The sequence below is a fragment of the Eutrigla gurnardus genome (genome assembly GCF_963514095.1).
Source record: "Eutrigla gurnardus genome assembly, chromosome: 9".
In the NCBI taxonomy this organism is placed as follows: Eukaryota; Metazoa; Chordata; class Actinopteri; order Perciformes; family Triglidae; genus Eutrigla; species Eutrigla gurnardus.
The window spans coordinates 9044550-9105691 of NC_139923.1; the positions used below are offsets into that span (position 1 = coordinate 9044550).

General features: G+C 44.0%; 2 protein-coding genes across 3 annotated transcripts; one reads left to right on the top strand and one right to left on the bottom strand.

Annotated features, from left to right (window-relative positions):
* The first annotated feature begins 6930 nt into the window (after positions 1–6930).
* On the top strand, positions 6931–42003 carry LOC311018052 (suppressor of tumorigenicity 7 protein homolog). Of its 2 annotated transcripts, none has more exons than XM_084016799.1 (15): positions 6931–7189; positions 26046–26128; positions 30386–30545; positions 32009–32063; positions 32945–33060; positions 33142–33217; positions 33903–34057; positions 34181–34278; positions 35071–35185; positions 35584–35656; positions 36490–36592; positions 38048–38198; positions 38314–38406; positions 39687–39826; positions 41584–42003. In XM_084016799.1, the coding sequence occupies exons 1-15, from the start codon at positions 7168–7170 to the stop codon at positions 41677–41679; spliced, it is 1536 nt and encodes a 511-aa protein (XP_083872925.1). In that variant the 5' UTR covers positions 6931–7167; the 3' UTR covers positions 41680–42003. The 2 variants fall into 2 exon arrangements, with proteins under 2 accessions (XP_083872925.1, XP_083872924.1); XM_084016798.1 differs by having other exon boundaries at positions 6937–7189; positions 39684–39826.
* A 152-nt stretch (positions 42004–42155) lies between these two features.
* On the bottom strand, positions 42156–59089 carry wnt2 (wingless-type MMTV integration site family member 2). Its single transcript, XM_084016800.1, has 5 exons — positions 58604–59089; positions 57534–57754; positions 52652–52929; positions 51840–52104; positions 42156–45630 (listed from the first exon to the last, which is right to left on the bottom strand). The coding sequence occupies exons 1-5, from the start codon at positions 58684–58686 to the stop codon at positions 45425–45427; spliced, it is 1053 nt and encodes a 350-aa protein (XP_083872926.1). The 5' UTR covers positions 58687–59089; the 3' UTR covers positions 42156–45424.
* Between the last annotated feature and the right edge of the window lie 2053 nt (positions 59090–61142).

Sequence of the window (61142 nt, forward strand, 5' to 3'; positions counted from 1 at the left end):
AAGCGAGCACTCCGCTCCTCTACTTCAGCTGGCCGGCTGGTACCACCATCGCTGAAATCAAACAAATGTCGCTCAGCAAAGTCCAGACTCTTCTCTGTTCTGGCGCCTCAGTGGTGGAACGAACTCCCGACTAATGTCAGGACAGCAGAGTCATTTGCCATCTTCCAAAAAAGGCTCAAGACTCACCTGTTCAGACTTCACCTCGACTCTACATAGCATGACCCACTAACACCCTCCCTCGACACCCCCCCCCCCCCCGCAAAAAAAAAAAAAAAAAAAAAAAAAAACTCGGATCGTAGCACTGTTACTCTTGAAGTACTACTTTACTCAGATGAGGACCTAACACTTGTTCTATTTTTAGCTCTTACTGCATCGGCAATGATACGTCGTGGTTTCTTTGTTTCCTTCTTTTGACAAATGTACTTATTGTAAGTCGCTTTGGACAAAAGCGTCTGCTAAATGACCTAAATGTAAATGTAAATGTTACAGAGTTAGAGAGTAACATCATTACAGGATTACAGTGTTACAGCGTTAGAGTTGCATCATTACAGGCTTACAGAGATACATTGTTACAGAGTTACATTGTTACAGTGTTACAGAATTACATTGTTACAGGCTTACAGAGATACATCGTTACAGGCTTACAGAGATACAGGGTTACAGAGTTACATTGTTACAGTGTTACAGAGTTACAGCGTTACAATGTTACAGTGTTACAGAATTACATTGTTACAGGCTTACAGAGATACAGTGTTACAGAATTACATTGTTACAGGCTTACAGAGATACAGTGTTACAGAATTACATTGTTACAGGCTTACAGAGTTACATGGTTACAACATTACAGTGTTACAGAATTACAGCGTTACAGGGTTACATCGTTACAGGGTAGTTATACTAGCAGTAGTAGTAGTATTAGTAGAAGTAATAATATTAGCAGTAGTAATAACATTAACAGTAGTATACACATGTGTGCAGAAGCATTATACTTCTAATTTGATGTGTCTCTATGTTTTTGTGGAGAATGCTGGCAGACTTGATTTCCCAGAGCTTCATATTCATGCATCAGAAATATGGTCGGAAACAAGTCTTTGAAAATTCAAGCATAAGCTGTAGTTGTTTTTTGTTCCTGCTCTGAATGAGCTGAATGCTGTCCTGACACACATTGACCATGAAGCCGGATCAGACCGGTCAGGAACCTTTATTTAGAGGCTGAGCACTGCTTCGGTAACATGATCTCAGCCAGAAATGTTTGCCCTACCTTGGGCAGACCCGGCTGCCCTGCCCCGCCTGGGAAAAACCTCCACGCAAACTCAAGTCTGGCTCTCATCTCCTCATTGCCCCCCCCACCCCCCCAACCCCCTGCTGAGGGCCCGGGCCTTTTAGACTTTTGCACTCTGAAGCACCCAAAGTGGTGATTCAAGGCAAACTCCAAAGCCCTCACAGCTGGCAGTCTAATATCTGAACAGCCGTGCTGGCCAGTGCCGTGGCCAAGTGAGGAAAAGGTCACGGCTCCTCCGAGGAAAATGTCCAAAGTGTCAAAGGGCCTCTGCTCGGTGAAGTACGGTGATGAAAGGAATCCCGGCAAACAGGGGCTGTAGTGAAGTTAGAGGAAGACTTTTTAATGTTTCAAAGCATTTACGCACTTACGTTTCAGTATATGGTGCTTCTTCCTCACACCGCCCCCTGGTGGAAAGAATGGCTATGTTACCGAACTATTTTAATATCTGTTTTTTCTGGACGATATCTCTTACATTTCACCTCGAAAACTTCAATAATGTGGCAGCCATCTGAAGGGAGATCACCTGAATGTGAGCTACTTGCTTTTAGCTATATTTATGTAATTTCCAGTAAATATCGCAATATTAAACTTGTTTTTTTTTAAAGTTATCACATTTTATGATATAACGTAATTGTTGTGATATAATAAATGAACAGATAATCAAACGGATAAAAAATGCTGCTGAAGTTATGACGTAATGACGACGTTAAGTAAAAAGTCAGAAGTCATGGTCTGTTAAGTTTTATCCGCTTGTTTTCTGAATGAAGTTCAGATCGATCAGAGCTAAGCTACGCTAACATAGCTGCTCCATTAACCACATTGTTGCAGCATAAATGCAACAGCGACCTTGTTTGTACCACAGACGGTCTCTGGTTTGTACTCAAAGTTTCATTCGGTCTCTGTACGAAACGTAAGGTACTATCATAGAGCTCCGGGAGACATCAGACTGCTGAGGTTAGTAAACTACCGCCACTACTGTGTGAAGTAGGGAAATGGCTGGAAACAGAGAATATGTGGTCAGTCAATATAGCTAAAAATATAAAAAGAATCCATTGTTCCTGTGTCGTCAAGCTAATCTTAGCTTGTCTGGACCTTTTCAGATTAGTGTCCATTCAAAGTGACGGCCTGCTGCTCCTCCTCATCAACTCTTCCTTTCTTCAGTGGCTTTCTGTGCTTCATTGATGGTGTGAGGAAGGTTTTATTGCTCTTCCAGCACGTTTCTGTCTCAGTTGTAATAGCTCAATGTGATCCGGTTTGTTTATTGCTTTTAACAGTGACGTCAACATGTCTGTGTGTGAGACCAGTGCACTGTGATTAATGTGATTTCAGTAATGGCAGACGCACTTCCCCAGTATGACCAGTTGGTGTCAGCAGCGACAGCCACAGCAGTTCCTGACCCAGTTATGTGAATGATGCTGCTGCGTTTGAATTGTGACACAATGGAGGTAATCAAAGGCTCGCCGACCCTCCTCCTCCTTTTGTGGAGGGGCGGTGTGGGGCTGATTGTCAGTGTTGTCAAATGGGCTGCTGATCCCCGCTGTTGTCTGTTTTTGGTAAATGTGGTGGACACAATCCATAATTTCCAACTAGCTGGCTTTGAGTGCTGTAAAATTCAACTCCAATAAGGAAGTGACTGCCAGTTAAATCCGACCGCCAGCAAAACATGCTTCAAACTACCAGCCACGTTTCTGAGATCCTGGCTCTTTCCTCTGGTTTCTGTGGAGCCGGGTGAGATGATGAAAGAGGCTGGTGAGTTTGGGGTGGTGCGTGACAAGATGACCTCAGGGCCTGAAGGCTCGTCTTCCCCAATTCTCCCTTTGAATATGTTGGCATGTTATTATCTTATTGCCAAACAATACTCTTTGTCAGATAAGTCAAGGTCAAAGCAGCTTCTCTCCTCATCATCGACATGTTTCCTCTCCATCACGGACCTTCCTCTCATCCGTCTCCTAGGTCCTCGCCGACGGATAGCCACACTCCTCTCACGCTTATTTTCAGTTGCCTAGCAACCAGGAAGCAATGCTTTTTTGGGGGGGGGGGTTGTGGATACTTAGCGATAGAAGCGGGGGCGGAGTGAGGTGTGCATTGTTCAGGAATAAACGGCTCCACTGAAGAGAGGAGGTGGAAGAGCGCCGTTTTTTTTCAGTCAAACATCTGCCATAAAGACCGCGTTGTATCAGGTACTCAGTATCTCAATTAGTCGCCCCCGTTCACCCGAGCTTCCGCCGCTGTTAAGGCGTTCTAATGATCAGCGAGGCCGTGAGAGCAGGACGCGGAACTGGCGTTCAAGCGTGACTCAAACACGCTTCAGCTGAAGGGAAAGAGGCTGAGTGACCGTGAGGAGGTCTTTGTTGTGTTACTGATCCCGCTGTTGTTTTGTGCAATAAACACTTTTGGATGATCTCGGTGCAGGAAGACGTGATTCCTCTGGGAAAGCGTGCGGTGATCATCGCATGTTATGACCACCAAGAAGCATCAGATGCTCAATTTGTTTATTCAGTTACGAGATTAGTTCAGATCAGAGTTCAAATGTACGAATTTAATAAAGTAATTTGTGTCCTCGGCAAAGCATGTGATGTTTTGGCAGAAGATGTAAAAAGAAGCCATGTCAGTTCTCAGCCAAACCAGGTGGGAGCCTATCTGGAGACATCCCGATCCTGAGGATCAGGATCTGGGTCCATCCAGACATTTAAATAGATCATATAGACTAGATCCTTTATTTTCATCCTGCTCTCCTTGAAGAGTGTCCTGAACCCCCAAACATACAGCTGAAAACCAACATATATGGGGTGTAACAGTTAACGTATACGTACCACAAATGTTCGTGTTCGGTATGCGTCATGCGTTCGGTACTCCCTGTGACCAAAACAGCTGTTTACTACTCAAAAACGGCATTTTCTACCCGCAAAGTTTTTGGCAGCACGCCAGTCGTTGTTGGTTTCACCTGATTTGTTTCCAAACTGTATGCAGACATCGCTTTAACTGAAGGCAGGTTCATGAGTTTGAATTCTACACATCGTTTTAGAAACAAGCATAATTGTATTGTGGCCTGGCTTGGAATGGTCCACTGCCTTCTCTATAACATCGTAGGGGAAAACACTGCAGATTAATATACTTAAATAAAGATTTAACATCCCAATTAACTTCAGACCTTTGTGGTTATGTTGATGTCCGAACGGAATAAAAAAAAAAAATCTTGCATTCATAATCTATCAATAATTTTAATCTTTTAATTCAATACCTTTGAACCAGGACCTTCTGTATTTGGACAGCTTCTATTCCAATGTGTGGGATCCATGTAAAATCAACATTTCAGTTTCAGGAAGTATAACAATATAGTATCAAAGGACTGGGACATCCCCTAATTTATATATTTGTGATATTCTGCATTGTGGCAGATGAGAGACGGGGTCTCCTGCCTGTGCTCCAGGGACAAAGACGTGGGGTGAGGAGGAGGGGGAGGAGGAGGGTGACCGGGTCTGAGACACAAAAGAACAGAGGCCTCCGTACACGCTCCTCCATTCAGCAGCTGAGTGAATCCACATGCTAGCTAGCTAGCTTCACCCCGTTCACAGCGGGGGGGGCATGAGGACGTCCAGCTGACCCCCCATCTATTAAGGTTAGCAGGCTGCACACCACTGTACCCGTCTACATGCTCAGAGCTGCACACACACTGGCTCATGTGCACTTAACTACGCTGAAAGGCTCCGGTCATCAAAGTTTTACAGGATGCATCCATGACGAGACTTCCAGCGTTGTAAATGCACCGAGCATCCTGGAAGAGTCCGAGAAAGTAGCATCATTTACATTTGGATGTCTTCAACACAGACGAGCTACACGTCGTGACCATAGGTTAGAATAACTATCTGTTTGATCGATTTAATGGGAAGATTTGCTGTTTGTCTTTTATTTTATGATTTTAGACTGATGTGGCAATGTTTCCACTTTTATTTCCTTTCATTTGTCGGGAAAATAATCAGCAGATTAATAGATAAGAAACAATTATCCCTGTACAGTTAAATGATGGCACCACGGTGTTTTACTTCCAAACAACAAGAAATGTATTGAAACATTTTGCGTCTATACAACATTCAAGTTCATTCTTTCTTTGTTTCCACTTCAACTCGAACCATCTGGACTTGGTCAGAAACAACTTTCCGCATTATTTACATTTGGATATTTAGATTTGCTCTTGGTAAGGAGGAATAAAGAGTCCTGAACTTTGCTCTCTGAATGTTCCAGGAAGTAGTCACGTACCCTTTAATTCTGCATCGCGTGGACCGAAACGTATTTAAATCCACCACAGTGCACGTCATGTTTATTTTGTGTGCGGTGGTAGAATATTTGAATGATGTCATTTTTAAAGCGAGGAGGCGGCGTGTTTGCGATCGTTCTCTCACAGGAACCTGCAGGTTTGCTCGTCCAACGAGAACGTACGGCGGAGCGAGCAGCTACGATGTAATACGGCGTTTGTGATTTGAAGCATGTGATGTGACGCGTGTAGCCGGTTACGGGTTATTTTTTTATGCAGGTTTTGATTGATGGTGTGATTACAGCAGAACATTTGTTTCTTGGCTCCCTGATGGCCGTGTGTGTGTGTGTGTGTGTGTGTGTGTGTGTGTGTGTGTGTGTGTGTGTGTGTGTGTGTGTGTGTGTGTGTGTGTGTGTGTGTGTGTGTGTGTGTGTGTGTGTGTGTGTGTGTGTGTGTGTGTGTGTGTGTGTGTGTGTGTGTGTGTGTTCTTAACAGCAGGTAAACACACAGCAGTCTCCAGGGCTCTACTTCATACTCTTTTTCAATTTGTCGACCGGACGCCCCCCCTCCCCCCTCCCCCCACCTTCTATCATGGTTGGCTTTTCTTCTCTTTTATTAACCATTTTGATTGGCCTGCTTCCCACTCTTCTTCTCCAGCTGCCTTCCTCCTCGTCCTCCTCCTCCTCCTCCTCCTCTGTATCTCTTTACCTCCCCCCTCCGTCTCGCTCTTTCTCCTCTCATTCACTCCCTCTCTTTTTCACCACCTTTGCTCCGTCTCTCCACCATCACTCCTCCATTCTTCTTTCTCTCTCCCCCTCCCTTTCTGTTGCTGCCCTTCCATCTCTCCTCTACTCCTGCGCTCCCATTTCTCTATCTTCCCCTCCTTGTTTCTCTCCCCTCCTCCCTCCTCCTCTCTCTCCATCTGCCAGCAGTCAGTCTCTTTGCAGCCCCCCCCCCCCCCCCCCCCCCCCCCCGTTCTGACGTCACTCTGTTTGCATAGCTATTGTCTTACAGCGGCTGCAGCAGCAGCGACAGAGGCTCTTCACCAGATTTTTTTTCATTTTCCACCCCCCTCCTCCCTTCTCTCTCTCTCTCTCCTCCCTGGGAAAGCCTCCCCCCTCTCTCTCCATTAGTAAATACTACAGTGGACTGAGAAGTGAGAGAGTGCCGGAGAGGAGAGGATGAGAAGGTGGATGTAAGGCTGCAGAATGAGAGGAGGAGAGATGCGATCGCTAGCCACGGCCACATCTCCACGTCTGGATTTCACCACCATTTGCTTTGGCCGTGACAGATTTCCGCTTGTTTTTATTTCATATTTATCGGTTTAATCCTCCGCGAGGCATCTCTGGGTTTTTTTCTTCTTCCTGCGGACGGACTAACTGAGCGTGTTCGTGGTTGCCGACTGGAGGAAGGGCTTTTAAAAGTGGAGTCGGGGCTTCTGGCCGTCTGGGAGGCAGCGACGGCCGGCTGGCTGCATTGTGTTGCTTTCATGACTCCCGCTGTGTAGCTGCCTGCTCATCAACCTCCCCCCTCTCTCTCTCTCTCTTGCTCTCTCCTTCTCTCCTACCCTCCCCTTGCTCTCTCCTCCTCCTCCCCCTCCTCCTCTCTCTCCATCACAGCTCCCGGCCCAGCCATGTTCGGCACAGAGTCCTCATGTAAGTACCACCAGCATCCTCCCGCCTCTCTCTCCGTGTTTGTCCACGTTTATGTTTTTTATGTTTTGTGTGATTTATCAAGAGGAAGAGGAGGCTAGGTTGCATCCCTCTCCTCCTCACTTCCTTCCTGTTTTGCCTCCATGGTCGCTGGTGGCAGATTGCATGGGGGAGAAATCTGGGATCTACCATTTTAGCAGCGAGGGTCGGCGCCAGAAGATAGCTGGTCACGCCATCGTCTCCTGTTCGTATGTATCTTGGTCCTCTCGGGGGTAATGGCGTTGCCGGTTGAAGTGTGTGTGTGTGTGTGTGTGTGTGTGTGTGTGTGTGTGTGTGTGTGTGTGTGTGTGTGTGTGTGTGTGTGTGTGTGTGTGTGTGTGTGTGTGTGTGTGTGTGTGTGTGTGTGTGTGTGTGTGTGTGTGTCAGAAGATGGATGATTTTTGGCCGTAGTCGCATCATCTCCAGAAGCATCAGCCTCCTCCGTCTCCTTTCTCTCTCTCTCTCTCCGGTTCAGTCAGATTGCCACCGTAGCATTTCCAGCCACGGATGCTACATCGTGTAGAACACTGCGGTTTTGTGTGCACTATGTGTGTGTTGTGTGTGCACGTGGGGGTCTTTTGGGCAAATGTGCAGCGCCTGAACCTCCCTCAGAAGTAGTTGTAGTATCGATCCGTAGGTGGGCCGAAGTCTCCAGATTAATCAGTTTCCAGAAAACCTTTCACTTTGATCGATACCATGATGCCTCACTCGATGCTTCATGCCGGAGCTAAGCTAATTGATTCTGTCGCCGTCAGAGAGAAAAGTAACTTATTTGATTTAAGTCGAGTGGACGACACCCGGAAGCATTCTGGATCCAGATCACACCTTTTCATTTCTTACCAGAGCCTGAACGTGGTCTCGTCCTGCTGGTCTGAGGTCATTTGAGGGTCAAATGTTCGCTCAGTCAGTTTGTCCTGGGGGGTTTTCAACTTGCCGCATCCGTGTTCAGAGTTAGAAAGATCCTCACTTTTCATGTGATTTTATAACAGTAGGGATTGTATTATGAAGAAGTGGTTTAGTAAAACGGGGAGAGAGCTGACCCAAATGTCTGTTGAATGTCATATTTTAAAGGTTGCTTAGCTGTTTAAAACATTTCAGCTGCATTTCTGTTTCAGAAGAAAATGGAATATCATAATACATGATTGAATATAAGATAAGAAGAAATTATGAATTAGTTTGTCTCCTTTTACCGGTCAACATGTCACAGGACTCGGCTACAGGTATTCTCCGAATGCACTTTGGCTAAATTTAAAGTTATTTTTAACTTTTAGCTGCACTCTTTCCTGTATGTGTATACGCCGCCGCATTCAAAGACATCTCAAATACTTTTAAGCACCCAATCTCTTTAAATGTCATCTACAAATGATTCCATATTTTTTCAGAGATGTGCAGTTTATATATTGATGATAGAATTGAACGTGGACCAATGAGGAAACGGTTCACAGGATTCCGACGTTAAAGAGTCGTTGTGTCGTCTTTTTTATAATGCTACGTTGAAGAAATAGAGACATTTAATTGGCTGTCAATGTGAGATGAGATCACGCAATTAAAATGAGCTTGTTGCCTTTTAAAATCAGCTTCATAGTGAACTTAATTCCACATCACAAACTTGGGCTTTGTTCAAAATGTATTTTAATAAGTAAAATTGAGTATGTTGCTCGGATTTTGTCTAGTATGCAAAAATATGAGATGTGAGCTTACTGCACACACTCAACTGCCCCACAATGCATTGCTTCCGGGCTCCTTGAGACCAGCCCTTTGTCTTGTGAGATGGTGAGACAAACCAAAAGCTGGTTTTGTGTCACTTAATTAAGTTTAAATGTGTTTTCATGCAGCAAAAGTAGCAGTTTAGATTCCCAACATGTGGTCAGCATAAAGCGTGTGATGTTTTTTAATTTTGCCTGATGTTAGACGTTGAATTTTAATGGGAAATTAGCAGATTCTTCTTTCCACACAAATTAGCTTTATAGCTGTTTGTCATTTCTATGGCAACAGAGCAGCAGACAGACATGACGGCCGTTCGGCTCTGTAGGTTTAGGTGATAAACTCAGCAGCGTTTGTTGAAACACTCGGCGGTAAGTGGAGCCTCCTTTTTATTGCCTATTTCGCTGAAATTGCTTTGCTAAGAAACAGCTTGAATTCAGGTTTATTTCCACGCTGTAAACACTGCAACAGGAAATGAACATTTAGGTTGTTGTTTTTTGTCCGAGACAGAAGTGTCTCTCCAAATGTCTCATTTTTTTTTAGAAATGACCAAACCTCCATCACAGGGCGTCAAATTGGTGTTTTTAATCAACTCAAATCTGGTCTGTAGAATATTACCAACTGTTCCTGACCGCTCAGCCTCACTCTGCATAAAGCTTTTATGTATTCGCTTGTGTTGTAGCGTCTTAAAATAAACCATAACCACATCGATTTTTAGACATTAATGTAATTACTGTGACCAGCCAAGCTGTGGCTGGAGGAGGAAAAAAGAAAACAGGCTGCCTCCATCAACGTCTGTGCTGCGTTTGACACATCATGGGTCGGCATTCAGGGCTCTGGTGAGAGAAATGTTCCTTTCTGGGATCCAAACAGTGAGGACCCTGTTCCCTCTCTCTATAACGGCAGATGGAAGAGGGAGTGGAGAGCCAGAAAACTCACTTCCAACATGTTCATCCTCTTAAAGGGATGCTTTGATGGTTTGGAGTGGGGCTGCATGAGCTACTTATCCATAGTTACTGTATTATCCAGGGTGGATGGCGATGCCTGCATGTCCTGCTGCGGTTCGAGGCAGCAAAACATATTTTCGACACCTTAAAGGAAGGCCTTAAAAAAAACCAGTTTCAGTTTAATGGCTTTATCGTTTCCTACGGGGACCTGAAGCCGTTATCTACGCTCCCCTCCAAGCCACAAGACTCCTTTTGACAAAATATTAATTGCCGCTGCCTCGACAGGTTAGTTTGCTCGTGTAATTATGTGCCTTTTTAAAAACTAACCGGTAGAGGCAGAGATTTGGGATTCACTTCCTCGTCAGCGAGTGGTTAAGTGAGTCTAAATATAGTGTGGACTAAAAGTGATAGATTAATTTTTTTTAGGATCCATTTTGCTGCTGCCTCCGTCCACAACAGTAAACCAATCGGTTTCTCCAAAGTGGATAAGTAGTTCATACAAACAAACTGTGTGAAAGACGAAAGAAAAAATGCATATCCTATTTGCTTACTTATTATATCAGAATGTATGCAAAGACTAGGGCTGGGACGATATGCTTTGGTGCCGATTGAATTTATATTGCGATTCAGATTTATTGTGATTCGAAAGCATCGATAATTGAATAATAATTATTATTATTTATTTCCTTCTTAAACAAAAACAAAAGTTGAATTATACTCTTCAAGAGACAATGTATCAGGAGTCACATTTCCAAAAACAATGCAAATGAAATGTCAGTCAGTCTAAAAGTGGTAATAACATGTAGAACAGAGTGATCATTTTGTAGTAAACTACATTTAGTTTCCCATCAGGGTCCGCCTGCCTGCTGTCGGTCGTTTGCTCTGTTTTTATCACCATGGTGACGACAAGATGAGCCTCATGTTGGTCGTGTTACAATACGATACGTGTCCATGACAGAGTTATACAGCTTTGGTTATACCTGACTCTGCTTCTCCTGGAAGCCTGTAAAAATGTGTGCCCAAACTTTTGGTTTCAAATGTAAAGGTGCAAGGTGGCTTTCGACGCTCGGCAGCCCCTCGCTGTTTTTCAGATATGACATCGTGCCCTCATCGTCTGCTCTACTCTACCCTAAAAAATAAATAGAAATATATTGTTCCCTTTGAGAAAATAAATTTTCTTTGTTTTCAAATCATCCCATAAGAACAGTTCCTGTTCCTCAATCCACAGACTCCTCCTTGTGTTTTTGTTGTGAAACCATACTTCAAACAGTAGACCAAATATAAAGGTTAACACCGTGTCACACGCATGTCATTTCTAGACATCTGATGTCGCATCCATCTGTCTCTAACAAGCCGACCCAGATGCCGTTGTGGAAGAAACGGCGACTGTATGAAAGCTTTCCTCTCCTTTGGCTCGTGTTTTAGAGGATGTTATGGGGAAAAAATTGATTCGGTGGCTGTAAGTCTACACTTTATCAACATGGAGGTCAGTACTTACAGTTTCCTGGGCGGTATGAGGTTTTACTCCCGCCTGAAGCCGTATTGATTTTTCCCCCTTTTCTTTTAAAGTCATTTAAACTTCATCTTTAGAACAGTGGCAGAAAAGTGGGAGCGGGAAGTTGAATATCTTAATACAAACCTCCAGGTTGGATTCCAGCTGGTGTCTTGTTAACTGATGAACCGGTGCTTGTGGTGATAATCTCGTCAGGGTGGTTGTGAGGGAGTCGAGCGGTTATCTGCACCTTGAAATTTCCCCATAATCTGCTGTTGAGCATCACAATCACATATCTCCTGCTTGTGGACTGGAAATGAAGCCGTCGGCACATTACCCGATCAGGTGAGTCGGTGATACTGACTGATTAGTTGGCGATTAGCAATGTAGCTTTCCTGCGCCGTGACAAGATGTGGTGCAGATGAAGCATTACGTTGTTAAAGCTGACTGATTCAGTGGCGGGATAGTGATAGTGCTCGCTAATGTTAACTTGCTCATTCCACCATGCTTTCATGCTACTGTTATATTGGGGGTCCTTCCCCAGAATGTTTTGGCAGTCCGACACTTTATTTCCTGCATTCTGGTGGCATTGTATGCTTGGACAGTGTTAATGTCTTTATGTAAAGTGAAAGTCTTGTGTGGTGTTGCTGCTTTCAAGCTTCCACGTCAGAAAACAGTCACACAATGAAGAGAAAGGAGTTGTTTTACCTCGTTTCTACGTTTATCAGGGATGTGATGGAGCGCAGAGTGTAACACACACACACACACACCTAACAAACAAACACACACACACACACAGTGTGACATCATTCTGATATTTTTAATGGATGTGGTCGTTTATGCAAAAATAATGTCAAGGACCCTGCAATGTGCAGAATTCAGGAAATAGGCCTGTTTATTCAAATTTAAAAATCTTTAAAATCTTCTTCTTGGAAAAACCTCTCAAGTGTGAAACACTAAATTCAAATGAAAATACCGTCTCCATGGTCGTGTTATTGAGGTTTAGTTATTGATTATGATCTGAGCTGAATGAATGCAGCTACCGGTTCACACCACCAACTGTGTGTTCTCGTAGATGTCGTTATCTAAAAAGATGAAGAAATAAAAATAAAGCCAATGTGAAGGGAAACTCTGGTCTGTCTCCGGAGCTGGCGTCTGGCAGGAAGTGAGGCGGAGGCTCCGCAGGGTGCGCTCGCTCTCTCGCTAGCTAACCTCCTCGGCCTCATCTGTGGCCTGATAAACATCATTCATCAGTCAGTGGCCCATGTTGGTATTGGTGGGTGTGGCTTCATCTGTCAGTGAAATTGGTATCGGAATCTCTATTCTAGCGATTTTTTGGGGGGAAAAAATCAGTTAATGTGATGAATTTTTACGTGCAGAATACAATTTCTACCTTTTTTTAGGGAGATGACAGGAAAGAATAGCTGGATTAAAGTGGAGGATAACCGTTTGACCTCCCTGTCCGACTATAAATGTCAGTTTTCGGATTCGGCTGGAGTTCACCTCCACCTGCTTTTAAAGTGACTAGAGGTGGGGGAAATAATCCATTTATGATGCTTGTGATGCTTTGTTGAACGATTCGATGCAGTAAAATCTCAAATCTATTTTTTTTTGGGGCAATCTTTCCACATTTTGTATAAGTAACGTAGCACATCATCTGTATCATAGAAATAGGAATTGTTTTCAAACTTTGGAAGGAAAAATTCTCATTATATTTAAATCCAAAATGGAGATGCATCAAGAATGTTTTCATAATCGAATCACGAGGTGACGATTCCCACCACTAATCACAACTGGATTTCTTCTTTTTCTCCAAGTGCATATCGATCCGTATTCACGTTGCATTGATGTGCATATTAGTGATACTGATCTACGCTGGTTTACGGGACTCCCAGTGTGAGTTCAGTTGCATTCAGTTGAACTCTCAGTAACTGTAATACGTTGACCCCCCCGGGCCGACAATAGAGACGCACTTGGAAACCTGCAGTTACTGGACCAGGTTGTTGCTATGGGAGATTAATAATGCTGATAAGCTCGGGGAAATGCAATTGTCAGATGGAGGTATGTTTGATTGTGGGAGGAGTGCTGCAGGCCATACCTTTTATCTCTCTCACATGTTGCATAAGTGCTCTTTCATCAGGCTGTTTTAAAGCGGGGTATTATTTTGCCTGTTGCCTGATAAGATCACTAATCTTCCAACGCAGTGATGAGCTGATGAAAGCCAAAATGGACATTCTTGACGGACGACCAGTTGTCTCTGTTGCCATGGTTACTGCCCCTCGCAACGAACGGCAAAGCGGCAGAGTGATCGGGTTTCTGTGGTAACTGCTGATTCTGCTATTTCCGTCTCCTGAGCTCATGTAGCGCCGAGCCAAGAAAACGAAGGATTATTTTTAGATAAAAGGTCTTCAGTAAAGGAATTAATCTCATATCCCAACGAAAGAGATGCTAATGTATTCTCATGGATTATGACCTCTGACCCTAAATCCTCACCCAGCAGATGCTCAGTGACCAGCGGTTTCATTCTGATGGGAGACAGTAAAGATGTAAAGACTCTTCATGGTGAATGGTGGGTTTCTGGAATCCGTCCCTCAAAAGAAAGGCATTTATTGTGCCTTTTTTGTATTTGTCGGTTAATTGAGTGAATGTTTGTCTTGTTCTCGTGTGACTGACGTGTCCAGGGTGTTTCCTTCTCCTTTGCCTTCAAATGTCAGGCGTCAGCATTCGGGATATTGAAATATTTCCGTCACAGTATAAAACTCGAACCAGACAAAACGCTGCACGTGTGTCGCTGCGTTTCCTTGCATCTGTTCCACAGACGTCTCTAGTGAAGAACATTTAACTGCTTCGGGGAGGTGAAGTTCTCTTACTTACCTTACCTCTTATGTTACAACGTGCAAATTGCTTCAACTGACCCAAAGACCCAAATAAACTTTTTTTTTAAATAAAATATTTAAAAAGGGTAATTTGTAAATTCCTGGGAGGCAAAGTATCCCTGCATCTTTGAGCTGGAAGAAAATAATACTGTAGTTTGTGTTTTGATTAAATGCATACAAACAAAAGTTTACTGAAATAAAGCTTTTATTCTTTTATGTTAAGATATTAACATATTTGGGAACCAAAGTTGATGCCAGGATTAATTAGACGGGAAGCTAGGTAAGCTATAATTTACATTCATGATGTCTTACTTCTATGATTTGTGAAGAAAAAAAAAAAAAATGAATTTGAAAATGTCTACACTGATAACAAAAATGTATTTATGCAAAATAATCGCAGGGTTTCTGCTATGTGTACATTTTGCGGTATTCACTTCTAACGATATTCAACTCAAACTTTATTTATACAGCACATTTAAAGCAACAAAGTTCTGCAGAGGACAATAAACAGCAGGTAGTAAAAACAGTAATAATAATAACAATACAATACCATGAGAAAAGAAAAATCCAATTAATGGGTTGCTCAGCCTGAATTGAAATATGAATATTCTCTATAAATAATAATCCACATAACTAATTTGTTCGTGGATTGACTCGTTTTAAACGATCCTTAAGGCCGTTCGGTGCTGCAGGATCACGTTAACAACAGGACACACGATCTCAGCTTTTCATAGAAAAACCTGGAAACCTTTTACATCATCTCAAGTCATTTTTACTGGCATTAAGAAAATATCCATATATGGATCTAAGGCCGGCGGTGAAAGTATTCAGCCAACAGGAACCGGCTCCCGGGCCGCTGCCCTCCATAACTCCAGCGGTTCCTCGGCCGTGCCAACAGCAACACGGCTCAGACTCTGGAGCTTGAATGCCACGACAGGGGGAGTGATGTCATCCTGTCGCTCAGCACGCTCGCCTCCACTCGCTTTGGATATTGTTACTTTTCAATAATTTATTTTCTCTTCCTTTTTGGAGCTCAACAACACTGGACAACCAGCTCTGGGATTTCAGTGGGGGGTTTGGTTCCCACCAGGACCACAAATCAAACCGTGGACCCGCTCATGATCAGTGTGGCTCAAACTTAATATCTTTTATGTGCTTCATCTTAAAGTTCTGGGTCCATTAGAGTTAGTAGAGGTGGGAGAAATAATCATCAATCAACAATCATCTTTTCACATTTCATATAAGTAATGAAGCACATCAACTGTATCATTGAAATAGGAATTGGTTTGAAAGATTTGATTCATAGAGTTTATATTCTTATATTTAAAGCCAAAATGAAATGCATCAAGAATTGTTTAAGAATTGAATCATGAGGTGACGATTCCCACCACTATGAGTTGGATGTGCTCATTTTTCTGTGCAAGTCTTTGTTGTTGAAATGTAAAGAATTAGAAAATGTTAAAATTGACCCAGAATGTTTTGTGGTAGCAGCAGATTATGTGTTATCCTACACATTACCGATCACGACTTACCTGAATGGGTTTACAGCGGCCTCAATCTTCTCTATCATTGCCCACTTTTCAGATAATCCTGACCTTTCTTTTGCCGTCAAAAAAATCAAACTCCAACAGTCTTATGCTCTAAAAGCTGCACGTTTTCAACAGCAGTATGTGTGTGATTCACCTCGATGCACAGAGGAATGGAACAAAAAAAAACCATTATGAGCATGCTGCAGTCAAACTCTCATTTAAGTTGAATTTCAGCCGGCATGCATGTTTTTGTTTGAGCCCCACGTTGATGAAACGGAGCACCGAGCTGAAATGAAACCAAACTCCTGATTGTGCTTTCATACAGAATCATTGCGATGCTTATTAAGTAGAGATGCTGGGTGGCTGTGACAAAGGGGCACGATGGTTGCATTGAAGACAGATTAGAGAAGAGTGGACTGGTGTTAATTAGTCCAATCAGCTGGCGAAAACATCACAAACCCTCGGTGAGCTTGGCTGCTGATGTAAGGGAGGTTTTTTTTTGGCAGAACAAGTTTGAATATGATCAACACCCGGGGCTGCACGGTACATAATACAGTTCTGTCTGTATGTGTGTTTAACTGTGGATTTAAAGGGCCGGCGACTCTGGAGGAGCTGCAACACGACGCTGACAAAGTGATTCTGAAACAGAACGTCTCATTCGTCCGTAGCTGTGAATTACAGAGTCTGGAAACGGAGCAATAATTTAGGGAGAGCATCATTGTGACGATGTTCATTTCAGTCTGTCATCGTTTTGGCGTTTGCACTCACGCTCAGCTGTTGCCGTGGCAGCTGCACAACCGCCTGTTTGATTTCTAGTGGACTGAGTGTAAACACCTGGATTTAGATTCAGACACTCGTCACAGCCACACACTGAGATAATCTCACATTTGGCAACGCCGCCATGACCAGCCTGACTAATGTTTAAAAAGATGTGTGCGCACATATTCAGCCAATAATGCTGATTTTTAATTCTCACTCCTTCTAGATTGTGCTGTTTTTAGCTTGTTTGAGGTTGCCTCCTCTCTGTTACCAAGGTTACCCTCTTGTTGCATGGTGATTCTTCTTGGTGCATCTTCAAGGCGGCGTGGCGATAATCGAATCCGTTAAGTGGCGTCTCGTAGAGCAAATCATCGCATTTGTCATCATCGCGTTCAAACGCCAACGTAGCGCTGCAGCTAACCTCGTCAGCCATTTAATTTCACCGGGCCGTCGTCCATCCTTCTTCTTCAACAAAAAGGGAAGAAAGTGCCCTCGAGGTCACTGGATCCAATCAATAGATGGAGTCCTGATAATGTTTCAACCTCCTTAACAACTGCTGCTGAGGGGCTCTAGAGCAAGGCACTTAACTCCCACTCACTCGGTTAAAGCTGGTCGTGACCATCTGGAGGACTGGAGGGATCCTAGTAAATGTGTAGTCGAACAAGTTGTTACTTAAAGGCCCAAATTAACCTATAATGTATGCAGATAAGTTGTTGATTAATTGACATTTTCTTGCAAAGTGTTTGAATCACCACATAAGCAGCCAAATCTCTGGGGTTATAGTTCCAAAACGACAGTGGAAACCAAAACCATCAACCCACCTAGGGCCGGATTCTGAATCACACCAAAAACCAGAGTGAAAGATTTAAATCTCAGGCTGATGCAACTAGTTTCACCTCAGCAGCTGATCATGTGGTTCAGTAGTGAGATTGGGTACTGAGGACATGGTTAGGACATGGAGGTCTGTGACCACCACAGACCCTCCACCAAACTGGTCCTGCTGGGTTATGTGACCGGGTCTCCAGACTCTTCCACGCCGGTGACGTGTGCTCAGTGTGAACCAGCTCTCATCTGTGAAGAGAACGGGGGGCACCGATGGTGGACCTGGTTCTCTGGTGTTGCACGGTGCTGGACTCTGGGACGAGGTCCCACTAGATGGGGTTTGTGGGGGGGGTTGTCTGCCTTTTGCCTCTCCATCGCACCTGTTGTCGCTTCTATTTGCTCCAAAGCAGCTGAAATCACAATCACATGTGCCTTAAGGGACACATTGATCTCCCTGAAGTTGAACTGACTCAATGTTAAACAGTGTTTGTTTATTTAATCCACATCCACGATGATAATCACGGTCATGGAGGACTGAGTCTTTCTTTGCCTTATCTGCTAATTGAAACGGAGGAGGATCCTTCATCCAGGCTGCTGGAGGGTCATTTAGGGGTTGTCATGGTTACGTCTGCAGGAGGAGGGTAAGGAGCACCTGCCCCACCCCCTTCATTAAAATCCATGTTATTGATTGGCTGGGCTGCTCTATCTACAGCCCCCCCTTATGTACTCTGCTGGGTTACCAGAGGGAGAGCAGGACAGAGCTGTCGTAAAGTTGCGTCGGCCTGCTGTCACTCACAGCCAGCAGCCAATCACGGAGCCCCAAACCAAACCAGGGGCACGACTAGTAAATGTGCTGTATGAAAAGGCAACTAGCTGCTGCTGGGATTGCTGTATGGATGTGAAGGAGGGACGTTTCTCTCTCTCTCTCTCTCTCTCTCTCTCTCTCTCTCTCTCTCTCTCTCTCTCTCTCTCTCTCTCTCTCTCTCTGTCTCTCTCTCTCTCTCTCTCTCTCTCTCTCCCTCTTTGTCTAACTCTCTCTGTGCCAAACGTTTTCACTTACATTTTAATTTAAAGTGAAGGCCTCGTTAGCGTGCCGGTGGCTCGGCGGACGCCTCGGTGGGATGGAGGGTGAGTAACGTGGTCTTGCTTCTCCGTGGTCTGCTGCTGATGATGAGCTGTGTGTAGTCAGGAAAGTGTGTTTCTGAGCCTTTCCCTTGCAAATGGCCTTTGTGTTGTGTTCAGCAGGTGGCCCTGTACGTCCGTATTCATATTCATGAAGCGGACGGTTTGCTCAGTGCGTGGGCGTGTGTGCGTGTGCGTGTGTGCGTGTGCGTGTGCATGTGTGTGTGTGTGTGTGTGTGTGTACATAGTGGCTTGTTGAGCAGAGTGAGATTAGAAGCCCGGGGAAAGGAGAGGGAATGTCATTCAGCCTTTGTGTTTGTTCTCCGTTGATGTCCCATATGTTTGGTTTTCTTGTATTTACTCTTATTCTCCATCTGTGGGGAAATAATTTAAAAGACATATTACTGGACAGATTGTTTCGGCCTCCCGTAACGATATCTGAGTTGTCGTTTGACAAAAATGCAGAGGGGGGGGGGGGGCTGCCTTATCTCTCAGCCGGCAAGCAAAGAAATAATAATAATAATCTCTTTTCCGGTTGCTTTATTGACGAGTGATTTAACGACGAAGAATTTCGGTGCTCACAAAGCAGTTTGTCCGTTGCGTTTAGGGATGTGATGGTACACAAAAGGTTCGTTGTGAGTTTGTTACAGTGAAAGGAGAAAAGGATGTTTGTTTTAATGACTTTTGAACAGTCAAAGACTGAGGTAGCATTCTGCACACTGGTGAACTATTTCCATTATAAGCATGAATATAAATACTTCTTTATGACACCGTAGGAACATTTCACAAACACTTTCCCAGAAGGCAACAGAAAAGGCCTTTGAAAAAAAAAAAACTGTGAAAACACAGAAAACAACAACAGTTACATTATATTTCTATTTTCTAGACACAAAATAAAACCAACGGAAGCAACATCAAAGGTCTGGTGAAGACAAGATATTTGATATTTTAGATCATTCAAATTAAAGTTTTGACGTGAGATCACCATCGTTCTCTTCGGCGCGTATAGCCCCGTTCACATATGTCGCTACTCGCCCGTCGCTCGCTTTCTCGCTGAATTATAATCGCTGGCAAAAAAAAATTCACTGCCGCCGAAGGCTAGTTTCAAGCCGCAACTCTGTGGAACTCTCTGTTGACGTCAACTGTCAATCATCTCTAATCTACATTGTGATTGGTACTCGCTTCACTCGCATCGCAGGAAGTTAAAGTTATTTTCTCTCCGTCCCCGCCCACATCGCATCGCCTGTCCTGGCCACATTCCTAGAACACATTCACATTCATTGACAGCTGTCTCTCAGAGATGGGCGAGTGGAGACGTATGTGAACAAGGCTTCAGTCAAAACCAAAACACCAAGGAAGGCTGAGGAATAGTCACCCACTTATATTATTAATAATAACAGTCATAATAAACTAATAGTATAAAGGCTCAGAGTCAGCACTGTACCAGCAGTTTGTAAGAAATTTGGTCAGTAATTTATACATCATATTTTGGTTCTCAAAATTCACCAAATGTATGCATTAAAATGAAATTATTCAAAATATGATTTGCATTTTTCTTTATATCATAAGGAAGTTAGCATTTTATGTTACGTATACAGTAAATAGAACCTATTCAGAGGGAAATTCAGCTTCTCAGAAGAATTGCCGCTTATCAATTAATCGATCATCGATCGATAAGATGAAACAACTATCGATTAATGAATTACTCGATAATTTGCATCCCTAATTCAGATCTACAGCTGTTGGTTTTTCACACAAGATAGATTTCCAGAATTCAAAATTGTGTGTCTAGAAAGGCGCCCTTACAGTGCCATGCATAAGTTTAGGCACCCCATGCTAAAGTTGACTAAAAAGAGGAATAAAAATCATCTTTTGTGAATTGATCTTAATGCCTTAATTAAACAAATGAGGAAAAATCTTTTAGGACACCAGTTTTCTTTGTGATTGAATAATGTATCGTAGAGAAATAAATGTTCTTCATTAAAATACAGGGTGCATTAGTATGGGCACCCCTATGTTAAACTCCCATAGAGGCAGGCAGATTTTTATTTTTAAAGGGCAGTTATTACATGGATCCAGGATACTATGCATTCTGATTAAGTCACCTTTGGAGTTAAAATAAAATCCAAATCCTCACATACCCTTCACAAATCATGGTGCTTTTCAGATTAGCCTATTAGCTGGTTTGATTTGCATTGAGAAATCATTAGGCTAACTAGCATGCTATGGCCTTTAAAAATAAAAATCTGCCTGCCTCTATGGGAGTTTAACATAGGGGTGCCCATACTTATGCACCCTGTATTTTAATGAAGAACATTTATTTCTTTACGATCCATTATTCATTCACAAAGAAAATTGGTGTCTTAAAAGGTCGGATTTTTCCTCATTTGTTTAATTAAGGCATTAAGATCAATTCACAAAAGATGATTTTTTATTCCTCTTTAGCATAACTTAGGCATGGGGTGCCTAAACTTATGCATAGCACTGTAATAGAAATGTATTATTATTATTATTATTATTATTATTATTATTATTATTATTATTATTATTATTTTTAAGTAGGATTTAGCAGAGTGGGTAGTTGATCTAGAACATGTCATAATAACAAACATGAAATCAAACCAGCATAAGCGCGAACATCGGACCGGACCAGACTGGAAAAACTGTACACACTTGTGTGTCTCACACACACAGACTCAGTTCCAAGCTGGTTTCCCTCCATCTCTCTGAAAGGTCAGCGGAGGTAGTCTGACCCAGCAGAGGGCCACATGAGGGCCAGGCCCCATAATCAGTCCAGTCAGGGAGGAGCAGCAGAGCCGGAGGGACTTAGACCTCGGTTAGGATCCAGTAGACCCTGCAGGAGCTCCCAACTCCAACTTTGTCTCGTCGAGCTCTGACGTGCACCGCATTCATGTGCACTGGATTTAAAGGACACCATCGCTGTTAATGGTTAAAAGGTGTTTGAGGTGAAGGAGTGTCACATGCAAACACTGATAGAGTAAACTGCATCAGAGGCTTCACACTGAACAACACTCACTGTGACGGATTTGCAAATATTAAAAATGTGTTAACGTGTCCGATATATTTGCATGTATTATTATATTTCCATCCACATGTAAAAATGTTCCTTTCGAGGTTCTTCTGATGTAAAAACATCAGTCGGTCAATATTGTGTTAAATACTTTTGTTTAACAATATTTAGACTATTGAAGATGAATGATTCATTGAATTACTGTAACTGTAAAGTGCGTGCGTGTGTGCTTGTGTGTGTGAGCATGTGGGTGCGTGTGTTTGCGCGTATGTGTGAGTGCGTGCGTGTGTGTCTGTGCGTGTCTGTGCGTGTGTGTGTGCACGTGTGCTGTGTGTGTGTGTGTGTGTGTGTGTGTGTGTGTGCCTGTGTGTGTGTGTCTGTGTGTGTCTGTGTGTGTGTGTGTGTGTGTGTGTGTGTGTGTGTGCCTGTGTGTGTGTGTGTGTGTGTGTGTGTGTGTGTGTGTGTGTGTGTGTGTGTGTGTCTGTGTGTCTGTGTGTCTAAAGGTCACGTCTCCCGTGGTCTCCGCTGACATTTAGTCTTCAGTCTGATGCTGAGAATTTGTCCTTTCAATTCATCACGTCGTCCTCCCATGATGCTCTCTGGTCGCTCGCTTACCAACACAGACTCGGTCACGGAGCAGTAAACCTGTGTTAATCAATAATCAATTGATGCTTTGTTGAACGATTCTGCATCGATACAGGAAAGTCTATAATCAATTATTGGAATTAAAAAAAAAATAATTTCAATCTTTCCACATGTTATATCACTAATGTAGCACATAAACTGCATCATACAAATAGGAATTGTTGTGAAAGATTTGAAGGGAATCCAAAATAGAGATGCATCGTGAGGCACGGAGAGTTGTTTAATAATCGGAGCGTGAGGTGGCGGACGATTCCCACCACTAATGATTGTGAGGATATTCCTCTGCAGATCTTAGTAATGCAGAATGAAGCTTGAAGGAGTTGACTTGAGTCCGGCAGACTGCAGTCAGTGGAGCACACAGTGTCCAGAGGAACGATTTGCTCTCCTCCTCCTGCAGCTTAATCACCCTTCTCCACCAAAACTGTATGTGAACTGGATTTCCGGACTTATTGTTCTCTGGTATATCGTGCTCAACGTCATCACAAGAAGCAAGAAACAGAGAAAATGTTACGCTGGTCACCACTTTTCTTTATATCTGTTACTCCTCTCTGTCAAACCACAGATGCTGATTGTTGGGAAGACGTTTAGACCGGTTTTATTTTATTCTGGTCGGATTTGAAAATGACTGTCTGTTTATGGAGTCTGGTGGCTCTGAGGGGAGTCAGTGCATTAAAGGTTTATTTGAACCGGAGTCGCTGATCGTTGGAGACAATATTTAATTTGGTTTGACTACAGTGTGTTTTGATGATCAGGTTAAAATGTCTGCATTCTGAGTGGAGTCTGGAGAATGCAATCTATATATTTTTTGCATGTGTAAGGTTATAGTAATCATCCAAATCCCTGTTGATTAATTTGTCGTATTCAGTCTAACGTGTGTCAGATAGCATCGATGCGGACGAGAGTGTAGAATTAGCATTTCCACTTCCTCAATACAAAAGTCCGTTCCTCTGTTCAGAGGTGAACATTCCTGGTGGTATCAAGTCTTTCTTTCCTTTTCAAGGTCTCCGTTGATGATTGCGTTATTTGCCGCAGACAACGAGGGGACGCCGGACGGGGACGTGTTTCTGTGAACTTAAACACAACAAACATTGCTTGTTATTCCCAGCTTCCTCTCTGCTCCTTGTTGCTAGGAGACCCGAGCATCTTCACCCGCCGTCGGACGTCTCGTCCTGATTCTCAAGTTAATTGTGTGACATTGAGGCTTGATTACATTTTACTTTTAATTTAGTTTGAGACGCGTTGGTTGATCTCCAAATGGGTAATTGGTGTTATAACTGCACCGGAGGATTATGTAATTAAATTACAGGAGGAGGATGAATGATTCCTGTCTGCGGGGGCCTGATTCCAGGACATCCATTTAACAGAGGATCTATTTTGTAATCATGCAACCCTGCTAATGGTGTCTTCCTGCCCAGAGACAAAACAAATGGGACTGCAACTAATGATTGTTTTTTTTATGTCAATCCACCAGTGGATTTATATATTTTTTAATTGTTTAGTCTGCAAAATGTCTTCAGATGGGATGAAAAACGCCCATCTGTTGTTTGTTTTTGCCAATATGTTCAACTCCCCAAGGCCCTCAATCTAAAATGATATCAGGAACTCTTTGATTAATTGCCTGATTGTTTTCAACACTAAAAGTAACTTTTTGGTGCAGATTTTAAAGCTGTGATTGTTTTAGAAATCTGTGACTTTAATTTGGATTTCAGCCACTCTGCTATATGGTTTTCATGTGAATAAACCATATGTCAATTATGGCTTAATTTGTATTTTATTTTTCTGGCTTGGTGAAGATGAGAGTCCTTTGCCGGTCAGACAGCAGCATCCTCATCAGTGCAGGCTGACAGCAGCTGTCGGAGTGTTAGTCTGCAAGCCGGTCTGAAAGACTCTTTTCTGCTCCGACGAGAGGCTCCTCTTCATTGCAATGAATCGCTGTCCAGCTGCTGTCTGTGTGTGTGTGTGTGTGTGTGTGTGTGTGTGTGTGTGTGTGTGTGTGTGTGTGTGTGTGTGTGTGTGTGTGTGTGTGTGTGTGTGTGTGTGTGTGTGTGTGTGTGTGTGTGTGTGTGTGTGTGTGTGTGTGTGTGTGTGTCTGTGTGTGTTGAAATCAGCCAGAGGAGAGCTAGTAGCTTTAGCAGCACCCAAGCAAACAGCTAACGTTTGAATCCGTAAAAATGATACATATAATGTTATCATTAATCCATCGACCTCTGGGTCCCGGTCACGGGGGGCAGCAGGCTTAGGGGGGCACTATCCTCAGAAACGCTTTCCAGCTCCTCCTGGGGGACCCAAGTGATCCCAGACTAGATGGACTACGTAATCCCTCCAGCGTTATCTGGACTCACCTGCCTTGAAAACCTCCACCATCAAATGTTTAAATGTTCTCTTGAGAAACTTGAATGAATACGGTTGTTTGAAAAATAGATATTAGAAAGGGAATTATGACCGATTTAACTTCCCAACACTTATTTTGTTACAATTTTTTTACAATTTTCGCTGACTTTGAGATAGTAGAAATGATTTTTTTGGTAGAAATAAATAGTCTAAAGCCTTGTATATATCAGCTGCTATAACAAAAATGAAAGCTCTGCAATCAGTATCAGTGGCCAAAAAAACATCATCTGGGTGTTACGAAAGCAATATTTGCCTTATTTCTTTTCTGCCGATCCGATCTGTGACTCAAAATTGCGATAAGATCCGAACTCTGATGCACTTTTTTCGTTTTGGCTGCCATTCTTGTGACTATAACGGACAGAATATGAATGGAGGTCAATGATACAGGTCTTTAAACCTGAATGAATCCTTCTTACTGAAGGTTTGCTCCTCTGAGCTGCTAATCTCTCTAAACAGATCATTACTTGCATCCTCAGATTTCTGTTACTAATCAGTCAGTCCATCAAACGAGGATCTTCCTCACCTGCATCCAGCTCAACCCGACCGTTTTAAAGCACAGAAGCAGAAAGAAAATGAAAATCCATCAAAGACAGATTTGCAGTCCGAAAATCACTCCGCTGTCATTTATTGTAAAGTGAAAACAGTTCTCAGGCGATGAGGAAGAAGCTCACAGCTTCAAACATCATCTGCCACTTTTCTATTCGCTGATTTCTTTTTCTTCTCTCAGAGATGTTTGTGAAATTGAAAACACAAATAAATTGGAAGCAGATGGCAGAGGAGGACTTTTGTTTCTTCATCCTGCAAGAATAATAATATCACCAGTTTCACAGCTCAGTCACACTCGATCCTGCTGACGCTTCAGGGCCTAAAACTAACTTACAAGATTAACTCTAAATGCAGAAGAATCTCCCAATAATCTGCTACATAAACGATGAATGCATTACCTTTGAAACTCTGCCAGTGGGATAAAAAAATACATTCAGTTCATGCATCATCATTACAGCGGAGGCTGTTGTTTTTAAGACGGCCAAGGAACGGGCTCTGCGCTGTAAAACTGGAGCGATGTGGATCGTTGACTCCGAGTTGTAATTTTCCAGGTCAGAGGATCTGATGTAATAACCGGCACTCGGAGATAAATTGCATATAAGCCCTGACTGAGATGTGGAGGGTGATGAGAGCCCGTACGCCGTCCCAACATCAGTGAAGTTCAACCTTTTCTCTCTGCACTAAAACTTTCCTGGCAAAATGTGGTAAATTGCTTGTGAATCGTGCATTCTGTAGTCAGCTCTTGCCTGATTCCCCAGGTGTTGATGTGATTTCAAGTCTGAGCAGCAAGGCTCTCTGGGAAAAGCTTAAAATGTTTCACGTTTTCAAATCACAAATGTCCTTGAACCTTTTTGATGTTTTCTTGTCTTCTGCGTAACCTACTTTCATATGGACGTGCAGCATTACTGAAGATTTCCTCGATCTAACGCGTCCGTCTTGTCTTTGTGTCTCCACAGTAAGCATGTTTCTCAACACCCTCACACCCAAGTTTTACGTGGCTCTGACGGGAACCTCCTCCCTCATATCAGGACTCATATTGGTAAGAAACGCTTGTTTTCTCTGTCTTTGTCTGATGATATGAATAAGAGGTGATACACACTCATGTCATGATATAATCTTATCACAGTGAGTGAGTGCATGATTTGTGAAAATTCCTTCCTATCGAAGGAAAAAAATGATTTTAAACATTATACGATATGCTGAGTATTGCGATTTATTGCACACTTAGTTTGTTTTGTTTTGTTTTGTTTTTCCTTGCTTCGTCTGGCTTCAGTCAGTTTTATCGCAGCAAAATGTGTTTTGTCAGTCAAACTGACTACACCCTCCTTGCGCCATCTAGTGGATTGTAAAAGCAATTGTTACCAAAAGGCAGCGTTGCTGATTTACAAAAATAGTGATGTTTTGTCACAAAGCACAGACATCACTTATAACAATTAATTCATATTTTATATATAACACACAGTGGCTTTGACTCTATCAACAGCAGCGTTAAGCCTCCTGCTGATACAGTCGAGGCTCATTGTTTTGGTGCATCAGCTAAAACAGAAATCCCACTTTAAGGTTGATGACCTTTCGTGCGCTCTTACTCGACATCCTCATTCCTAATGTTAAAAAGAAAAATCTGACTGTTGTTTGTGCATATGCACCAAACCGCAGTTTAGAGTATTCGGCCTTCTTGGAGACCCTGAATGGATTCCTGCATGGGGCTCCAGTAGGGGACTCCATAGTTCTGCTGGGAGACTTCAACGCGCACGTGGGCAATGATAGAGATACCTGGAGAAGCGTGATATTGGGACAAACAGCCTCCCTGATCTAAATCCGAGTGGTTGTTTGTTATTGGACTTCTGTGCTAGTCATGGACTGTCTATAACGAACACCATGTTCGAACATAAGGATGCTCATAAGTGTACGTGGTACCAGAGCACCCTAGGCTGAAGGTCGGTGATCAATTTTGTGATCGTTTCATCTGATCTGAGGCCGCACCTCGGGTGAAGAGAGGGGCAGACCTGTCAACTGATCACCATCTGGTGATCGGTCAGAGGGTGGGGGAAACATTTGGACAAACCTGGTAAGCCCAAACAAGTAGTGCAGGTGAACCGGCTGGAGGAGCCCCTGTCCGAGAGATCTTCAACTCACACCTCCGGCGGAGCTTTTCTGGCATCCCTGTGGAGGTTGGGGGCGTTGAACCTGAGTGGGCGATGTTTAAAGCGTCCATTGCCAAAGCTACGGTGGTGAGCTGTGGTCTAATGGTCTTAGGTGCGTCAAGGGGCGGTAACCCTCAAACACCGTGGTGGACACCGGTGTCAGGGAAGCCGTCCGACTGAAGGAGTTATTCCAAGATATGTTATCTTGGAAGACTCTGGAGGCGGTTGCAAGGTACCGACAGGCTCGAAAGGCTGCAGCCTCTGCTGTGAGGGAGGCAAAGCAGCGGGTCTGGGAGGAGTTGGGAGTAGCCATGGAGAAGGACTTTTGGTCGGCACCAAGGTGCTTCTGGAAAACTGTCTGGCACCTCAGAAGGGGGAAACGGGGAACAATCCCAGCTGTACAGTAAGGATGGGACACTGTTGACCTCAACTGAGGAGGTAATCGGGCAGTGGAAGCAACACTTTGAGGAACTCCTGAATCCGACCGACACACCCTCTATTGTAGAGACAGAGTTGGAAGCTGATGGAGGATCATCGTCAATTTCCCTGGTGGCAGTCACTGAGGTAGTCAAACAACTCCTCAGTGGCAAAGCCCTGGGGATTGATGAGATCCGTCCAGAAATGCTGAAGGCTTTGGTCTGTCTTGGATGACATGTATCTTCAACATTACGTGGAAGTCCGGGACAGGACCTAAGGAGTGGCAGACCAGGGTGGTGGTCCCCCTGTTCAGAAAGGAGATGATGATGAGATGAGATGAGTCTCCCTGGGTGCCTTTATGAGGCTGGGATGTAATTTGTTAGGACTATAATCGCAGGTTCATAGGCCACAAGCAGCTGAAGAGAGAGGAAATCTATACTCATTTGGCCCTTCAGAAGATGAGCTCCAAATTAAAAATTAAAAAAATGGCTGCCTCCGGCGCCGTCTCCTGGCATGTCACACCATGCAACACACTTTCAATGCTTTTAGTGCTTTTTCAAGCTGCTGTGAACACAGTTTGGGCTGTGCATTAAACCTGCCTACGTCGGTACAATAAACAGAATAAATAAAGATGTGACGAATACCATCAACGCAGGAAGCAATATAATGAAACCGTTGGTAAAGGCTATTCCTACTTCTGCAGGTATGTCATCCCTTTTCAAGTCCTTCACAGAGATGGCCGACTGTGCAACAGTGGTCGGTCTGTATTTTAAAATAGCTCTCGTCTTAATTAACTCCCTCTCCTTTTCCCCACGGGCCATCGGCCAATGAGCACTGGCTGCCTGGAAACGGCGGCGTCGAGCTCTGCACATGCTCTGTGAGCTTATTAGGAAATCGTGGAATGGTGTCGTCGTAATTATGCCGGGCCGTTTTCTCTGTAATTGAAATAGATGTTTATGTCCCAATTAGTGGTGTTTCCACCGGAGAGTTGTAGATGAGCCCCGACAGACTTCTGCTGCAGACGCTGAAACGCTGTGGAAGCGTTGCCAGATGGCCATCGGTGCGCCGTAAACTCTCTCATTAAATCTCTTATTGCTTCTTATATTACATTGAGCACATTTTCAATATTATAGTTTGATTTATTCTTTGAGAAACATTCTCACTTGTTTGCCACCAAACGACTCTATCAGAGCAGATAGCAGTGCCTTGCTTAAAGGCCACCTGCTAGTATTTATTGATATTTGTGTTTGTGCGACGCCACAGCTGGAATGGTTGTGTTTTTAAATCAGTGTATGTGGGAAGGAGGAAGGAAGGTAACTGGAAGGCACTTTCACAACGCTTGTAAAGGGATGATTGGGTTTTTAAAGTGGAGGTGTTTGAGGTAGAAGTCCACGTTTGGAGAGGCCGACGGGAGGACCAGCACAGACGAGTGCTGCAGGAATTAGTCCTGGAATCCATTTGGTTTGTGGCTCGATGCCTGAGAGGCTAAAAAACATTTTTTTTTTTTAAAGAGATTTTTATATTTTGTTCTATGACATTAAAAAATGTATTCTCCTTTAGGTGTCTCTTATCAGCGTTGAGATTCTCCTCCTGTCCTAACTGTGTAGAGACGGTCTGCGGTCCCCCAGAGGTCTATGATAGTAGCTCACATTAGTCCAGAGACCAGACCAGACTAAGTGGAGAAACCAGAGACCGGCTGTGGTCCAAACAACAAGAACTCTGCCGTATTTATGTCTAGATGACCTTATTTGGAGTGTTGATGGAGCATCTATGGTTAGCATACCGGTAGCCTAGCACCCATCAACCAGACTGCATTCAGAAAACAAGGATTTTAAAAGTAGTTAGCTTGAAGTCTTGCAAACAGACATAACAAAGCATCACATTGGAGTTTTAAAAAACTGTCCTCATTATGTAGTTACTTCGGCATCCTTTTTTATTCATATATTGCAGTTAAATCACAACAAAACATTTCATTTGCTTTCATACCGCTGTGGTAAACCAGCCAGAGTTTGGCTTGCTATTCACTGTGAATACAGCTTAATTAAATACACTGAGCACCTCCTGGATGATGTCATGAACCCAGACAGGACGTATCTGGGATGTCACTTGGTTGGGGTCTATAAGCGTCCTCTCTGGCGCATCTAGCGTGAGTGATATAGTGAATAAAAAACACCACGGGACATCAGGCTTTTACTTCTCCCGATTCTGTGAGTTAAAGTTACTTCTTGAAGGCGTCTGGAGGCTTTGAGGAGAACAAAGATAACGGCTTCACTTCCTCGTCGTTCGATTACCTACAGCAGAGAAATACGCTAAATACACACTCTTAAACTGATAACAATGTTTTTTGTTATGTGGGTGAAATATGTTTTGCTGATCCTCTCTGGCTGACGGTGGTAAAACCGTATTATTCCCCTGATGCAGATCATGTTGATTATTATGTTTAGTCCGTATTCTGATTAAAATCATGAAGGTGGTTTTAAAAGCAGACATGGAATAAAGTTATTCAGCTGATGAAGGAAATGATCTGAAATATGTACTAGCCAGTAATTGTCTTTATATGTATCCTGTTTAATGTGGATAATCTAACTGTCTGAATTTGTTTTTTATTTGCTTCCAACTGTTCCTCGTGACTTAAATGACTTTAGTAGTAAAAGTAAGACTCTAGTTATTTAACGTTGCCGTCATTGATGAAAGTCATGTGAAGGGTTTAAACGTTCTCCCTCTGTCTCTTTCAGATATTCGAGTGGTGGTATTTCAGGAAATATGGGACCTCCTTCATAGAGCAGGTGTCCGTGAGCCACCTGCGCCCCCTGCTGGGCGGAGTGGACAGCAGCACCCCCAGCAACTCCAACACCAGTAATGGAGAAGCTGATTCCAATCGACAGAGTGTGTCTGGTAAGAGCTGATAGAGAGTGAGAGAGCTCATCCAATCCATCATCCAATAATAGCAATAATAATAACAGAAATAGGACTAATAATAACAGTGGTGGATAGAATGGAATGATGACAATAATAGTAATACCAGAGTGACAGAGTCCTTCAGTCTGAATAATTATTAACGTTAATTCTCCAAGCTGAACTCCACAGAGCCCTAAAGCCTGAAGGCAACATTCATTTAAAATATGGAGTTTTTGGGTTTGAGGCGTTCACACTTTAAAAGTAATCCTGCTGCTCCAGATGTAGACGGCTATTAACGCTGAGCACAAAGACCCGTCGTAGTGTGACAGCTTGTAGAATCGATGATTCAGAGACGTCTGGGCTCGTGGAAGGCTCATTTGAGATTCATAAGATTTGTTGCTTCCAGCTGTTGTGAGTCAGTAAAATATAATCGTAGCTCAGTAAATGTCGCTGCAGCAGCTTCAGAAGATGTCTCGATTAGTCAAGGAATAGAAAAAATAATCCTTCAATTCCTCCGACCGCTCCGCTCCGGTGAATCCGTTACGTGTAGTCGCTCCTCGTGGAGATTCCCTCCTCGCTGTCTCTTATTGCTGAACAATCCTTTGGCTTTCCGCTTCACATAAAACAGCAGAACGTTTATCCTACACATGCATCTGGAATGCATCATCCATCGAGAGGCTCAGTTTTATAAATCAATGTATGGGAAAGTAAAAAGAAATGCTCCTGTTGTTGTGTGTGGAGGCGTGACGCAGCTACACACGTCTGAATGGAAGAGGATTATGTGTTCTGTATTAAATCAACAAGCTGTGATTGAGAAGAGAGAGAAAAAAGTCAATTTAATTACTTTCTCTCCTCGCAGAGCTTTGTTTTTGCAGACGCAGCGTTTAAGTGAAGGCGCTTGATTGATCACTTATATTAAAGGACGTAGAATAGAAACGGTGTGTGGGATTAAAATGACTGATGAGTGTTTTAGTGACTTTTCTGCTCTCCGGAGAGTAAAACATTCTGCGTCTGTGTCGTTGATTTGTAGGTCGTTTAAGGTCGTTTATCAAAGCAAAATATAAATATCCCAACAACAGGGGGGCTGAATGTGGAGAAATCCCGCGGTTACATCCGTCTGCTCGTGTTCTGACAGCAGAAACCCGTTTCAGTCACTGAGGAGGTTTAAGGCGTTCTGCTGTCAGCGGCGTCTCCACGGAGACCATGACAGGAAGCTCAGTGGAACCGCTGGAAGAGCAGCGAGGAGGCTCAGTGTCGACTTTACCCTCATGTCTCTCTCTCTCTCCCCCTCTGTCTCTCTCCCTCAATCTCTCCCTCTCTCCCTCTACTTCTCTCTATCTCCCTCAATCTCTCTCCATCTCCTCCTTCTCTCTATCTCTCTCTCTCTCGCTCTCTCTATCTCTCTCTCCCTCCCTCTCTCTCTCTCTGTCTCTCTCTCTCTCTTTCTCTCTCTCCTGCAGAATGTAAAGTTTGGAGAAATCCGCTGAATTTATTTCGTGGAGCTGAATATAATCGGTGAGTAATGGCGTTGATGTTACACCTGCACCTAAAACCCGTCTGCAGCTCCGTCTGTCTCCCTCTCTCTCTCTCTCTCTCTCTCTCTCTCTCTCTCTCTCTCTCTCTCTCTCTCTCTCTCTCTCTCTCTCTCTCTCTCTCTCTCTCTCTCTCACCTCTCTCTCTCTCTCTCTCTCCACGGTTCACTCTCCTGCCTCCTCATTGGTTCTCCCCGTCTGTCTTCTCCTTCTCTGTGATCTGCTCGTCACTTTCTCCTCAGTTACACCGCATTTACTCTCTTCACACCATCCCGTCTTTTTGTTTTTAAACTTGCCATATTCACATGGTTTCATATTAGGGGTGAATCTTTGGCTTCACTTCAATTCGATTAACGATACAGTAGTTGGCGATTCGATTCGAATCAATTCTGTAAACCACGATTTGATTCAGTAACTTGTAACCAAAATTCTATATCCATGAAATAAACATGCAATAATGTGAGTGAGACGATCTGTATTCTTCTGAAAGGTGAAAATTAATAATAATACATTTAATTCATGGTGTGCCTTTCGGAGGACACCTTACCTGTACACTTAAAATAATAAAAACAGACCAGATTAAGTCATTCTATTACTGCAGTACTGGAGGCATCACAGGCATCTCTTAAGAAATGTTAAAATGTGATTTTTTTTCTATTTCATCCAACTCCCACACCAGTTATTATATGCTGGGGGTTGCTTTTAGTTCTTCATCTCTTCTTCCTCTCTCAGATTTCTTTTTGGATTTGTTCTCATCCATTCCCTTGTTCTGTCTCCTGTTCCACCTCCTCCACGTTCCCCGTCCTCGTGTTGTAATTATCCCCCCCCCCCCCATCACTTATGTGACTCTGTGCTCCCCTGCAGATATACGTGGGTGACGGGTCGAGAGCCGCTGACGTATTACGACATGAACCTGTCGGCTCAAGACCACCAGACCTTCTTCACCTGCGACTCGGACCACCTCCGGCCCGCCGACGCCAGTGAGCGAACCGCGAGCATCAAACGTTACGCGCCGACTAATCTTGAATACGTTTTCTCATAGACGTGTGTTTGTGTTGCAGTCATGCAGAAGGCGTGGAGGGAGAGGAACCCGCAGGCTCGAATCTCTGCAGCACACGAAGCTCTGGAGCTGGAAGAGTGAGTTCTCCTCTCCATCCTCTTTAGGGATGTTTTTGGGCTCATTTTTAAATCACTTGAACATCAATAAATCCATATATCACTTTACTAGCAGTGAAGCAACTTGTTCACTGGAGCGCCGACTGTATTAATAATTATGCAGTTAATAATTAATGCAGGTCATGTTTCGGTCATGAAGCTGCCGCCAACAAACTGGTGTCCCACTGGTCCACGTCTGGTTCCAGTGACCCTCAGCTCTGATGTTGAAACGGCATCTTAACTTCCTTTTTATAAGGCTTTGATTGTGACCTCAATCAATCAAAGCAATGAAATCAATTAGTGATGTTGTCGCCTCAGATTCAACAAGAAAAACAACATGATAGCAAAAAATCTGCAAATTGATGTTCGACATCGTTTGGATAGACTTCAGTGTTATAAATTGCACGATGGGAGGTTTTTGTTGGCAGGAGGAACGATCATCCCAGATCTGCCCTCCGTGTACCTGCATCATTCATCAGGGACTTGTTGTCATGGCGGCACGGGTTTATTTTAGGAAGTCTGAAGGATGTGTGCGACTACGAAGGTCGTGCACACATCCTTCAGACTTCTTCTGTCTGTCGGACGCAAACAGAACCAGATCCCCCAGACCCCATGAGGACAGTCTGGGATCTCCTGGTTAACAGCTTGTGGTCCTCTCCTCCCGTAGTTGTGCGACGGCGTACATCTTGCTGGCGGAGGAAGAAGCTACAACCATCATGGAGGCGGAGCGTTTATTTAAACAGGCGCTGAAAGCCGGCGAGGGCTGCTATCGACGCAGCCAGCAGCTCCAGCATCACGGCTCACAGTACGAAGCCCAGCACAGTGAGTTTATACCAGCGCTTTCATGGTACAACCCAGACGAGTGTGTCTGTGTTACATGGTGTGTTTGTGTGTGTGCGTGTGTCTGTGTGTGTGTTACATAGTGTGTTTGTGTGCCTCCTGCAGGAAGAGACACCAACGTGTTGGTTTACATAAAAAGAAGACTGGCGATGTGTTCAAGGAAGCTCGGACGAACACGAGAAGCTGTTAAAATGATGAGGGATGTGAGTACACACATGCAGACACACACACACACACACATACACACATGCACACACACACACATGCAGACACACACACACACACACACACACATACACACATGCAGACACACGCACACACACACACACACATACACACATGCAGACACACACACATACACACATGCAGACACACACACACACACACACATACACACATGCAGACACACACACACACACACACACACACACACATACACACATGCACACATGCAGACACACACACACACACACACACATACACACATGCAGACACACACACACACACATATACACACACACACACATGCAGACACACACACACACACACACACATACACACATGCAGACACACACACACACACATATACACACACACACACACATATACACACACACACACACATGCAGACACACGCACATGCAGACACACGCACACACACATACACACACATACACACACACACACACACACACACACACACATACACACATGCAGACACACACACACACACATATACACACACACACACACATATACACACACACACACACATGCAGACACACGCACATGCAGACACACGCACACACACATACACACACATACACACACATACACACACACACACACACACACACACACACACACACACCACACACATACACACTCATGTACAACACATCCCTTCTGTATAATTGATGAGCCAAAGTGTGCTGACTGTGCATGTGTCGCCCCCTGTCTGGTATTACATGTAACAACAGTTGTGTGTTTTCCAGTTAATGAAGGAGTTCCCTCTCCTCAGTATGTTCAACATCCACGAGAACCTGCTGGAGTCGCTACTAGAGCTCCAGAACTACGCCGACGTCCAGGCCGTTCTGGCCAAGTACGACGGTGAGGGATCCGACTCGTTACCACCACGTAGAAATAACCCTAAATACGTACAAATACCTTACTGTACTTGAGGGTTCCCACGGGTCGGGGAATGTCGAGGATATCGAAACGGAATTTTAAAAGGCTTTTCCAGATGGGGACATTTTTTTGTATTATTAGTGGGATTTTGTCTTTGAGGATGCATTTGTAATCCATCAGCTGTTCCAGGATCTTTTATCCGTCCACCTGAGTGTTTCTTATCTCAGCTTCAGTGTCGTCATCATGGTTACGTCACGTAACCATTGGATACGTGAAAATATAACACTTTAGCCCAAAGCTATGAAACCTCCTCCCTGTAATTCCAAACGTTTTCTGTGTTGACTAACGCCCCCCCCCCCCCCTTTGTGTCTCCTCCACAGATATTAGTTTACCCAAATCTGCAACAATATGCTACACAGCTGCCTTGCTCAAAGCCAGGGCGGTGTCCGACAAGTGAGTATCGCCTTCCATCGTCTCCAGGGTGCTCATGGGGGGTTTAAGAGGCTTAAAAGAAGAGTCATTATATTTATGACTATAAAACAAATCGGCACAAACCATAGAAATGGGCTTTTAAAAAAACAAAACATGTATACATTTATGTGTTATTATATTTGCTGCTTATTGCTTCTTTTTTCCCCTCTTATTACGTTAATTTTAGTGACAACATAGAGAAGCGTATTAATTCACTTGAGAGAAAAACATCTGCTTTTTTCTGGATTAACAAGATAGTGGTGGGACTTAACCAAGTTAGTGGAAGGATCCGTTTTCTTTTTTAAATAAAGGAGAAATAAAGCGTTAATAAAAACAAGGAGAGGATCTAATTGGATTTTATTCTCAATAATACGTCATCATAAAACGTGGAACCTATGTCTCGACAAACTCCTAAAAACAGCATCTGTTTTACTACATGACATTATCTGCCAAACAAAACCGGATCACACGGAACGAAGGGGGCATATTTGCATCCTGACGTGGTCTAACGAGACCTTCTGTTGGGTTTTCAAGGGACATTCAGATTAACGGAGCAGAATTTGTGATTGCAATACGTTTAGCTGCTTAACACTCGATGAATTTTCTCCTGCTCCGGCCCTCACATGTTTGTTTCATAAACGTGAACTCAGAACTCTCCGTTTCTCATTTGTTTAGTTGTTTTGATAAATGAGATTTATGAGCAGCGAGTGGATTCCAACGTCTTTATTTGGCTCCGCGGCAGTTTTCAAAATCACTGACAGGCGTGTGTGCGTGTGTGTGTGTGTGTGCGTGTGTGTGTGTGTGTGTGTGTGCAGATTCTCTCCAGAAGCAGCATCCAGACGAGGGCTGAGCACAGCAGAGATGAATGCAGTAGAAGCCATCCACAGAGCGGTGGAGTTCAACCCCCACGTCCCCAAAGTGAGTCTTGGATAAACACGCACATACACACCTGTTGAGGTCACATGGTCACCAGGGGCCAGTTGTTCAAAGGTAATCTGATCGGATTTTGGTTATCGGATTGGATCAAATCTGGAAAATCCGAGTTTGGAAATGGATCAAACCTTCAGTTTGTGTTGTTCAAAACTTCAGTAGGATTGGATAACTTTGATCCAAAAAAACAGGATTACCCTGATCCCAACAAGGGGTAGGGTTTCAAGGTGGATTGCAGGAAGAAAATGTAGTAAAACTTTAAAATTGGTCAAATACTACATTTGTATCATTTAGTGTATATACTTTTATTTATATTTTGCACTTGACCTGTTTAACCGCTACAGTGATAAAGTAGACATAGGCAACCAATTAAGCCTTTCAGTAGTAAAGTAAAAATAAAAAGGATCTTGTTGTAGCATGTGTGAATGGCACTTACAATGACCAGGATAAATGCTTCCAACTAAAGGTAGTGAAAATGCCCTTAAAACAGCCTAGGGCTCATAGGGTTAAAGTGACCCCATCTTCTACCTGTTCTTTACATAGCTGGTAATCCAGATTTGGTCATCCTGAAAACTGTGTATCTGGATCAGGGTGATCCAATCCAATGTTGCTTTGAAAAACCGTCTCAAAAGTAAGTTTTTTGAACAACTGGCCCGATGTGACACCTACCTGCCAGTGAAGATGTACGAACGTGAATTTTGAGTCAAAGTTTCTAGTTGGGTCAGACTTTTATTTTTACACGCTCCAGATAATCAATATATGTTGATAACGATTGTTTAGTTATGAACAAAGCAGGGCCGTACCAAAGCTTTGAATGGGGTTCCTGCGGGTCCTGGGAAACCTGGAAAACAGTTCCATTCACTAAAAACACCGTAAAATGTCCTGGAAAATTATCCCTGCATTCTCCTTTTTTCCTTTATCTGAGGATGAGCTTTTAATCTGAAAGGACAAATCACATTAACATTAACATGGTCACATGACTGGTTATGTTGTCAAACCCCCGGATCATGTGACAAGGGAGCACATGTATGCCAGATTGTTTAGCATGTTAGAGTGATGAAGTATGTAAGAGATGATTTAATCAGTTATAGGCATGTTATTGCTTAAAGAAAGAAATATATTTTGTTCATTGTTAAGAAATCGTATTATTCAGTATGCTTTGTGTTTATTGAGTTAAATGTGTTTATTATTTAAATATGGATTTTTGTGTATATTTTTTAAAATTATGACACAATATGAATATTATCAATGATTGTGGTGTATTTACTGACATAACCTTTTAGATTAGACTTTTAAGGATATGAAGCATTTTAAGAAATAATACGCAGAAATACATTTTTTATTCTATTGCAGAGTTCGTAGGTTCAATGTGGTCGGGGTATTAGCTACATTTAATTTTTGGTCTCCCCTCCTCCTCCTCCTCCTCCTCCTCCTCCTCCTCAGTATCTGCTGGAGATGAAGAGTCTGATTCTTCCTCCAGAACACATCCTGAAGAGAGGAGACAGCGAGGCCATCGCCTACGCCTTCTTTCACCTGCAGCACTGGAAACGGGTGGAGGGGGCGCTCAACCTGCTGCACTGCACCTGGGAGGGCAGTAAGTACACAAGTGCACAGCTACCGCACGCGCTCAGTTGGCCTCATGGGAATTCTCTCTCTTAACCATTCAGGAAGTAATGGTGTGTGTGCGGACGTGTGTTTGAACCCTGCAGCGTTCAGAATGATCCCGTATCCTCTGGAGAAGGGTCACCTGTTCTACCCGTACCCCATCTGTACAGAGACCGCCGACCGGGAGCTGCTACCCAGTAAGACACGCCCCGACACACACACACACACACATGCACACGTGTACACACACACACACACACACACACATGTACACACGTGTACACACACGTCCCGACACGCACACGCACACATGTACACACACACGCACTCTAAATGGTACTTAGTTACATTCCACCACAAGTCGGTGATATTAAATAAACACAGTTTGTAGAAGGTGGGTTTGTGATTATTTCTCCATGTCTATGAAGATGATGTGGTTTCATTTAGAATAATTATGATAATTCTAAAAAACAACTTGTTAAATCTGTCATTAGTAATTATAGTGATGAGACAAATTCCTAAACCAAGCGCTGAGCACAGCTTTAGTGTGTGTGTGTCTGTGAGTGTCTCTGAGTGTGTGTGTGTGTCTGTCTGTCTGCTCAGCAGCTCGTCTGTCTACACACACAAACCTTCACTTGATTAATTTGGCTTCCAGCCTGAGCAGCAACACTGCTGTGTGTGTGTGTGTGTGTGTGTGTGTGTGTGTGTGTGTGTGTGTGTGTGTGTGTGTGTGTGTGTGTGTGTGTGTGTGTGTGTGTGTGTGTGTGTGTGTGTGTGTGTGTGTGTGTGTGTGTGTGTGTGTGTGTGTGAGAGTGTGTGAGAGTGTGTGAGAGTGTGTGAGAGAGAGAGAGAGAGAGAGAGAGTGTGTGTGTGTGTGTGTGTGTGTGTGTGTGTGTGTGTGTGTGAGAGTGTGTGAGTGTGTGAGTGAAGCCCTGGCTGAGAGTAAGTCTCTGACTGTTATCTGCACCACCAGCAGCGTGGAGGACCCGGCCTTCTCGGAGTCCCCCAACCGGGGACTCTGTAGTTCTGCTGGGGGACTTCAGTGCTCACATGGCCAAAGAGAGGAGTTGAGACAACGAGTATTTAGGAAAGCAGACGTCCTTGTCTCAGAGTTATCGTTTTCTGTGTGGGTTGTACAGACGTGGGTGAAAGATGACAGATCATCTTCAACGATTCATACAAGCTACCACCACCACACACTGGTGTTTCCTCGCTTATAGCTCCTCCTCCTCCTCACTGCTCGAGATGCTGTTAGGGATTGGGATGTTCTTCATGTAAAGGGAAAGGCCCGTAGTTTCCTCCTGTGTGATGGCACTTTGAAGGGGTCAGAGGTCGGTCCACTTCAAGTTTAGGACGTTTTTGTGTGCAGAAAAGTACTTATTTTAGACATATGTGATGTAAATGTCTAAACTAACTTTGAGTTTGTGTGTGTGTGTGTGTGTGTGTGTGTCTGTCCGTCCATCCCACGCGGAAGCAGTGTTTCACGAGGTGTCGGTCTACCCGAAGAAGGAGCTGCCCTTCTTCATCCTCTTCACCGCCGGTCTCTGCTCCTTCACCGCCATGCTGGCTCTGCTCACACACCAGTTCCCCGAGCTCATGGGAGTGTTTGCTAAAGCTGTGAGTACACACACACACACACACACACACACACACACACACACACTCGTTCTCCCTTGTTTGGAAAGTTTTCAGCGAGGAGGAAACACATAACTCTGATGCTGCAGGAAAAAGAAATCACCCAGAGCTGAAACGGTTTTGTCTCCAGAGAAAGACTGAATGTTTCCGTTGACCTTTTGTCGTTCCTCGTGACCTCGTGGCTCCGGTTGGCGACCGGGCATCCTAAAAGCCCATAGCCTCATTTGCACAAGATGTGCTGGATGGAATAATAGAGCCGGTGACCCTCTGACCTTTCTCTGTGTGCCGCCCTCAGGTCAAAGTACCTGCTCACAGTGTCAGAATGCAAAACCATCACTTTGAATAAATTCACGTTCATGGTTGTTTGAGATGTTGATTAATTTGGTGTTAGTTGATTTAACGTCGGCTAGCTCGATGTGCTTGAGGTCGCTGAGTCGGATCGTGTAGTTAAACCTTAAACACGTGCGTTCAACAACACGAGCCCCCCCCCCCCCCCCCCCCCCGCAGCGCTGAGCTGCTCACCTGGAATGTAGGTGAGCTCATCTCTCCCCCCCGATGTGACACTATCAGCAGATACCATCTACAGAAGTAGCACACACACACACACACACACACACACACACACACACACACACACACACACACACACACACGGAGCGTTCGTCCTGTACCTTCCACTGCGGTGCAGCAGTCACTCATCATTCGTACAGTGATCTGAAACCAACATGCAAAGCAACTTTTCCATGTTTATTTCATTTATTTATTTCTGAATTAAATGAAGATACGATTCTCAGAGTGCTGCCTGGAAATAACTCTGCATCTTTGCACTTCCTGTTTGCTTCGGTCTCGAGCAGCGTATTGATTGTTGCTGTGATTCGATGACAGAATGCATCAACGTGATCCCTGCACGTCGTTTAAATTGATTTGGTTGGGACGCACCGCCACCAGAGTGGCGCTTCTCCCGGCTTCGTGAGTACAGGACGCCGCTCTCCCCCCGCTGCCCACGGCGTTCAAACATGCGTCTTTTTCTTTTCGTGTTCTTTGGAGCTGGAACAGAGATGTGTGATACGCGTCGTGTGAGGCGGACGCCGGCAGACCCATGCAGGTGGAGAGGAGGCTCCTCTGCCACGGTTTTTATCTGCCATCTGACAAAGTGGGAACCTCTATGACCTGCCGTTGCTCTGGTGGAGCCCTCATTACCCACAAACCCCCTCTTCTTCACTGGTTGTTGCCAAAACAGCGACCTGACGACGAGGCCAGCTGCTCCGTACTCGCTGATGGGAGAGAACGCAGGAAAACACTGATGTCCTCCGTGTTTATCACTGAAACCATCCGTGGATTTCATCAATTAGAGATCTGATGGACAATTAATCAACAATACAACAAAACAATCCTGACTCAAGGTCCACATACTGACTTTTTCCCAGTGCTTTCAACTCTTTATCCCACTGTCTTCATCGCTAAAGATGCGTGACGTTTTTCCGATTCGATTTTGGTGGTCAAAGGTCAAGGTCGCTGTGACCTCACAAAACAGCAAGACAATAAAAGCACACACAGAACACTGAATGCACGTTCATTCAATTATTCTTTAGGGTTTTTCATTTTGTTGATTTATTTACACATACTTAGATGTCCTTATTATTAGATTTGAATTCATAAATAAAGTGGTATGTGTGTTCTGAAATGTGTGAAGGGCATCTGAAGGTCACAGAGTTGACGTTGTTGTCGTCTCCCTGCAGTTCCTCAGCACGCTGTTCGCTCCGCTCAACTTCATCATGGAGAAGGTGGAGAGCATCCTGCCGTCCAGCCTCTGGCACCAGCTCACCCGCATCTGACCCCCGACCGACCGGACCGGACCCCAATCGGACCCAGGACCCCCCCAGGAGCAAAACCTCCATCGAGACAGAAACAGCTGGACTGAAACCCCAGAACGCTGCGTTGGACGGGACTGACGCACTTTTGTGCCAAGACGAGCGAGTTCAAACCAAACCGAGGGACGGCGAGGAAGAGGAGGCAGGGAAGAGGCGTGACACAAGGAGGCGAAACGGTGGAATCCAAAATTGGTTTTGACTTTATTTGATATGTTTGCTTTTTTTTTCTTTTTTCTTTTTGGGTTTTCAATCATTTAAAGCTGTTCTTTTGTTGTACAAAAAAAGAGGTGATCAGTTGCCATCATTAAAAAAGTGAAAAGACAAAAAAATACAATAAAGGACTTTTTGTGTATTGCTGCAAGCCGGCTTCTTCCCGCCATTTTGATTCCTGCTGTGTTTTAAACGGCTGTAACGCCGCAGGTTAACCGCCATGACGTCATATGGAGCCGCGGCTCCTTCAGCAGAACTCCACCTTGTAGGTTTTGTTTTTATTTATTTGATCTTTTTTAATATGTTCTCATCCACAAACTGTCCTCGCAGGTAGAAGACGTCCAACTGGTACTTTCATTTAAAGCTGCTGACGGACAGGAAACATGTTTAAGTCCAGAGGTTTTAGGTTTTAAACAGTTTTATTTCCTGCCCGACGATAAGAAAGCAGTCGATCACAGAGAACGCCTTCATTAACTTCAGTTCTTTGAACTGTTTCAACGGGGAATGGTGATGAAACTGACGAGCTGGAGAGAATTAAGCCGCTCAAACGTGTTTCAACAGCGTGCAAAGTGAATTTCACACAATTTTCGCAGCAAAACAATCATCAGAAAAGTTTGAGTACACATGATTTGTAGGTAAAGAAAACGCGTTCCTTAATCTCTGCCATAGTACGAGCGTACGAGCCCTGTGATTGGCTCATGCGGCAGCAGGAAGTGAAGCTCGTCAGCTGGTTAAAATGTGCCTGTTGGTTACACATCACGTTTCCATACACTATACATCTGATTTTTATTTACACAACGCCGCATATTTACAGAAACAAACGCGTGGAGGTGTGTTTAAACACGGAGGTGGCGTGTAATGCTGTAGCGGGGGAAGGGGTGGCACAGGGGACTCGTGTAACTTCAGTTACTGGAGAGTAAATAAATACGATCAAATCAGAGAAGAAACGACGGATGATTAACATAAGGATGTTGGATCAGCTGGTGTTTTAATTCAACTTTATTCCACTTTGTACAATGTGGTTGGGTTTTCTTCTAACTCAGAGTTAACAGCGTGTGTTTTACATGCATATTATCTTGCAGCATTTCTATTTGATGTGCTGAGCTCGAAATCTAAGCAAACTTGAAGTACGTCCCGAACTGTGTTCTTTGAATGGCTTTTAATGGATCAAAACCAGGTTCAGCGTCGTATAAACCGCAGAGACATTTTAGACCTGCAGGGGTCCCACCTGCACCACCCAGAGGTGGAGAACCGTAGACAGAAATGTTGCTGTCGCCACCTACAGGCAAAGAAAAGAGTGGCTGCAGCGAGAAGTTCGACGCTCCACGTGAAGTTGACATTTTAATTCTAAATTGACGTTTTTAGTGCTCGTTCTGTGGAAAGACGGTATTTTGGTTGAGTTGCCGATAGAGATGAGGCTCCATTAATATTACAAGTATTCTAGTATTTGTAGAAATAGATTCCAGTGACGGCTGCTGCCATCAGTCAATCATCAGAGCGTTCAATCCTCGTCTTAAAGCACAAAGCTAATTTACACCTTGCGTTAGTTACGAGTTTGACCACAGGATCATTTGTGTTTAGATGTGCAACAACAATATTTTGTCCATCACGGCTGAAATCATCACTATTGCTGCTTTGTACATGTTGAAGTTCCAGATAAACCAGGAAACCAAACGCTGTCCTGTCTGGATTAACTTGATCCAGCAAGACCCACGTGGGCTGGTTAACCACAGCTGGAGGAACCCAGAATAAAGTATTTAGCTGTGATTTAATATCAATAACCAGATTAAAAGGATGCTGAAATAACTCCATAATGATAGTGATCAGTAAAACGTGTAAAGTCATGCTTTGTTAGGTCTGTCTGCGAGACCACAAGCTAACTACTTTAAAAATGCTTGTTTTCTGAATGGAGTCTGGTTGACGGGTGCTAGGCTATGCTAACAATGAAGCCGCTCCATCAACACTCACTCCAAATAAGGTCATCTAAACATAAATATGGCAGTCCTTGTGGTCCACCGTGTGCCCGACGCATTGACTTTGTACGCAGTAGAAAAACATCGCCTGCATTTGGTATGAAGTTAACTGCAGGTCAATCTAGAGTTAAAGCTGCAGCAGCTATTACTCGTGTTGCCTGTAGGAGGCGATGTCTGCAGGTCTAAACATGTAGCGTAAACTCTCTTTATTGTCCCACTGGACAATAAAACCCACTGACATCTGGCTTTTATCTATATTGGCAACGATTCCGATCAGCATTCATTCTTTGCCGGGACACTTTCTTTGTCATCGCAGCCAAAATCCGGAATTTGAACATTTTTACAAACTAGTCTGAGGAGAGGCTGAAGTATATAAATAGAAGTAACCACTGCTTACAATCCGTGTTTCCTAGCGTGTTTGTGACCACAAACAAAATTAAAACATAAAAATGTACTCGTCTACTGGCAACGGAAAAGGAGTCTATCGCCTATTGTTTGATGGAAAACGTGGTCGTTGCCAGCAGGTGGTGAAGTTTAGCTAGTATGAAACTGGTCTGATGATGCCTTAACAGCGCCCCCTTGTGGAGAATCTGGAGCTCACCAAATGTTAGTTTGTTAGTTAGCTGTCTGTTGTTTTTGATAATAATAAAAATAAATCATTTTACTGTTTTAATAACTGATTTTGATGAGTTTAAAGCTAATTTATAAATCTAACTGGACTGAACTAAATCTGTAGTCACATTCACTGAATCACCACTAGGGGCTGAACAGAAACCAGCAGGCGGAGGAGAACCAACACTGAGCTGCAAACGTCTTGTGTGATTCATGTAGAAGAGTTGAGAAGCGTCTCTTCTCAGGCCTGGACATTCAGAGACCGAATGACAGAAACGCCCCGACATGACGGGAAATAAATCGGGTTCAAATTCAACCGTAAAGATGGAGAAGGTGCCACTAAACAAATCTAAAATCAGAGCTAAATCTGTCAAACGAATCAGGTTTAAATTAAATTGTTGAAAGTCTCAGAGGTGACTCCCTGTTTATTAGATGATTTAACTTAAAATATATTTTCAGTGTAAATTGTTAACTGGATCCAACAGATTAATTTCCACAACAGATTTTTTTTTTCAGCGGGAGCATAAAGTGGGTTTTTACATAAAAAAAAAAAATCATATAATATGGAAACATCAGTCTGATTGAGCAAGTCGGCCTTTAGGGAGCCGGTTTCTCTGTAGGAAGCTGTTGTCATGCCAACCAGGAACCTGCTGTTCCTCATTTAATCTGTAACATGTTGCTGAAGCTTTTACCTTCTTGTTTGGAATAAACAAGCAGCAGAAATACAACATGGCCGAGCAGAGAGACCTGCAGGAATGAGACTTCCTGCTGAGTGATTGACAGGTGATGTTGGGGGCGGGGCATAACGGCCCAGCTCCTTCCGTCCGTCAGAATCTCCTCTGTGGTTGGCGGCGGCGGCCCAGTGAGTAGCAGTGGTTTGTTCGGGTCTGAGGCGAGCGCTCGGCGGCGTGCAGTCAAGTCTGGCCCTTGCAGGTGTGCACGTCGACCTGCTGGTGGCAGTCGCGGCAGTGCACGGCGCAGCACCAGTGGAACTTGCACTCGCACTTGGTGGTGCGGCTGACCCGCGACGTGTCGTAGCCCCGACCGCAGCACATCACCTCGCAGCCGTCCACGCCGCGGGACGTCCGGTTGCAGAGCCGCCCGCCGGTCCCTGTCGACCCTGAACACAGACGGAGGAGGGGTCAGCCATTTTATCTGCTGCATGATGGGAAGAATGTACTTGTGCACTCTTTGGTTCAAACAGGTAAACGGCACCAAAACAACCATGTTTCTAAACATCTGCATCTTCTCTCGTTTCTTCATCAGGATGTTGTGATGTTTGCACCGTCAGCAACTTCTCCTTATTTAACCAACGACCCGTTAAAAACCCTGAAAATCTAAAACTCAAAGCCCGTTTTGTTCTTTCCTTTCGTCAAGTAACAAATAATAATAAAAAAATAAATAAATCTTTCACTCGTGCCGTGAAGACAACTTCTGCATTAAGGTCTCAACAGACGTTATTGGTTAATTCAAAAGAAAAAAACGTAACGAATAATCATTTTAATTTCAGAAAAAGTCTCTTTTTTTTTTTATGTTTTTTTTTTATGTTTTCACCTTCATGCCAAAAACGCACCAGGAAGTGGTGAAGCGTAGCTCGGCGTTCCCGTGTTTGAAGTGGGACCAAACTCTTTGTTTGTAGCGCAGCTCGACGCGTCACATGACCCGGGTTGTTCACCTGTGGATGTGTTGAACTGAACTCGTGACCCAGTTTAGATGTTTTGGGAGGATTTTTGGTACTTTGGTACTGACGAGTGCAAAGAAATAAAAATCTCACTTCCTTCTTCATGCACTCAAAACCTTTTTCGTGAGATACTAGTTTTCATGACTAAAGTCACTTCAATGCTTCTGAATCATTTCCTGCTCATCTCCACTCAGCAAACATCACATCTACCGACTGAACATATTTCAGCAGTTTTTCAGACGAGATTCAGTGAAGGAACCGTATTCCAGGCTGAAGACGAGGTGAGAGGCATCCTGGGAAATCACTCAGCATCTAAGATACAAGTGTGAGTTACGGTGGCGTGGAATGAGCATGTGACTCGGCGGGTATGAAGGCACCAATCAGCATCGTTAATGGGAGCCAATGGGAGCGCAGCCCTGGCAGCGAGGCAGAGACGAGACGGAGGAGGTGAGTAAGATGATGAATGTCTGACGAAGGACGGATGAGAGATTGATGAAAGGAGGCGTCAGCCTCAAATCACTCTCTTCATCAGCTGTTCATTTCACAGGAGACAGCCAACACACACACACACACACACACACACACACACACACACACACACACACCCTCAGACAGGCCACACTGATCGTGTACACTGTCTTCTAGAACTCCAGCCGCACAGACAGACAGACACACACACACAAACACACACACACACACACACACACAATCCTATAACTCACAGCAAACAACCACACACCACGTCACCTTGGACACTGACTTATTTTGAGATTTCAAAGAAAAAATAAATCATGACTTAACTCACTGTTTCCTTCACTGACTAAAAAGCTGAATCAGCTATAATGAAGGTAAGAACAAGCCTTTGTGTCGAGCAACAAAAAGCAGCATCAGCAATTTAAACCCATTAATTTGCGAGTTTTAAGTCCAAAACTACGAAATAACCGGGAAAGAGAAATACAGCGTGGGAATGATTACACTATGATGAATGGCAAATAAAATGTCAACATGCTACAAAGAACATTCCCTGATCACTTTTTAAAGTTCCGTGACAACATGACCAACACAATCTCCACCATTTGTCTTTCCTGGTTTTGTTGGAACCTCGGAGACGTTTGGGTTAAACGTTTATGTGCAGACGTTCAGCAGCGTGCGACTGAAGAACAGCACGTGTGCGTCCAGCTGACTTCTGCTGTTTAAATAAACGTTCAGAAAAAATGATGCACCGGCTTCAAGTAACATCTCGAACGTTGTTCTGGAATTTGCTCATGTTTACATTCTGCCTCGCTGTGTGTGTGTGTGTGTGTGTGTGTGTGTGTGTGTGTGCACGCTGTCTCTGCACCGTTTCCTCGCCAGGTAATATGTCTGGGCATGACCCGAAGCCCCGCCCCTCTGGCAGCGCTCCTGCCCGTCATCTGCCGGTATGCCGCCCCTGCGAGGCGATGACATCATGGCCGGAGTCTTCCTCCTCGCCGGGCTCCGCTCCCCCACCGTCTGCTTATTGAATTAAGATGAGGGGGCGCCGAGAGATGAGTTTAGCACCTGAAGCTCGCCGGGGCCGAGCGAAATTGATTTCACACTTTAAGGAGGAGCAGAGGGGCCGTCTCACTATCTCTGTGGGCTTGCTGTGTGTGTGTGTGTGTGTGTGTGTGTGTGTGTGTGTGTGTGTGTCTCTCTCTCCATCTGTCTGTCCTCAGAATGATTGAGGGTGAGTTTGCATGTCTTGAGAGGGTTTTCAGTGTGTGTGTGACGGGAGAAAGAACAAGACATCATTAACTCTAAGTGTGCGTTTCAAGAGTGATTGCATGAAGAACGTGTGTGTGTGTGTGTGTGTTTGTGTGTGTGTGTGTGTGTGAGAGAGAGAGAGAGAGAGAGAGAGGATGATTCAATGTACAGTGTCATGCCTGAGAGAGAGAGACATGTCTGTCTGTCTCTCTCTGTGTGTCCCAAAGGAGTTGGTCTTTTGAGAGAGTTAAGTTCTCATGAGAGGCCCGGGGGTGAACACTGTGTGTGTGTGTGTGTGTGTGTGTGTGTGTGTGTGTGTGTGTGTGTGTGTGTGGGTGTGTGTGGGTGTGTGTTACCTCACCCTGCTTACATGTACACAGCACAGAACGCCTTCATGCCTGCTGCGTGTCCCCTAAAGGGGCCCAGAAACGTCCAGGGGTCCATCGGCTAAACTACCTCAGGAGGATTTAGGATCCACGTTCATGTTGGTGGAGGAGATGCAGCGAACGACTGAAGATTATTTAATAACAGAGACGAATGATCATCGAGGACCTTAGAAACCGAGGTGCCATCGTGTTTGGTCCAACGGTCCAATCGGCCCCAACGCATTCACTCACGTAAACCAAAGAAAAGCAGATCATCATCCGCCCTTGTTTGCACCGTTAGCTGCAAGCCGTCAGCTCAGCCGTCGCCATGTTGAGAGCCATGTGGAGGCAAAAGATCTGCTCTGAATTTCGAATTTAGCACTTTTCACGCATATAAACTAGGGGTGGGACGATACGGGTAACTCACGATTCGATACTGTGACGATATTTGGCCCACGATAACGATAATATCATGATACACGATATCTGCGATATTCAATATATTGCAAGAAATTTCATCAAAGATATATCACGATATGTGGCTGAAAAAGAAAAAATATGCATAAAAAATAAATTCCAAAACTTCGTACAATGTACAAATGCATAAACACTGTCCAGCTGGACACATTAAAGTGCATGAACATTAATAACATGTCTTATGTAAACCAGGACAGGGCTTTCTGATACTGAAAAGTCAGTAGCAACTTGTTTTATGTAAACTTGGGCCCGTTTTAGTTTAACAATAGCTAAACAAGATAAGAATAACATCAGAATTAAATGAAATATTGGGCACATTTCAGTATGCAACCAATTATGTGCAGAGTTATGTTCACCCATCCAGTACCTGGGAAGTCGGGCCTCATGCCCTCAGAGCTGGGTGAAAACCGCTTGGAGCTCACAGCAACACCGGGCAGCACACGGCCCCGTAAATAGGCAATCAGACCGGGCAGCGGGCGGCCCCCGCGGATCCGCTCCGGAGAACCGTAAACTCTTAGACGCACCGACGGGAGTCTAAAAAAACCCGTAGACCCAAAATATCGATATTTACCATCAGTGTATCGATTTATTTATTGCGACAGAGAGCACAACAATATATTGCAATATCGATTTTTTTCCCCACCCCTAATATAAACAGACTCTTTGCTAAGCCCTCTGTAAAGCTACCATGGAGCCCACACTGTAACTCACTACACTCATGCAATAAAAATATTATCTAACTTTTGGAAAAAACAAAATGTTATTATTTTATTATCAAACCGATTTAGCAACAAGACAGGTTCAAAAGATAAAGTAAAAGTGACCAGAAAAATGTACATTCAGTATATGTATAGTATATATGTTTATGAATGTGTATATACAGTATGTTTACATACTGAATATATGTATATATATGTATATATATATATGTATGTATGTATATATGTATATATATATATATATATATATATATGTAAATAAAAAAAATGTAAATAAAACAGCTCCCTTAGATGCAGCTCAAAGCTCCCAAAGATCAAGAATTAAGTTCCGAGCTCAAAGAAGGGAAAACAGCGTTGTAGCTTTAAACTCCAGACATGAAACAGAATGGCTCTCTAAAGTAAAACCATGTCCCTGAACACATCTGAGCAGGTTAAACAGCAGGTTAAAGTTAGACCCCTTTCAGGTCATAAAACTCCCCGAGGACCTGAAAGCACTGTGACGGTGCTGGATAACCGACACCATCCCATGACAGACAGATCCCAGCTTTGCTTCACTACATCGCTACATCCGACAACGTGTCCTTGAGCAAGACACGAATGCTGGCGTGTAAAACATGGCGGCTCCGGCTCCATCACACCGCGAAGAAGCGAAAGCCGAAGAGTTCAACCGTCAATTTTACTTGAGTTTCAAAAACAAGGATAGAGGACAACGTTTGCACCTGAACGCAGACTTCCTCTCATCAAGCTGCAACTTCCAACACGACGGATGAGAAAACATCTTAACAAAATAAAAGCACGAAAACAGTTCTAAGAGAAGACAAAGCACATAGTGAATGACTGTATGGAGCTGTGTGATCCAACCTGTCCCATAAATATGCCCTCAGGTGTGTGTGTGTGATTTATAGTGATCTGTGGCGTTCTAAGGTTTCAGCCCACAGAAGTGTGTAATGGGTCTTAAACTGGCCGACACCCGATCGCCACGGATCATCTGCTGCCTGACAGGCATCATCATCATCATCATCTTCCTCCTCCTCGTTCTCTCACACTTTTCATACACAAACATTTCCTTCTCACACACACGAGCGCAGGTTACACTTATTTAAATACACGTTTCTGGACTCCGAGGCTCCTGTCTCGCACACGTTGACGTTTATTTAACCATCATCCACATAAATGATCTTTAATTATTAGGGATGCACGATATTATTGGCAAGGTATCGGTATCAGCCGACATTGACGTTAAAATGTATTATTGGATATCGCATAACATGCCGATATATTAAACCGATAAATAAAGGTATCGATATTGGTTATCGGCCAAATGAGTTATAAAATATCGGCATATCGGATTTCGGCAAAAAGTGTGACGGGCAGACTCAACCTGGAGTTCTGAAAGACAATTCTGATCCAGTTAAATGAAAACCAGAAGGAACACTCTCAGGAATCTGCTGATATGAATCCCTGCTCTGACACCGGACACGTGACAGGACGCCACTTATCCTGAACTGAAGCTCAATGACGTTCAGGTGAAACCAGAACTGTTCGACTCTAAGCAAACATCGTCGGAGCGACAACCAAGTATGCTCATGGAAACATGTAGCACGTGGCCGTTTTTAAGTCATTAAACTGCCCGACCCGAGTGTGTAAAACATCAGCCCTGAACTGAAAACTTCAGGTTCACTCTGAACCGAGACGAAAACTAAAAGATAATAAAAAACCTACTGGAACCAGTTCTGTTACTGCGAACACGAGTAGACATTTGCAACCAGTAGAAGGAAGTGACCATATTTGGACTACAGAGGAGCGACGGGTGGATCTGAAGAACACAAGCAGCAGAGCGGCACCCTGACCAGAAACCTTACTGGATCTGGATCCATCTGGTTTCTGGTGTGAAGCTGCTATCTAAGTTAGCTTCATAATTCACGGTCAACTTTACAGCTAAGTGTTAAAGTCATCTTAGTAGCTAATAGCATTGGTAGCGTGTCATTGACCTGTCAATCAGCAGGTAGCCCCGCCCCTAAAGCATCCCCTGCTTTCTGGTCTGTTTGACTCTAAATGGACTATAATGTACTAAATGAACATTGGATTAAAAGAACACTAGAAACTAGAGATTGAGAACATAAACTCATGTTTACAATGTTTACTGAGATAATAAATCAAGAGAGAAGTAGGACCATTTTCTCATCGACTTCTCTACAATCAGAGAGGAGCCGCCCCCTGGTGGCCAGCAGAGAGAATGCAGCTTTAAGGCTCTTCAGCTTTTACCTCCAGGCCGAGACACATGACCTGTGTGATGTCATCCCTGCCGTCTGCTATGACACACTTCACAAAAATTGACGTCTGCCTAAAGGTGGGAGGCGTCTACCTGACTCGTGGTCCTGGATGCAGTAGTCCGGCGAGTCCTCCAGGTACACCAGGTCGTTCTTGCTGGGCCGTTTGAAGTGCGTGTGCGCGGCGGTGAAGCCGGTGCCGTACTGGTTGACAGCCACCTGCACGGCGCCGTTGTACCTCTTGCGGAGGTGGTCGCCGGTGCGTCTGAAGTCGGCCATGGCGAGCCAGCAGGTCCGGACGCTGCACGAGCCGCTGACGCCATGACATTTACACTCCAGGGTCATGAAGCGCCTCACAGCCTGGTGGGGAGGGAACGGGAAGTAGGTTGTCAGGGATGTGGATGGTTATTATACTAGACCTATTTTCTCATTCAAAAATGTAAAAACTTGAATAGAGTGACTTGGTTTTTGTTCAATGTTTGCTGTCAAAGGTCGATACTGATACTTAACACTTAAATCCATCTTTATATTTCAACTTTTTATTACCTAACTTCCAGTGTTTCTCCCAGAATGTCTGTAAATCTGTCGTCTCCCAGCGTGAGACGAAGTCATAAATCACAGTTTTCTCAAAGAATGTGTTGTTCAGGAATCACGGCTGCAGAGTTACTTCGTATTTCTGCTCCTAAAGAGTTTTTGGGGTTCGGACGGCTCTTGAACGCCACACGGATTGGAGAGAGTTTTAAATAAATATGAATTAAACTGATTTACCTTTTTTTCTCCTTCAATATGCAGATTTAAAGATACCTCTGAAGGTCAAATGAAGGCAAGAATCAACTGATTGTTTCATGTGTTTTTTTCAATTCTCCCATTTCCTCTCTATGTGTTTGGACGCTCCGTGCCTCCTCACCTTCCTGCCGGCTCGGTTGTTGTGCAGGTTCATGAGTGCGCGGGCGTCCCTCTCCTTCCTCTCCTTGGCGTCCACGAAGCCCTGGCTGAAGCGCATGGCGTGCTCCACGTGGTCGCTGCAGCCGCCCCAGTCGAAGGAGCCCTTGGCGTCCCGGGACGAGCCCTTCTTCGTGGGGTCGCAGGAGCAGGAGTCCAGCTCGCCCTGGCTGCAGGCGCGTGCCAGCGTGTAGACCACACCGGCCGAGGAGATGGCGTACATGAAGGCCACCTCACGGCTACCTGGAGGGGAGCGAGCCAGAGATGTCAGAAACAGGTCTCTTCTAGATTTCATGTCACGTGGAGAAGAAGTGATTTATTTCAAAGGTATTTTGTGTAGAAGAAATATTTTACGTGTCATTTGGAAGTGAAGTGTCGAGCAAATTAAATCTCCAAATCAGAGCTTTAGTTTCGTGTCAGAAATCGGCCTCTAGTCCAAAGATGTGTCTATACTGTCAATCACCTTTTCTTTGATTTAACAAATTCCTTTAAAAAGAAAAAGAAAAAATTCCAAAGTGAATAGTTGTGAACGTTGAATGTGCGTAGATTTTTTTTTACGTTCACAGAAGGGTCCTGAGCCCATCACAACGTAGTGACGGGGGATCACCAATGTTCTGTCAGAGACACTATAAAGATACAGCAGAAAAGAGACAAAACACTGCTAACCGAGGCTCTAAAGTGGAGCTGCGTTTTTAGAGCATCTACTTTCCGTATGGCAACGCATTTCTGAGTGAAGTAGGACTGGAGGCGTTGAGGTGGGCTGTTACGTTGGGAGGAATTTGATCTGATTGTTCTTCTCCTTCTTCTATCGTTTGGTGCAGAGACCTGAAGTTCTAGATTGGTTGATGGATGTCATGATGGTATTGGTTGCTGATGTAAGTACGCAACTTATTTGTGTTTCCCAGGAAGAAAAGAATATTGGATTGTAATATAAAAGTAGGTTAAAAATACATTTTTGTTCATTATCGTCAGGTACAATAAGCCTTTGCAGTGCAATGCTAATTGCAGCATGCTAATATGCTCACAATGAGATTATCAAAAAATGCATATGTTCACCTTGTTTATCGTCTTAGTTTAAGCGTGTTAGCATGCTAACGTTTGCTAAATAGCAGAAAGTACCGCTGAGGCGGATCAGGATCAGTCATTAGCGTTGCAGGTTTTTGCTCATGAACCAAACTATCGGATACATTAAACAGTCAGGGGATCACCAAAGTCAGAGGGGTTCATCCTCTGGGGAACACGAATATATATCGACTACATTTCATGGCAATCCATCCAGTTGTGGTTGAAGTACTTCAGTCAGCAAAGTTACCGAATCATTAAACTCCACTGATGTGAGGCTTCAACCAAACACAAAGGGTTTTATCTCGTGCTGATCTCAGATCTGTTTCCCAGTACAGGCCGGCTGACGCTAACATTCAGCTGTGATGCCAAACAACAGAGATCCTTCAAATGTTTGGGCCGTCGCCGCTACCTGTATGACCCGTGTTGGCTGCTGCCTGCTGGAAGCTTTTATTTCACGTGAAGCGTGAAATAAAAAAACGCTTCATCGGCAGCCAAGACCGATAAACAGCGAACGGTTACCAGCGACGCCCCAGCGGAGAACTCTTATCTCACAGCTCCACATGTAACTGATGAGAGATCTGTGAGGGATCAAAGCCTGAGGTGGGGAAAGTGGGTTCATCCATCTCTTTGCTCCAGCGAGGTTTATGGCATGTTTAGAGCTGCAACTGATGTTTTCACTAGCCATAAGTTTAACAATTTTGAATCGTTTTATCTATAAATATGTCAGCGCCCGCTGCACATGCAGCGCTGTTTGCACCGTCAGCTGCCGGCTCAGCCGTCGCCATGTAGATGAGCCAAGAGATATGCTCTTAATTTTGTATTGAGCTCCTTTAAATGTGACATTTTTTCCCCACCAATCTATTAAAGGCAGAGTAGGTCATTTGGAAAAACACAGAGATCTTTATTTTCTCCGGCCGGTCTTTTTTGATTGGACGGGGTTTTTACAATCCTGCCATGGCCACAGATACCATTTTTAAAATGTTGTTATTTCAGAGCATTTACTCTATTAATGGCTATCGGTACGTTACGAGGATTTCAAGTAATATAACAGAAAGTGTTTCTTTAAAATTATTAATTGCAGTAATATGTCGAGCAATTAAAATAAACATTCACAATCTCGATCATTTTTCAGCACTTTTTGGGTTCCTTCCGAAGTGTCAACTAGACTGATAATCCAAGACTCAGTCAAAGACGGTCAAGAACCAAGAGATTGAGACAAGAATTGACTCTGATCAGATAGTTTAATTTTGTATTGTATTGTGTTTGGTGGGCAGGTGAAATGTAACATGTGAGATCTTTTACTGTTAAATATAGAAAACGTTTCTCAAAATGAAAAATTTTAGCAGTATTGCACCTCCACACACACACACACACACACACACAGACACACACACACCCGGGGTTAAGTTGAGCGTGTCTAACGAGGTTAATGAGGAGAACACTGAGAGAACACGACACCGCGAGGAAGGAACTCCTGTGTAATTGTTTGAAATTAGCCCGCTGACGTTGACAATAAGGAGCTTCTGACGGGAGCCGCGAGGGGGCCACGATGGGGGCCCGATGGGCCGCGGTAATGCTGGGTGACACGGCCGGGGCCCAGCTGGGAGGTCCGAATACCACACGGCTGATTAGAGCCCCCCCTGACATGAAACGGACTAAGTCGAAGGATCCGCCTCGCGGGTTAAATCTCAGGGCATGGGAGAGGAACATCAGGCCGCCGGGTCCCGATGATCCTTCACCGCCAATAAAACAAAGATTAGGACTTGTTGTAACACGACTGGAGACTCAGACACGCTGCGACACGTCTCATCTGACGGGCCGGCTGCTTAATACTTAATTATGTCAGTCCTTATTGCTGCTGTCTCATCATCATCATATATTCACCACAACAAACCCCCCAAAGTAAATGCGTGACGGCGTCTTCTGCTCACTTTGAAGCTCCATGAATCAAGTCTCCTCTCCTGCAGACGGTCGGAGAAGATAAACAGAGCTGACGGGCCAACGGGGGGCTTGAAAGCGGCGGGATTAACATTTATTTGGAAGAAGTCAGGTTTTCTCCCGTTTCTCATGTGAACGAGCTGAGTGGAGAGTAATTAGCTCAATGAGACGGTAGCTAACGCTAACATCGGAATCCGAATCGGACCAGAAAGATGGGAACTTGTTTTATTCGTAAAATGACACTGATATTTAAATAATACATTTTATGACTCTGTAGCTGATATTCTGTGCTTTGTCTATTTTCATGAAATATGACCATGACAGTTTCCCATAGTCACAAAGATCGATAACCCAAAAACATTAAGAATAAAAATGAGAAAAATAAAAATAGAAATGAAGAAACATCCAAAGAGCTGAAAATGGCAACTTGTTCTTTTGGTATTGATACATGGTCAAATGTTAAAAACAGTGGCAGATTCTTGAAATAAATGTATATATAAATAAATAAATACTGCAAATCTTTACATTGTTTTAGATGAGTGCTCTTCAACCACAGCTGCTATAAATCTGACAGCATTATATCTGGAATTTCTATAATCTATAACATTATTTAATGAATTATATACAAATATAAATAGAATATAGCATAAATTGCTATTCTGCTTAAAATTGATATCATACATAGGAATCGGAACAAAACTAATAAATACAAAATTAATTAATTTTCCTTCCGTTAACAGAACTTTCCAGCTTTAAAGAAACAAACCGAGAGCAGAGCGACGGAGAAACCAGCCGGCTGCACTGACGTGATAAACGTCCGATCGTAAAGTGAGATGGCGGCTGGAATGCGATCCGACCAACGTGGGGAGGAAAATGGGACGAATCAGTTTCCAAGAAAGCCTCAGTGTCGCAGTAAATCAACACGTTGAGAACAGAGCGACTGTTTAGATTTGTTGAGACAGCGTGGAGTTAAGACAACGTGTTTGTTTCCGTGAACGCATCGCCTCGCCGTGACACGCAGCATCTTGTCAGATTCACTTCCACACAGGCAGCAGCCGGCGGCAAACGGCGACCTGGAAACACAATCCGGCAGATTCTGTTCCAGACAATCCACTAAACTTCCATCGCTGGCTTTCTATGCTTAGCCATGCTGCGTTCGAGGCCCCCGGCGGCCCCTGAACTCATCGTACCATCCACAGTATTTAAAGTCACATGATCAGAGGTTCTGTCAAATGATTGTTATGTTGTTGGCTTATCGTTCATTTAGAGACGACAACTTGTCAACATGAGAGTGACAATAATTCATATTGTATTATGTATAGTTTAATAGCCTAACAACTCCTAAAGAATCACACAGATGTGATCACAGATCACAACCAAAACTGAAACTTCTCCCTCGTGTGAATCATGTATCGTAGAAATACGGCAGCCAACACAAAACATGAATGTTCCTCTCTGTTCTGGGCTACCATAGAAACATAGAGAAAAAAAGCCTCACAACAACAATTATACACAAAAAAAACATCTTTTAATATTATATTCTGTTTCATCCTCCTAAATGCTGCACACTGGCCCTTTAATTGATTACACCATTAATCTGGCGTTGAATGACTGAGGAGGAGGTGTTTAAGATGGACATAATATGAATGAACTAACTGATCAATAAGAGCTTATATGTAAAATGACTATTTAACCTTTGACCTGTGTAAAGGTTTGTTGTTCTCTTGTCACACAGAGGCTCGGCGCCCTTTAGGTTTAGTTTCAGTCCCTCCCTGTAGTCCAACCCTGCAGGATAAAGATCTTTAAAGGCTAAATGAAGAAACAAACGTCCCTCCTCTACTCACTGCGCAGCAGCAGGCGTCCGAACAGGTTGTGGTCCCGGGCCGTGGTGTTGCAGTTCCAGCGGTGGTTACGGAACTGGTGCTGGCACTCGGAGATCCAGTCCTTCATGCCGGCACCGATGGCCTGCATCACTTTGGGGTGCTGGCGGCACAGCTGGCGCTGCTTGTTCACCAGGCCGGGGATGTTGTCGCACATCACCTGGGAGCCCAGCGTGCCCATGTACCTGCAGAGAGACACCCATGAACATCTGGGGAACCTTTCTCATCATTCATGGAGGAGAGGAAACGTTTAAATCATCTGGAAATGTAGAGGGATTCAAAATTAGGACACCATTTGGACACCAATTGTCCAAAAGACAGAACTTAAAGCACGTTTTGAACCCATTCTATGACAAAAAGTGAGTCTGACATGCAGCTGCAGAGAAGAGGCGTTAAAGCGTTGCATGGTAGTCGGACACGTCTGCACAAACAAAGACATAATGAAGTTACAAAACAAAAATGAAGGTGTCTTCTTGAGCAACTTGTGTTGAAATTACGCCTAACAAGTCCACACTCCCATGTACCTGCAGAACAGGGTGATGAAAGACTTGCAGGGAATTTGAACACTTGCAGGCTGCAGGGATTTCCCCCCTCAGCGATTAGAGAAAGACCAGAGAGAGAGAGAGAGAGAGAGAGAGAGAGAGAGAGAGAGAGAGAGAGAGAGAAGGAATTAAGGGAAATTATCTGTCCAAACAGCCTCTAGGTATCACAGACGCTATGAAGTTTGGAATATGGAAACAGAAACCTTTGCAAGAAAGAAAAGACAGCAAATAGAACGAAATTAAATCATATCAAATGACTTCATCCTGTAAACTCATCTGTGCAAATATTCAGTGTTTAACTTCAGTATTTAAAAAAAAGTCATAAAAAACAGTTTAATCACTCAATCAAGTCATTAAGTCGTAAATATTAAAATAATGCTAATAATTAGAGGAGGAAAGCTGCAGACGACATTTAACAGCTACTTTACGCAGTAAACGCGTTTAGTAAATAAGATGGTTGCATTTAATGCGTAAATAAGAAACGTCACTTACCACCAGGACGCGTCGACCTCGGCCGTCAGCCAGCAGACTGCTACAGATAAATAAAAACATATTCCACTTGGCAATAAGTTCATATTAAACCAAACGTCGGTCCTCTATGGATCTGGACGGAGCATCTCCACGGATGAAAGAAACATATAAAACATTAGAGGAGTCAGAACTTGTTGCGAGTCTTCAAAATGATTAATATGCATCTATAAATATCATCACAGGAGAGTTGGAGACTCGCGCGTAAAAGCCATGACCGGCTCCGGTTGTGCCCGCTGGCAAAGAGAACAAAAAAGTAAAGGCGCGTCTTCTTAATAGTCCAGCAAATATTTCCCGTGGAGATGATGTGCTATCAGGTTTAAATTGCTTTACAGGAGGGGTGGGCCGAGTCCCGTCCCAGGAATGAGCCGTCTGAGAGTATCTGTTCAGGCTGGTTGGAACACCAGACAGGCTTGGCGCGCGTCCAGACCGGAGCCGCGCCGCGCCGAGACGCTGATACTGGACCACGCTGCTGATGGGGCTCTGCACTCAGTCTGCACCGACGCGTGCACCGGGGAGGGGGGGCACTGTCAGCCAACGTCAGTCACCAGAAAAAACACGCACAAACCAGCATCAGGTAACAGGATGTGGAGACACTCCGCGTCTCTGGCGCACGATGCTTTCAGAAATATCACTTTTCAGGGTTTTTATGTCGTGATATTATGAATAATTAGACCTCGATCACAGATCGTATTGCTTATGTACCCGGTCACGTGTCTGCTCATCAAGGCCTAAACACAGAAAACGTTTACTTAAAGGGATCCAACTGACGCACAGGTGCCAAATAGTTCTGATCCCCAAAGCATGACGCGTTGTTATTTTACAGCCTTATACAAACCATCAGTCAGCCCCACTAATAACTCAGGAATGATGAATGAAAAGAAAAAGAAAAAGAAAAAAAGGGGACGGAGAAATTACGCACCGGTTCTCCCAAAGCAGCACCTACAAGGTGACGTGCCCATTTCAATTGGATTATCTCTCTTATTCTGTTTGAAGTCTCCTGGGGAAATGTGGACCACTGTCACACGGCATTTCCTCCATCTTTGATCTGGCCCGGGTGGATCTGGAGGTCCGGGAGACCCTGACCAGATGAGATTAATGAGATTTTTTCCTTCCTCCTGATCCCCGTGGAAGAAAAGCATAAAACAAGGAGCTTTCGAGCTTTCTCTGCTCTCCTCGGCCCATTGAACACGACTTTGTTGTTGCAGCAGCTGCATTAATAGAAATCTCGTTTAATTGGAATAATTTGTTCACTGCTGGACCAGATCGCATTAAGGCCACTGTGATCCACTAGAGGTTTCATGAAGGAAATAAAAACCATTTAACACCATCGGTGTGAAAACGGCTCATGGCCCGAAGAAACCGACTCTAATTGACCTGCAATTAAGTTTCTTTTTGTTGAATGATGCTAAATGAAGCACAGGAAGTCACCTGATCTGAATCCTCAATCAAGACTTTTAAATAGAGTTTCTAGTTCTGGATTTAACAGCACAGCACTCGGACTTAAACTGTATTTATCTATAAATATATAGAAGTAAAATACACACACACAATCCAGACCGGGTGACTGTATTCCCATTTTCTTATGTTGCAGCCCTGATCCTCTCCGTCAGGCTGGATGGGGACGTCAGTTGACCGCCATCTTCAGGTCTCTGAGATGCTGGTTTGGGTTCAAGTCAGGACTCTCATAGTCATCCCTAAGCCTCTCCTGTTTTGTCATGGCGGTGTAATGAGGGTCGTTGTCCTGTTGAAAGCCTTTAGCCCGGTCTGAGGTCCTGAGGGCTCTGGAGCAGGTTTGGATTAATCTCTGTACACCCCCCTCCCCATGCTTCACTGGGCAGGTGATGAGCAGAGCCTGGTTTCCTCAGTTCAGCCTTGGTTTGATGAGAAGCTTGTGTTCCTCTGGTCTGAGTGTCCTTCAGGTGCTTTCACGTGTCTGACTGAGGAGAGGTATCTGTCTGGAAGCTCAGATCGTGTTGCAGTGATGGTTGTCCTTGTGGAAGTTTCTCCACACAGGATCACTGGAGCTCAGTGACCATCAGGGATCTTGGCCACCTCTCTTACTGAGATCCTTCTCCCCCGATAGCTCAGTGTGGCCGGGCAGCCGGCTCTAGGAGGCGTCCTGGTCGTTCCAGACGTTTTCCATGCAAGAATCCTGGAGGTCTTGGGGAACTTCAATGCAGCAGAAATCTTTTTGTAGCTGCGACACAATCCTGATCTCTGCAGCAGGTCATCCACCCCACGGTTTGTTTTTGCTCTGATAAGATCATCAGCTGTGACCTTATAAAGACAGATGAGTTCCTTTTCCAGATCATCTCCGATCAGTTAAGTTGACCACAGGAATCCAATCAAGGTGGAGACGCATCTCAATGTTGATCAAGAGTAATGGGAGCTACACATACACACGTCCACGTGATATTTTTTACTTAAGAACTTTTCAAAATTCTGTTTCCACTTTGTCATTATGATGTATTGAGTGAAGGTTTAAGCATCAGGCTGCAAC

Excerpts from the sequence above, each read along its gene's own strand:
- LOC311018052 (XM_084016798.1), top strand. The coding sequence starts at position 7,168 with ATGTTCGGCACAGAGTCCTCAT. Across the intron at positions 7,190-26,045 it reads GTTCGGCACAGAGTCCTCAT|TAAGCATGTTTCTCAACACC; the intron begins GTAAGTACCACC and ends GTGTCTCCACAG. Across the intron at positions 35,657-36,489 it reads GCCAGGGCGGTGTCCGACAA|ATTCTCTCCAGAAGCAGCAT; the intron begins GTGAGTATCGCC and ends GTGTGTGTGCAG.
- wnt2 (XM_084016800.1), bottom strand. The coding sequence starts at position 58,686 with ATGAACTTATTGCCAAGTGGAATATGTTTTTATTTATCTGTAGCAGTC. Across the intron at positions 52,930-57,533 it reads CGGACGCCTGCTGCTGCGCA|GTAGCCGTGAGGTGGCCTTC; the intron begins GTGAGTAGAGGA and ends GCTCCCCTCCAG. Across the intron at positions 52,105-52,651 it reads ACAACCGAGCCGGCAGGAAG|GCTGTGAGGCGCTTCATGAC; the intron begins GTGAGGAGGCAC and ends CCTCCCCACCAG.